The 57,313-nt window shown below is 33.9% G+C and overlaps 1 protein-coding gene across 1 annotated transcript; it reads right to left on the bottom strand.

Annotated features, from left to right (window-relative positions):
* Window positions 1-31,737: 31,737 nt before the first annotated feature.
* On the bottom strand, window positions 31,738-51,947 carry LOC145241595 (U-scoloptoxin(01)-Cw1a-like). Its single transcript, XM_080104684.1, has 4 exons — window positions 51,723-51,947; window positions 49,970-50,120; window positions 40,926-41,071; window positions 31,738-31,876 (listed from the first exon to the last, which is right to left on the bottom strand). The coding sequence occupies exons 1-4, from the start codon at window positions 51,766-51,768 to the stop codon at window positions 31,803-31,805; spliced, it is 417 nt and encodes a 138-aa protein (XP_079960810.1). The 5' UTR covers window positions 51,769-51,947; the 3' UTR covers window positions 31,738-31,802.
* Window positions 51,948-57,313: the final 5,366 nt, after the last annotated feature.

Consider the following 57,313-nt stretch of genomic DNA (forward strand, 5'->3'; position numbering starts at 1 on the left):
TAACAGCACGGACTTCTCATTTCTTCTTTAACCCCGGATATTTTTTTAAAGAGATTCTAAAGGATATCTTACGGAACTCTCTTTAGACTCACTATTCGCCCCACCTATTGCGAATTTTGGATATCAATGGATATTTACAACCATACATATTGGACTTTGCAGAGTATTCCCTTTCATTTTATCCATAAATTTTCTTTCTCGAATGTTTTCAAAAAGTTGAGCTAACTTGCAAAGACAGATACTTATCGATATTTACCGTTTGCTAACATTTTCCTCTGAGGATAAAAGCCTTTCTTTGAAACTCCATAGAATAAGGAGCCTTTCACTTTTATTTCGTTTTCCTTGTTTTAAATAAAATATTGCAAATTTAGTTCTACAATAACATGACAGGCTCTATCACTAATTTTTAATCTGGATAAGGTTGTTGTTCTCTAAATATAAATTCTATATATTTCAGCACTTCCGAATTTGAAACGTTTTTAATAATCTTCTCTTTAACTTGCGAGTTTTGCTCCTATTACTACACACACCAATACACACACACACATTATATATATATATATATATATATATATATATATATATATATATATATATATATATATATATATATATATATATATATATGGCACAATGACGCTTTTTTTTAGGGAGCTTGGAGTATCTACATTAATAAACCTTGTGCATAACTTGGCCTGTACTTATGTGGAGGCAAGCACACACACACACAAATTTAGTGCGGACCCATATTTCTTAAAGATTAAAACTGTCGGCACAAGAAGATTGGTAGGTGTTTATGATTCCAGCGCACAATAAAAGTTAAAGTATGTTGACATTATAATTTGAAAAACAAAACATTGCATAAAACGCTTATCTCTCTCTCTCTTTCTCTCTCTCTTGTCCTCTCTATCTATCTATCCATCTATCTCTCTATTTCTCTCATTTACTCCCTTTCTCTCTCTTTCAATGAAGAAAGAGAGAATTGAAATAATTTCATTGTTTTAAACAGTTGAAGCTCACACTCCATACGCGGAGGACATAGTAGTTTGGTGTGCACGCAATGGGTCGACTAAATATTCTTCCTACATGTCAACTCTTAAATAAATTATATATTTTTATAAAGATGCATTTGTTCGCTATTTTTGTACAAGTGTTCGATTTCAGTCTGCGGTTCCTCTCATTCATATGACGACAGAAAGCTGCCTGTAACGTCACAATGGACACACAAGACGCAACCAATGTCAGACAGTTATAGCCGATGACATATTGACCCGTTTTTTGTTGATATTTCCAACATGTGCCTATCGTTAGATAACGTTGGATATCATTTATTCCCCGGGGAGCTGGTTGCGTTCCCAAGATGTGCCTCAACCAAGTAACCCTTCATGGGGAGCGATAGTATCATATATATATAAATATATATATATATATATATATATAATTTTTAAAACAGTAATCTACGTACACGCGTGTTTCAAGGTCATTACCTCTCATCAGCGTAGTTTAACTCTTTCTAGGGATCGAACCTCAGACCATGTTTACCACAGTCCGGTGCCTTAACCGTTAGGCCATAATCCCTAGATTAATTATACTGTTTATTTTTATCGCTTATAAATTTAGATTTTGTTATTGTTGTTATTTTTCAAGCGATATATATATATATATATATATATATATATATATATAAGGTGAAATTGTCCCTCTGTGTGGGTACATTTCCCTACCAAATTACTCTTTCAATTTTCAGTCTACAGACTCGAGATTTGACATAAGTGGTATTGAGATTTGGGAAAATCTTTTTAATCGGTTTGCAGCTAAAAATTCGGCTGTTAATTTGACCTTTGAAAACGCTACCAAACTCCTCCACTAATTTTGGGTCTGAACACTTGAAATTTTAGTTGTTGGTTACTTGGATATATGGATTGAACTTTTTAATTTGTGCCCAAAACAATAAATGTTAAGAGGTAAAAATTAAGGGTAAAGTTTTTTAAAATTTACCTCTGCCTTCTCTACCAAATTAGTCAGCCAATTATTTGTCTAAACATTTGAAATTTTACACAAAGTATATTAAAACATAGGGCAAGCATTTTAATCGGTTTTTGGCAGAAAATTTGGCTGCCGAGCTCTCAAAGTTGAAGAAGTTGACCTTTGCAGACTCTAACAAACTCCCCCGTCAATTTTTGGTCCAAACACTTTAAATTTTAGACGTAGATTGCATAGACATGAATCAAGCTTTTTAATATATATATATATATATATATATATATATATATATATATATATATATATATATATATATATATGCACATAAAGTTATGAACAGTACATAGGGCCCGAACAAAGCCGGACTGAACTGCTAGTATATATATATATATATATATATATATATATATATATATATATATATATAGTAATTTATAAAATATATATGGCGATTAAGCTACACATATATATTTTATGAATTACTAACTAGCTCTACCTACGTATTGAGCACTTTTGAAGTAAATATTTAAAGTTTATGCATGAATCTATACTTTCGCATATTAATTTTATGTGAGTAAATTAAGTTATACATATATATATACATATATATGCATATATATACACACACATATATATACACACACACATATATATACACACGCACACACGCATATATACACACACATATATATATACACACACACATATATATATACACACACACACACATATATATACACACATATACATATATATACACACGCACAAGCACACACACACAAACACACACACACACACACACATATATATATATATATATATATATATATATATATATATATATATATATATATATATATTTATTGTTAGACAAGCGTCATGCTGGATCTGGCGCAATTCGAAGATATTTGCAAAGAGAGCATAATATTGTCCACTTCTTTCGTTCTCGGGCTGCTCTGGGAAAAAAAGAAAAAAGGGAAAAAGAAAAAGAGAGGGAGGAAAAAAGGGGGAGAAGAAGGAAAGAAAAAGAAGGCGGGGAGGGGGGAGGAAGGAAAAAAGGAAAGAAAAAAAAAGGGAAAATTAAAGAGAAAAATAACTAAATAAAATTTAAATTAAAATTAAAAAGTTAAAAATGAAAAAAGTTAAAAACAGCGTTGTTCCTCTGCTTGAATATGCCAGGTAATTTTTTTTTTTTTTTTTAATCCTATTTATTGCTTTGCCCAGCAGCAATAGCTGCTGGTGGCGCCAGGGGTGGCAGTCCCGCTTTAGCCACCGAAACTGTGTCATCGCCTCTGGTTAGCGGCTGATGAGGGCAAAGTAAAAGCACATGTGGTCACATGTTGTATGTAGAATATCAGTGTTGGGGCAATTATCGGAATCGGGAATCGGAAAAATCGGAACTTTTAGGGGTATCAGAATCGGAAAATTTTTTACCTATTTTTTGATGACAAAATCGATTCTTATAATTTTCTTTTATTTATTCGATTTTGTTAAAAGCAAAATCTTCCACTGCTGATAATATTAATAAAATAATAAATATTTATTGATTTTAAATTAAAAATAAAACTAAATTCTATAAATCATCCCTTACAAGTGTACTTTTTTTTTTTCTTATTATCTGCACTTTTAACATATGTTTTTTACGATAATTGGGGGAAAAAGTACTTCACAGTTAAATATTTAAAGATTTATAAAGAATCAGTAGCGGAATCGGTAATTGTATCGGAATCGGGAATTTAGTTGGTAAGTGTTTCGGTTCAATCCTGGCTTGAGGTAGTTGCCTGTCTAGCCGCACTGATGAGCTGTGAAACAACGAAACAGTACTGTATGTGGATGAGATGACACACACACACACACATATATATATATATATATATATATATATATATATATATATATATATATATATATATATATATACGCATTATCTTATATAAATTTTCTTAAAGTTTTCCTATTATTGTTTTGTGGCTATCAAACTGTGGAAATGACCATAAATTTTGTATCACGGGGTAGCAGGGTACATTCTATGTTTGGTATGTGAGTAATGTCGGCAGGTAAGACTCACCCGCCCCCCTCGCCTAACTTCTTGACACCCCAAAACTATTAAAAGTTTGGTGGGGTGGTTGTTGCGGGTCACTGGCCGGTTATAAAAAAAGGCACAAAAAAATCAATGATGCGAATTGGAAAGGGAAACCTTTGAGCAATTTTAGCTCAAAATTACAGAAGAAAATCAGATTTAGTCATGATAGAGGATTCAGTAAACGTACGCACAATGTCACACACACACACACAAGCACATACACAAATACATACGCACACACATGCACGCGCACACATAATGACACGTCACCAATAAAAAAAATAATGATAATAATAATAATTTAGTTCTCTCCCACTGCAAAAAGTTAGACACCAGGGTCGGAAAAGGAGATTGAGGAGTCAGCGCCCCAGGGGAGGGGCACTCTACCCTGCAAAAAGTGCCTGGGCAGCCTCGTCGGAATTCCCCGGTGAGGGCGCCTCAGGTGATTACCAATGCCCTAACCCCTACTCAGACCGAGAGATCTTTTTAAGATTCTAACCGCCCCTTTAGGTACAATTGTTTGAATCTCTCGTGTACTTGGTTCACCGAATATATTTGCCAGGTAGTTTTCGAAATTCTTTTTCATGAATCCAGTTGAAATGGAAGTTGCAATAAAAATTAAAAAAAAAAAACATGGCAAGAACACCGCGTGAACAAAAGGAAACTTAAACTGCAAGAAATCTCATAAATTGCGTTTGTTAAAACACACACGCAGACACAAACACATACACACAATGTGGTGTTATAATGCTTTTAAATGGTGACGAAGGAGGCAGAAAAAAAGACCACTCCTTCACTTGAAAGGGTGCGGATAGTATTAGGAATTTGTGCAGTAAAAGGGCAGGCAATACAGTATTGCATCGTATGGTCGTTCTCTCCACATTCGCAAATGATTTGGTGAGTTTTGTAATCTTATCAGTTGCCAGTGAGAAGTCAATGATCTTCATTTTACTTCCGTAAGTTCTCACAACTCAAGGGATCCCTTTACGGGAGAAACACGTGATTTCTATATGAGATATATAGATATCCGAGGGTTCAATCAAGATTCTCATCTAACTCTCAAACGTTGGGTTAGAAATAAAAAAGAAAGTGAAGAAAATGGATTTTCCTCGCCTCAATTGACTAATTAAATATGTTATATCTTCCTTTTGGTTTCTTAGTATTACCAGGTTCCAGGACAAGAATTCACCTGGTCTGGTGGAGTATCCAGCACTTAGCTGGATACTCCACCCAGAAGATGCATCGTTTCTCGAATGAGCAAGTGTATAGACGTGTTGGGGTGATCTTATTTGAGCTGGGAATACTTTGTGTTAAAATGTTTTTGATTTCTTATGAGGGTATGACTTCAATGATTTCAACGATCGTTTTTATAATAACAGTTATGACAATTAACCAATCAGAGGCTTCAAACGTTATTATAAAAAATACCGAATTTTTGGATTCAATTCAGTTCGCTGTCAACCTCTGTCTCCAAATGACTGAATCGTGACTGCACTGATTCCTCGCCGCCATCTTTGTTATTAAGAATTGCTCAACGCTCGAGATCGTGACTGCATTGATTTTTTGTCAGTTTGAATTACTGCCGCCATCTTTGTTCGACATAATGTTTCAACACTTAACACTTTGTTATTCAGATTATTTTATCATGATTTACTTCTAGGGCGAAATATCCTCATGACAGGTTTTCCTGATAAACTGCTGATCGATAATAATTTTAATAAAGGCGTCATCACTTATCAAGGCCCGGAGGCAACTTGAGGATAAAATTCAATAAGTGTACGATAGTCTTTGGGACAATAGTGTAGTAATCGTTAGTTATGGGAATTTGGTATAATTTGATTATGTAAGAGGACGGTTCAGCAAGAACTTGTTTACGAACTTGAAGACAACGATATTGTAGTCAGCTGGAAAGCAGACCATTGGAACAGAGTTCCACGGGAGAGCAGTTCTAGGAAATAAGCTTTATTCATGGAATTTGCGTTTAAGTTTAGGGGCAGATAGAATGGGGGAAATTATTGATAGTGGTCTTAGATAGAGAAGTGTTTTGTGAGGCTTTGGCAAACTGCGATTGGTGAGATAACAAAAATTCATTTGTAATGGTTATAGAAAGAAGTGGAGGGTACTGGAATCTGGGAAGACTTGGTGTCACTCAAACTTATGGGAACATCATCGAGTATTTTTAGTAAGCAATCCTTGACGATGATTTGTACGAAAACTGATGATGATGATGATGATGATGATGATGATGTGCTTCCACACTTTATTGCCGAAATTGGAGACGCCATTTTATTTCACGCACCTGCTGTCCAAATCCAGGGAAGACTATGGCCGAAGCATGAAATAAATAACAAAAAAAAATTAAACTGGAGAACGATTGCAGTTAAAACAAAAAAATAAATAACTAAATAACCCACTTCCCCGTTAAAAATTGGAAATTGGAGACGCCATTTTATTTCACGCACCTGCTGTCCAAATTTAGGGGAGAACATTATATTAAACTGTGGCTGAAGCATGAAATAACAAAAAAATTAAACTTCCCGAAAGAACTATAAAAAAAAGTAAAGAAAGTGAAAGAGAACATATATCTGTAATTGTTTAATTGAGAATGTTTCGATTTAATTAATGAGAACGGGAAAGTTTTTCATGGGACATTTTTTTTTTTTATTAAAAACAGAAAATGAAATGACATATAACGGTTTAAAGTGGGCGAGCGCCATTTGAAAACAAAACCAAAACATTTATTGTATAAACATTTATCAAAATATAATTGGAAAAACATTTATTGAAAAGTTTGCGTAAAAAAAATATAATATTAATAAAACAATTTTGTAATGAAAGCAACATTTATAAAATAGGTTGTTTTTGTTTTTTTCGAACAAATAATTTTAAACATTTTTTTATTATTAAAGCAACTTTGTAAAGTAACAAATTAACTTAAATGATTGTTTTTTTTTTTATTTATTTTAACGGGTAAGTGGGTTGGGTTTTTTTTTTATTTATTTTTTGTTTTAACTGCAATCGTTCTCCAGTTTCATTTTTTTTATTTATTTCGTGCTTCGGCCAGTCTCCCCTGGATTTGGACAGCAGGTGCGTGAAATAAAATGGCGTCTCCAATTTCGGCAATAAAGTGTAGAAGCACTAATAATAATAATAATAATAATAATAATAATAATAATAATAATAATAATAATAATGCATTTATATTTTAACTGAATAAAAATAATTGAATAAATAACACATTATTACTGAACGCTATTTTAAAATATAGAAAATATTTAAGCAATTTAAGATTTTTACTGGTTCAGCGGTTGCTTCCCTTGAATTCGTTAACCTTTGTGAGTTATTCCCCTTGCACTAATTGAAAACGTAATGTAAGATAAAGCAATTAAGTACTTCTGTATAAACTGGGCCGGATTTTCGTAAGATTTACTTCGGGCTCGATCAGCATCCCACGTAAACCACCGAAGTATGCCGGGCGCCGATCATGTTGATCGACCAATGGAAATCGCCCTCGGAAATGGAAGAAGACGTCTTTTAATACATTGGAAGAAGGAAAATTATTTTATATTCACGCACGAAAATCGCAGACAAAACAGACTCTAAGATGAATCTATGTATATTGAAGAAAATGATGCAGCCGTCTGAGCAAAGGATAATTGATTACCAAGAAAGAAACTACTACTAAGGTGTAAGACATGTACACGGAAGTGTTTGCTTGAGAAAAGAGCGTATGAAAGTAACAGTTTTGCTTGGAGGTGCACTATTTTTAATGCAGGCAGTGGGCTTCTCTGCATACCGGAACTTTTTTTTTTTCGAGGTCCAAATTGGAAATCTAAAAAATGTTGAAAATTATTTACTTGTGAGCACTCAACATGGTCACCATGAAAAAATTCTTCAGACGTAATGTGGAATTGGACAGCGGCATACTGTTATCGATTGAAGTAACTTCATTAAACACATTTGTCAGAATTATTTCCTTAGGAATTCCGGCAGATTAGAGGCACAGGGCACATGTTGGAAATCGACAAGTCTCTTTTTAAGAGAAGAAAGCACAATGCCAGGAGACTCGTCGAACTGCTCTATGCCTTCGGGGGGTATGACACCATGTACGAAGAGGGTTTCGTGGTGACTGTACCAAATCGCAACTCTGAAACTCTTGTAGCTGACTAGAGCATAATATATATATATATATATATATATATATATATATATATATATATATATATATATATATATATATACCACAGTCGCACAAAATAGGAAAAATGAATTGAATTGAAAAAGAAAAGAACAACGCGTTAAATTGAAATAAACGAACTATAATTTATTTCGTGAAGAAACAAATAAAAGAAAGGGTACATCACGTGTTTAGTTTGGCGTGCGTTTTCCGCTGTTAGCTGGTGAGAGGGAAAGTCTATTGTTGTAAAGAGAGAGAGTGAGAAAGTCAATCCAGGCCATGGAGAGAGAAAGGGTGTAAGGTGTAAACGTACTGTCTGTTGGTTCGGGCCCCACACATAGCAGGGGACGTGAAGCGCGAGTACGCCCCGAAGGGAGCGATAGGTCTGTCGAATGCTAAGGTCGGGAGCCGGATTGAAAAGAAATAGCTTAGGTCTCTTGCTTTCGTCGTTGTTTCCGGTGTCCTTCGCACATGTGCGAAGTTCACTTAAAGGGAAGTGACGTCGCCAATGTGTGCGTACGTGTGCGCGTATGTGTGTGTACGTTAGTGTGTGTTTGTGTGTGTATGCACATGAATGTGAGTGTATGTACGTGAACGTGAATATATGTACGTGTGTGTACGTGCGCGCGTATATTTGTGTGCGCGTATGTTTATGATAAGAAAAGTGGGTTGAAATGTGAACGTGTGTGTTTGTGTGCAACAAGAAAAGGCTTGCACACCCTCCTTCCTAGTGAAGCATGCGTAGTTTCCCGTAAGTGCACAGTGAACGAAACATTAAAAAAATGACTAAGTTCATCATTTGTCGCCCCCCCCCCCCATTTAGCCCCAAAAGTCCTCAGGGGACGTAAAATCCTGGTGAAAATGAACAAACGGTGCACATATAACATATGTAAATTTCAGTTCTGTACCAGACAAAAAAAGAAATGACTAAGTCCATCACTTGCTCCCCCTCCTATTTAGCCTCAAAAGTCCTCAAGGCCTGGTCCTGGATATGACCTTAAACTATATCCAGTGGTGAGGCCCCAGCTTGTGGGCTTTGTAGAGTGTGGAGCCACCCTTTAATTACCATTGCTCACAGGTCCACTCTGACCCGGATTGGTAGTACCTGTTAGGGTCCAAACTATGGGTTGAATAGAGACCGACTTGAAAACAACAAATATATTCTATTAAAAAAATTTTCTTCCAATTCTTTGGATTCGGCATTAAATAAATTGAAAAGGGTTGATGTGCCCTAAAACAAAAAAACAACCAATCAACCAACCCCAAGGCTTTAACATATTTAAATTTGAGTTCAGCACCATGCAAAACTGCTGAATAGACATACACAGGAAATTTTGAACAAATATGGTAAAATAGTCCCAAAAATGGTGTGTTTTTATTAGCTCTAAAAGAGCCCCTGGGGCACACTCAAGAGTTACCGCGAAGTATAGACAAACAAAATTATATAGAAATCAGTCAGTTATAACTTTTCAGAAATTTTTTATAAAGATCCAAGACATCAATTTTTTTAATAAACATAAAAGTGTCAATTTTAGCCATTTTAACCCGAAAGGCACCCCTAGTAAAAAAAGTAACAGAACAGAATATCTTTTTACTCATATCATATTTAATATACGATAAATGTTGTCATTTTGTTTCCTGCCGTCTTTTACTTGATTAGCGATCGGCATATTCCGGCGGTTTACATCAGCTACCGGTCAAGCCCGAGCCTAGTTCTACGGAAATCAGGGTCAGTATGTGCAAAAGTATTAAACTATTTAAGCAGTTTGAGATTTTTACTGTTTCAGCGGTTGCTTCCCTTGTATGTGAGTTATTCCCCTTTCATCAATTGAAAATAATAGATAAAGTAATAAATTAGAAAATAAAATTCGGCTCCATTCTTTCTTTTTTTTTTTTTTTTTGTTAAATTTTTTTCGAACTCATACATAAAATTAGTTATTTTAAAGAAACAAATCTGTTAACAAACAGGTAGGTTCTCTTGTTTATTATGTTTTTTTTTTTTCGGAGCACATATGAATTAATGCCCGACTTTAATCTTATCAAAATTATTCTATTTCTACGCATTTAAAGGTTTACGATACACTTTCGAATTTTCTATTACCAACAAGAAAGAAAGAAAGAAAGAAAAGAAAGAAAAGAAAAGAAAATAGGAAGAATCAAAAAAGAAAGAAAGAAAAGAAAATAGGAAGAATGAAAAAAGAAAGAAAGAAATAAAAACCAAAAAAACGCAAGAAAAAAAGGAAGAAATAAATAAAAAGAAATAACGAAAGACCCAGCAAAAAAGAACAAAAAGAGAAAGCGTTTATAAGACATCCTTGTGAGAATAATTATTTACCTCTCCCACCGCCACCACCGCCACTACGAATGAGCATTGCATTGGATGCAACACAAGATCGAACTTAATATTAAGTTCTGAACTATTACTTATAAGCATTGTCTCAGTCTTATGAGTTCTCCTATTTTGACAGAGGACTGAAGGAATAACTGCAAAAGTACAACGACTAACGATGATGAAAACGACTGAAATATTAAGGAAAACCCTTGAATGCGGAGGATAATACAAGAAGACAATATAACGAATAAGCGTTACAGGGAATGAAGAACACCGAAACTGCATATTCACAAGTTCTACACCCCCCCATCATGCATCCCCCCCCCCATTTTTTCATCACCGATCCCCTCCCCCCCAAAAAAATGATACCAAAGGGCCGAGAAGGGTCAATAAGGACTGAAAGACCGAGGAGCGAGCTCCAACCAGACCTCGGCTGGACAAGCGCAAAGAGAACTGGGACCTTGGGGAGGCTGAGTGCCACTCAAATCCCAGTATAAACCAATGACCACTACCAGCGAGAAATCAATGGTAAGCGGCTGTTGCGATGATGCAAATTCATTTGCCAATGCTATCGAAGGAGGTGGAGAGGGCTGGACGTCTGGGGAGACTTGTTGTCACTCGGCTACCAGAGAATATAACAGGTTTCCAATCAGATCGTTTGTTGACTTGTGGGAAAGCTCCATGTGAGCCAATAATAATTCTTGTAGGATTATGGCATTGTCTATGCCGTAGATGAAATCATGGTTAGTGTTCTCCATAAGCTTTGGTCCATTGTTGGTCCAATTCCTCTAAAGACATCACATGATTTGAACTTGGCAGAATACATGGGGTGAGTTGCCATTACCTTCCCACGCGCAATGGCATCTTACTTGCCTGTTTGTACCTATCCGTTTTCCTTGGATCATTCAGTCGAATAACATAACTCTTAATACCATGGAACCGTTGATCTACTATTCATCTTTCTCGTCATCGGAGTTTTCTTCTCCTAGATGCATATCTTAACTAAGGCTGGAATAAATACTACATTTTAATTCTAGCAGACGGGATAAAAGTGAGGTAAAATGGTAAAACGAATAAATAAATAAATAAAGCACCAAAAATAGAAACGCAATAAAACACTTAGCGGTTAGCTTCGAAAGCGGTTAACATTTTTTATCGATTAGTTTTACAAAGTAATTCACCGCACGCGCACAACAGTCCGTCGTTTCAAACAGTTTATTTGTCAATATTCTTTGTTATAATATTTGGCAAACTGGAAAAGTAGCAGACTTAAGTCAGAAGCAAACAGTGATGTGGCAGATTCAGTCCCTGATATTAAACTTCATATGTAATACAATTCCCTAAACTCTTACTGTAACAAGCACACACTGACGCAATTTTGGCGTTTCATTTGAATAAATACCCCTTAATCATAATTTATTGCTTTTTTATCTGTTTTTTGTTATTATTGTAGTAGTAGTAGTAGTAGTAGTAGTAGTAGTGTCGTCGTCATCGACAACTATTTTCAGTTTTCGACAAGTTTGGTGTTCGTCACCAATTGTGACTAAAGGCCAGTTTAAAATATAGAAAATATTGTTGGAATTTTTTGCGTTTCAGCAGTTGCTTCCCCTGTTATTAGCTTAATTGTTATTAGTTATTCCCCTTGCATCGCTGGGTTTGTTTTTTTAGTTGGTGTGAATTATTTTCCCCTTGACAAAAAAAAAAAAAAAAAAAAAAAAAAAAATCAAAAAAAGTAAATGCTCTTTATAGAACAAAATGCATAATTTTTATAAAAAAAAAAATCATAATATTCTTACATATTCAATCGCAATATTGTGGGCAGTTTGTAAATTTCGCAACAAATAAAAAATCAGCTTGAATGTACGTTTAAACAAATTGTTTTGTAGTCGGGCAAGATCATGTTGTTCTGTACTCGGTGACTGAGACAATTTTTATTTTTGCTCCTATCAAGAGTGCCCCTTTTTGAGGAGCTAGATTTTCTTCACTGTAAAAACCGATCTTGTGTCTAACTCTGCCCTCGTGGGGAGGCAAGTAAATAGGAACTATTGTGAACATGACACAGTGGTTAAGGAATGAGGATGGTTTCAATTTTAGCGGATGGCGCCCAAATCTATTTTGTTTTTTTTAGTTGGCGAAAACGCTACTATATATTTCGTATAACATAATCATTTAGAATTTACACTTTAATTAATATGAAATCTGCATAAAATATTATTTTTTTTATTTTGCTTCAATTGAAGTTCTCAGAAATCAAGGGGCCCACAACCTGGGCTTAACACTTGAAGTCTATATGAGATACATAGATATTCGAATGTTCCATTAAAGTTCTTTATCTCTCAAACACTGAGTTAGTAAAGAAATTGAGAACATAATTTTCCTCTCCCCAATTGTTGTAGTATATCTTTCATTTTGGTTTATTGGTCTTTCTGGATTCCCAGACAATAATTTATCTAGTCTGGTGGCGTACCCAGCTTCGTGCTATTACTTGAAGTAACATCACTTGAAGAGGTGCACCATTTCTCGTAAAAGCTAATGTAAGTTAGCCATAGTTAGGAGATCTTATTTGGGCAGAGAATACTATGTGATTTTTAATATTTGGTCATAGGGGAAAGTATACTCATGTAAGGTTGTTCTGAGAAATCCCTGTACAGAGAGGCCTTAGACGCTCGAGGATAATGTCTAGTAGGAATTCAAGTCCTCTCCTAATTCAAGTTTCTTTCTTATATATATATATATATATATATATATATATATATATATGTGTGTGTGTGTGTGTGTGTGTGTGTGTGTGTGTGTGTGTGTAGGAATGTTATGTTCTAGACTACTTTACGTCTTTTCATTCTCAGAACTTACCATCTACTAGGTAAAGTAAGTTATAGTTACGTGCAAAATGAATGGTCGATCCTCAAATTGTAGCAGAATTTTGACTCCTTCCTTCATTTAAAAATTCACCAAAATTCAGGAAATCAACCAATTTTTATTATTTTTCCAGTATTTATTTATTAACGATCATAAAATATAATGGACGCATTATTTCTTTTACAACTTAGTAAAAAATAATAGGTACGGGCAAAAATGGCTGCAGAAAACAAACCCGTCCGTGTGTTTCTTAAAGAAGTTTTTTTTTTTTGTTTACGTATTAATTTTCATTGTGTTTGAAAGATAACAGACCAAAGTTAATCTTTAAAGAAGAAAAAAACTGTTAAAATAATTATAGTGAAAAATCTAAAAAAGAAACACACATTTTTTTCGAGTTTCAAGTTGAATAAATAAATTTTAAACATTTCTGCAAAAATAATTATCAGTTTTCATATATTATTCCAACGATAATTTATAAATTAAACTCATAAAATACAAAAACAAAAATGTACATACTTTTTATAACAACAATAATAAACAAAACAAAAAAAATCGATTTACGATATATATATATATAAAAAAAACGTCTCGTTGAAAATGTAAACACGATTAACGCCGATTTTCACTAAATTACGGATCATGATAAGCGTAATAATATCGTTTAATTAATGTATTTTTATTGCAATAAAGTAGGAACAGTTTATTTAATTACATTATTTATGAAGTAAGAATTTCTAGATTTTTTCTATGAAAAAAGGTCATATTTTGCTTGGTATATTTTTTTATTCCATAATATTCTTAATAACGTTTGCTTATATACTGGCAATTTAGTTATTGAAAAACTTAAAAGCATTATTTATTAATAAATAAATACAATTAAAATTTGAAAGAAAATGATTAATTATTATAAATGAAAAATAACTTACATTTAATTTATTTTATTTTATTTTATTTATTTTTTTTACAAATGTCTGAACATAAATTTTAGAATTGATTCAATCGGTCGCAAACTTATCTCAAAATGACGGCGGGTTTCGAGATGGGATGAGGTAGGTGGGAGGACAAATCATGTCTGTGCATCCGTAGATGATAAAATGAAACGTTACTTAAATTTTCCTCACTTTTTAAATTAATTTTTATGTTCCTGATATTCAATATTTACTCATTTTTTACAAGATTATAGTAAAAAATTTCTTTCGCTGGAGAAAGGAAAATATTAAAATATTCAAATTATTAAAATATTAAAATACAAAAATTATTAAAATATTAAATTATTAGAATATTAAAATATTAAAATATTAAAATTATTAAAATATACAAATATTCAAATATTAAAATATTAAAATTATTAAAATATTAAAATATTAAAATTATAAAAATATTAAACTTATTAAAATATTAAAATATTAAGATATTCAAATATTAAAATATTCAAATATTCAAATTATTAAAATATTAAAATTATTAAAATATTAAAATATTAAAATTATTAAAATTATTAAAATATTAAAATTATTAAAATATTAAAATATTCAAATATTCAAATATACAAATATTAAAATATTAAAAATATTCAAATTATTCAAATATTCAAATATTCAAATATTACATGTAAAATTTACTTTAAAAATTTTACCTTATTAATAACATGAAATATTTTTTTCGATTATTTATTTTTCGGGGGTGAAACTATCGAATAAACAATGTTTAAATCGATGATAATATCGTTAATTCGAGAAAATTAAATTTTCTTCAAATTATAACGATATTATTAACACGGATTTAGGGGCTTTCTTTGTAATGTTCTTGAAAAAATTAAATATATTTTTTATTTGTTACACTCGATGATGCTTTGTTTTTCATAAAAAAAGCAAAATTAAATTCTTGTGTTTTTTAGCACCGTACTTTGGAGTAATTGCACCAACTAGCTAAAAGTGCTCCTTTGGCAACCACGCATATAAAGAGCACTTTTTTTTTTTAGTTGGCGCAATTACCCCAAAGTACGGTATTTAAAACTATAACATTAATGAAGGTGTTTTTGTTTACACATAATAATAGATTTCCAGTAAGATTTAAAAATAATAATGGGTGCATTATATTCCGTGATCATTAATTAATAAATGCTGGAAATTCCATTAAAAGTAATTAATAAATGCTGAAAATTCCATTAAAATTAATTAATAAATGCTGAAAATTCCATTAAAATTGGTTGATTACTAAAATTTTGGTAAATTTTTAAGTGAAAGAAAAGGTCAAAATGTTAATACATTTTGAGCACCGGCCATTCATTTTGTACATACCTAGAAAATATATTATTTTGTGTAGAAAAAATTATTTTGTGTAGACAAAACACGCCTTTACTTTTACTGGCGAGCGTTACAAAAGTAATGTCTCCTATATGTTTATTCCACCCGAATAGATCGGAGGGATTTCAAATTGCATTGCAATGATGACTGAACTTATGCATTGTAGATATTGACGGTGTGAGGCTCTAAGAAAGCAACCCCTGCCATGGATGCGCGTCAGAAGCAAGGATGCGACATTGAATTCCTGGCAGAAGTGCATTGAGAATGATAGTGACTATGTAAAAAAATTCTGTAGCATAAAAGGCCGATCGGTTCCATGTACGCCTCCTGTCTTGTAACTCTTTAACATTTTGAGTTAAGAATAAAAAGCCTTACTTTTGGAACGATCATCGCATATTTACAAATACAAATAAATGACGCAGGAATTTATTTTTTTATGAAAATAAAGCATCATAAGTGTTAACAATTGTTTTTTTTTTCCAAAAATATTTTTTATAAATTACAAAAAAAAAAAAAACTCCTAAATTCTGCCTTAATGAAATCAAAGCAAAATTATTTTCTCGAACTAACGCTATTTCAATTGCATTAAGCATCGTTAATTCAATACTTTCACAAAAAATATTTAATTGTAAAATATATTTTATGGAAATGTAAAGATAATTGTTTTCAAGAAATTTAAAAACACGAAGATTTAATATTTTCTCTGTACGCATGAACGTGTAAAGCGTAAGAATTAAAAAAAAAAAAACATTGAAATCTAGAAGCACAAGAAAAATTATTACAAAAAAAAAAAAAAAAAAAAAAAAAACTCAATTAATTTAAATAATTATGGATGGGCAGAACGTCAATAAATAGGCCAGATTTACATTCCATTCACTGTCATAACACATTCTATTTTTAGGGAATAAAATTGACTCAATAGGTACTTCGTACTGAATAAAAAAAAAAGTTTTAAAAATTTTGCAAAAATATTATTTCAAATTCTAAAGACGAACATTCATATGTTGTAAACGTCTCATAGTCGGTTGAATTACTGAAACTATAAATGCTTACAAACAGAAATACTTAACAAACGCAGATAGTTCGCAAGTAAATGAATACACATTTTATTACAAATTGACAAACATGAAATTCATATAACATCACAATACAGACCAACAATAATTTGGTGCTCACTAAGAAGTGGTTAAAGTCCTACTGTGTCTCATAGTGGCACAATGTTCTTACCGGGGTAAGTCCTTACATTTCTTGTCAAGGTCGACACATTCCTTTGTCTCTCGCGTGGGCGTTATACTCACGAATGCTCAAACTCGTTTTCCATGCCCGTGTCAATGGAAATCATTCCACGGTGTCTATATAAAATAGCGTTCTTTGCCTAAATTCCCCTACAGTATACTGACATCATAAATATCTTCGGAATTTAAAACTAATACTAAATTAAATGTTAGTTAGTTTTTTTTTTTTTTTAGAAAATAATAAAATTTTCTAATCGGATATTCTAATTAAAATTAACATTCCCTGTTTATTACAACAAAATACTTGAATTGAACTTTTTTATAATTTTTAAAAAATAAAGAAATGAAGGTGTTTTAATTTTTCAAGTTTTAAAACCTATTACAAAACGATTCTTCTTCTATATGAAGTTTAAAATAATACAAAGAAATATTATTACATTTCTTGTCTTCCATATAATTTTGAATTTGTTTCTTAACAGACCGAAGACAATAACTCTCACCATTTGGAATAATTATGCAATTTATAGTAAAAAGTAATTACATATATTTTTTAATTCTGTATCTTTAATTTAATAATCATCCTTAAAATACTTTCAGAAAACTAATATTTATCTTTCAAGAAAATTCAAAGGGTGAAACGATAAAATTGTCCTTCTAGAAAAATATAACGACATGATTCCATTTCCGTTTGATGAAAAACGGTTTTCTTTTTTTGTTGTTGGTGTTGTAGATATTCTACTAGTTGGCCAGTTGTGTGCAAATCCCAACAGCGAAGGTGCCTTCTATCATGTCTGAAAGTGGCACCGCTGTACGACTCATGCTCTCTACTATTGCAAGTTATGTCAACGGGACCATTGCCAGCGCCCGTAAAATGCAAATCCAGACCGTTCAACGCTTGAGGGCACATCTCAACGAAGTTTCAGGCCACGGTTATGGTGTTTGGTGTGGTATCAAGTGAGGACCACATCATGCCACCTCACATCTTTAAAGACGGTTTAAAAGTAAACACCAAAATGTACCTGGATGTGCTGAAGAGTGTGGTAATCCCCTGGTGCAATCAGGTGGCCACTAGCAGACCCTGGGTGTGGCAGCAGGACTCGGCGTCGGCCCACAAGTCCAAAGAGACTCAGGCGTGGCTTCGGACGGAGTGCTACGACTTTGTACTTTTCTCTCACTGGCTCCTCTCCTTCCCTCGACCTGAACCTGTGTAAAAGACATGCTCCCAGTTCAGGGCCCGTATCGAGGTGGTGATTGAGGCTGAAGGCGGCTACATTGAATAGATGTCAGAGCTCTACTATATAATCAAGTTATCTAAATTGATTTTTTCAATAAAAGTTTCAAAATAAAGCTGTAGTTTTGTTTTGTTTATGGCGACAACTTTATCGTTCTGAATTGTATTTACAATCAATTTTCAAATTTGGATGAATTTGTTATTTTAAATTGCTGCGTTAACATTTTTCATTAGATTTTTTTTTTTCAGATGTAAAAATACATTTGCTTTGCATTTTAGAGATTATTTTTTGGCTTTTATCTCCCAAACATAATTAAAACTTAATCGGACCCCCCCCCCCTCCAAAAATAAAAAAAAAACAAAAAACATTTATGATAAACCGCTCTTTATAACAATCGTCTGTACAAGCTAACACAATTTTTGCACATACCGATTAATTTATCTAATGTAGTCATGGAGATGAAAAACGGGCCGTTACTAGCTTCAAAGCATATTAGACGCTTCGCGCGTAGGACAAATGTTTTCTAGTGGACAAGATCTTGTGTCGATATGGTCGTGGATATGACCTTAAACTATATCCAGTGGTGAGGCCCCAGCTTGCGGGCTTTGGGGAGTGTGGAGCCACCTTTTAATTGCCATTGCTCCCAGGTCCATTCTGGCCTGGAGTGGTAGTACATGTTAGGGTCCCAACTATGGGTTGAATAGAAACCGACTTGAAAACAACAAATATATTCTATTAAAAAAATGTTCTTCAAAATCTTTGGATTCGGCATTAAATAACCTGAAAAGGGTTGATATGCCGTAAAACAAAAACACCCAACTTGTGTCGATAATGCCCGGTTTTTATAGTTGAAAGTAATGTGCATACGTGAGCAACTCATTTTCGTGCGCATAGACAACCAAACTTAAAGCAAGAAACTAATTTACAGGTGCAGAAACCAACAGAGTTAAAACGAACACAAAAAATACGGATTAAAAGCAGATAGTGGGTCAGATATTTGACAGCCGAGAGAAAGCGTTTGTGTTTAAAATTTAACGGTGTTTATTCCGGTGTTGTATGAAGAGGAGTTCTTTCTGAAATTTGGGCCGTCATTGTAATCTCATTACAGCTACAATAGATTTACATATTTCATCATTTTTATTATTGAATTGATTTGGAATTCTTTTTGAGATGAGTAATTTGTATAATTTATTTTAATTTTTTTTTTTAATTGTGGACATCTTATTGTTATTTTGTTTCACGACGTTTCAATTTTATATTTTGTTCTTCCAATTGTCGGGTCCGTACCGATAGGTGTATCAGAATTTTTGTAGGAATTGTTGACGCCCCTAACACGAAACAGCGATTAAAATATAAAAATAACTCGTAATTTCTCTTTTAAAAGTGGGTTGTTTATTTTCTTTATGGATTATACTTCCAAAATAAACTATTAAAGTTGTATAAAAAGTAATAGAAATATTATTATTTTTCATTATTTAAAAAACAGTAATGAAATTAATTGAATTTTACGAGTTCAGTATTTTTCAATTTTTAAACTTTAAAAATCTATCAAAATTTTCTATTGATTCTATTTTTACGATATTTTCAGGGTCAATGTGAAATTTTATGATTTTTCCAATAAACCGAATATAATATTTTAGACAAACGTTTTTTTAAAATTCACGCCACCCCCTATTTTGAAATGTCTATTAAAAAGTAAATAATTAATTTATGTGCCAAAGTTTTATATATCACAAATTGAAGATAAAAGATCAATAAATAATATATTCTAATTTAAAACAAAAAAAGAACAGTTTTTTTTTTAAATTTACCTGTAAAGTCCGAAGTTTAAAACCTTTTAAAAAAAAACACGTTGTTTGTATTTTATTTTTTTTTAAATAGAACCTTGGCCCTTGCCCTTTTAATTGAAAAAAAAAATTAGGGTTTGAATTACATTTTTCGAGTAGTTATAAGCTTGGAAAGAAAGGGGGTCGAATTAATTCACGCCCTCCCCCATTTTGAAATGTCTATTAAAAAGTAAATAATTAATTTATGTGCCAAAGTTTTATATATCACAAATTGAAGATAAAAGATCAATAAATAATATGTTCTAATTTAAAACAAACTAAAAAGAACAGTTTTTTTGGAAATTTACCTGTAAGTTTAAAACCTTTTTTTTTTTAAACTACGTTGTTTGTATTTTTTTTAATGAAATATTGGTCCTTGCTTCTTTAATTGAAAAAGTTAGGGTTTGAATTACATTTTTCGAGTAGTTATAAGCTTGGAAAGACAGGGGGCCGAATTATTCAATATTTTTCACGAAGTTTCTGACACACCTACCGTACGGTAGGTGTGTCAGAAACTTCGTGAAAAATATTGAATTTCCAATTGTTATATTCTTGAGAAAATTTGGAATTCTTTTTTGACATGAGTAATTTGTATAATTTATTTTTTTTAAACATATTTTTGAACAATTATAAAAGAATAATAAAATGAAATAATAAAATAAATAAAATAAACAATGTGGTTTTAAAAGACCAAAAAATTCAACCTTCGGGGCACGTGGCGCAGTGGATAGAGATACAGAATACCTACGATTCTAGGCCAGCGTTGTCTGAAGGTAGCGGTTTCAATCCCACCTAAAGTCGACCAGAGAGTTAGTTGGCCAAACCGCGGTGAGACGACAACTATGGAAAGCAGTAATTCTTGTGGATGTAGTTAGAGGATTCGACATTCCTATCCCGTCGCGGTTAACCACCTGACGAAGGCCAGAGAAATAATTAGCCGAAACGTCATGAAACAACAATCAGAAGATGAGGATACTAGTTCACAAATAATTAATCAAAATAAAATAAGTCATCATAATTTTTCTTACGCATGGAAGATAAACGTTTTTTTATTAGTCATCTCGTTCTTACTCTAGCACCAATTGTACTGGCGCGTACCATTTATTTTGGAGTTCGGTTGCGATTAAGTGTCACATGTCATTCGACGTTCCACTCTTGATAATCAGTTCGGCAAAAACTGCGCCTTTTCAGTGGCCTTTTAGCTTTCAGGCTGAAGTATCCCTACTGGGTAATCCTATGAAGTCTACCCTCGCCTTGCCTCCCAGCTTTCGGATGGAGTGAGTTTATTGTTTGTTGTCTGATGCTTCCTCACCGAAAATGCCTACGGGGCTACTCAGGCATTTTTGCAAGGCCAAATTGCTTCTTTTTTAGAGATACTGGCCCGATTTTCCCACCTGACGACCTTGTGGCACATCTCCATCCATGATAGAAGGAAGGTAAATATCTACCACCTACCCATACCTTGTTCAATACCCTGATGTTTCGTATGTCATAAGGCCATATCGATATAGCCCTTCTCTTTCTTTTTATGGGCCAGATGTCACCATTGAATCTAGTTCTAATTCCGAATATACACGATTAATGCAGTTAAGTTTAATGAATACAGGTCAAAAGAGGGCGACCAACCATTGACGCAAGCCGAATTCAATGGCCTGATACGAGATCTGATTCGTTTGAATGAGTCTGACCAATTACTGGGGTCTCGTTTTCAAGAGAAACGTCTATTAGCACAAAGACGACGAGAGAGAATTAAAAAGAAGAATCATGTTTGACGAAGCATATTCATTGGTTTACTCTAGTAATATTGCTGAGCTAATTGAATTAGTTGGTCTGAAGTATGATGTTACGGAATAGAGACTTTTTTATTCACTCATAAAACAAAATTCTAAAAGCAGTTTTTTTTTATGAATATCGGAAAGAAGTTTACATCGATGTCTGTTAGGAAACTCAGTTGAAATGAAAGAATCCTACAAAAGTATGGAACGTGTGTTGTTTGCTCTCAGTCAACAAAAGTATAAATGGTCGATTGGTGGAAAGCTTAAAATTGTTGGACTCATCCAGGTGGTTGCACAAAGTATGTGTGCTTTCTGTGATTATGGAATTACCGTGGTTAAAATTGTTGGATTCATAATTGCGTCTAGTCTTTTTTAAAAAAAATCAAAGTTTGTCATAAAACCAAGTTTCTTAAATCTGTAAATATTATGAGAGGTGGGTTTTATAGTTATTTTACCAACAGAGATGCGTGTTATAGATTTTAATAACAAAGTTATTAACAATAATAATAGGAAGAAAAACTAGTAGTAGTAGTAGTAGTAGTAGTAGTAGCAGCAGTAGTAGTAGTAGTAACGGATACAATGACAAATGTAAGAATAGGACCAAAATTGTGAGATATTTTTGGAACAACAACGAAAATCGACACAGAATTGCTAATGGGAACATACATACAAACACATGATTAAAAGAGATGTAAACAAGACGCAGAAACACATCGTGAAAACATCATACGTAAATACGGTAATTGGCCTAAAAAAACGATCGAAACAGACAAAACAGGTTTGCTAAAACCTCGACTGGGAATCACACGCATTTAACGAATAAAAATGTTGCAAGTTAAATTTAATGCATATATCAATCTTTCCGTGACGGTATAAAACGAAAAAAAAAATATCATTCAACACAGGAAGACTATACATGAAAACAAAGAGAAATAAGATTTCTCAAATAGTGGATTTGGTAACCTCAAACTGTCGGAAGCAAAACATCTTAAATCTTCTGGTTAAGCCTAACCCAATATCAGTGCAATATTCACTACAGAATAAGAAAACCATATTAACATACAATTGTAACGCACTAGAATGACTCACCAAGATGGTTACACAAAGTATCCACGCTTTCTGTTCTTACATGATGGCCGTGCTAATGGGCAGCATTATGTCAGACAAGAGCGGCCATCAAGGCAAGGACTAAAAACCTGGATCACACAACGTTTTGTCCCACTTTCTAATTGGACCGATCAAGATAGTGATTCCAACCCCCTACACCAAACTTGGTCTCGTAAAGAACTTTGTAAAGGCATCGTGTTATATTTCTGCTATGTTTAAAAGAATGACAATATACTGATATATAAAATATAACAATATGTCTTTATTGTCGGTGGTAACGATGGATGGTCGATTCTTAGGAAGGAAGGAAGGAAGGAAGGGACACGCACGGTAATTCAACGGATTAATTTTTTCTCGGGCCCAACCCCGATATCATTTTCGGTTGTAATATAGCCATTTGTGACCACCCGCAATACCCCCCTGGGACGGCATTGTAACTATAGCCACTTTCTCAATGGCGTTTTATTCGACCATTGTCGGTTCACTGGATTGACCTGACTTTGGTTCGACTTGATTACACCTGTGTAACCTTTTGCCGAAAATGACTTTTCAAATATCATACGTACATTTCAATTATCTTCCATCGTACGCACATCGTCAAAATGAAAACATTAGTCCAAAGAATCAAAACACTACGAATAATCAACCCTTAAATGAAAACTTCAGAAACGTGATATTTTTAATGGACTAAGATTTCAGTAAGCTGCTTTGATTAAGCATAATGGAAACGATTTTTGAATTCAGTTAAAAAGGAAAAATTGGCCTAAAAACATGTAATACATCACAGAGAAAAACATTTTTTTTCGGCTGGGACCCAACAGATGGGACAGTTTGTGTGTGAGAGAATTCCCATAGCTTAATAACCACCAGCGTGATTATCTTATCGCGTGGTCGATCCTTCCCTCAGAGCTTCCTGTATTGTCTCTCGTATCAACGTACGTGAGAAGAAACATGCGTAAGTATGCCGAGCCTTAGCGATATTGATTATGTTATCATGTCTTGTCTCGTAATATTTAGAAAGCTTCTTTTTGAAGGTAACTGCGTGCTATTTTAAGCCTGTAGGTTTTATTCGGTTTGTTTTACGGCATATCAACCCTTTAATGTCAAAAACAAAATATTTAAAATTTAAATGATGCGTTTCGTTCATTTATATTACGGCAAATCAAGCCTTTTAGGGATCGGATGATCTAATGTCGAAGTAAAATACCTAGATTGTAAATTATTTATTCCAGTTATCTGCTTTACGACATATTAACCTTGTAACGAAGCGGTGTGCTTTTATTGTAACAGATCGTCGACGAATGAAATCAGCAGCAGGCGTAGGATAGCTGGGGAGCGAAAATATTACCAACAGCAGCCGTTTTAGCGATATGAAAATTAGGAAATGTGCTCGAGCTTGCGTCACAAGAAAAGGAGAGAAAAAATACACCACGTGGTCAAGAGGTGAAGAAAAGTGTTACCGAGGAAAATGGACGTGTAAACACGAGGGCGAGAAAGCGCTTGCTATGGTCGGCGTGAGGTGGCGGGGAGAGAGACTTTTAAAAAGCACATGTTATAGGGCAGAGGGTTTGAAAAGTAAATGTGTGTGCGAAAAAACTTTGGAAAGATCATGAAATGCGTTATTGTTGGAAGAACCATAAATAAACGCATTTCATTTGCACTAAAAAAAAATGCCGAGTCAGATTTTTATTTTTTTACTTTTTTTCTTGTTTGTTCCTTTGCGACGAAGACTCAGACAACGTGCGGGTCCGAGTGGTTGAAATGTAATGACATAGTTAAAGTGTAATTGTGGATCGGATTATTTAATGCCGAAGCAAAATATCCAAACTGTAAATGATTCATTCTGTATTATTGCTTTACGTCATATCAACCTCTTTCGCACTATATCTCGTAAACGAGTTCTGGCAGATGATTTATTTAAAACAAGTTGTTATTTTGGCACTACTGTATGTCAATAACATTAGGTGGATTTGTGTATTTTAGTTTTAGAACCGCCGATAAATGTCAATTGTCAGCCAAAGAACAGGGGTCGATAACTCTTCCTTTTCTAAAAATGCCTACAAACTTAAATTATATTTTGCTACATTTTTATACAATCTTTTTGTGCAAAAAAAAATATTCTTAAACCCTATAAATATTTTGTATTTTTTTTATATTATATTTTGCTAAGCTTTTATATAATCTTTCTGTACAAAAAATATTATTCTTAAACCTCTATAAATATCTAGGTTCATGTTTATACAACCTTAACATTAAAAAAAATAATTCTAAAAACAATCTATAAATGTTCCATGTTTTTATCATAATTATTATTTTATTTTCAGTTATAAATCACTCATTGAAAAGAAATTATATTAATACATTAAAATTATATTTGGATACATTTTTTATATGATAAATGTTCCGATTTTCATATATTTTTGTGTTATTTATTTTGTTATTATACATTTTTGCGTTGTTGTAAACGCTTGTTTATATTTGAGGTTCATATAATGGCCGCTAGACGTCAGTTTCCTTTCGAAGAACAGGGGTCGATGACTTGTCTCTGTTGCTAATATGTCACTGTCCTGCAGAATTGCCGTTATTTTCTCAATAGTTGAATTAAACTTGAGATTTTGTACATTTACCGACGATATTCGTGCTTCATGTGCGAGTAATTATGTATTTTTTGCGACACTTGAATTTTATTTGGCTTGTTTTACGGCATATGGACCCTTTTAGGCTTATGCAATATTCAAATATAATGCGTATTTTAAACGATTCATTTTATTTTCCTAATAATCAGCCGAGAGTTTGGAGCTCAAACCTTTATATTATCCATTTTGAAGAAAACAAGTGCAAACGTTGACTTGATTGTTTTTTTTTTTGTTGTTTTTTTTTGTAAACCACTCGTGAAAACATATTTTTAGATCAATTAAAAAAAAGCATCAAAAACTACGCAACACAGAAAAATGAACCACATTTTATTTTTTGTTTCTGAAAACTTTGTTATTTCAAATGTCTGCTAAAAAATTCTTCCGCAATATAATAAATCACCTTACTACGCACGTCCATGCGCGAACGCATCATGTAAGAATAGCATAAACGATGGCCGTGAGTTGGCACAAAATAGTGCGAGGGTTCAGGGGTTAATACCATGCAAACGGTAAATTTGCGATGGGTTTGAATATCAGATTCATATCGAAGTCATTGCAAAAAGGTATATGAAGTTGTCCTCTTCCGGTGCGCCACTGTAGGTCCTCAACTAAGGCAGACAATCGATTTGATTGAAAAATGGTCGATTTCAGCGATTTCAATGACAATTGGAAGTGCGAAATATTCGTTGATCATCATTCAATCCCGGGCAACGTCGGGTCTCTCTGCTACTAGCACACACACACACACACACACACACACACACACACACATATATATATACATGTATATATTAGGTAGTAAACCATATTTTAAGTTTGATTAGTAAAAAAAGAACACGCGCAAATAGATTTCTTTATGAAAAGATATAAAATTTCCGTCTAATATTGTTTCATTGTTTGATGGATTAATGGTGATGTAACAAATAATGAGTAAAATGTCATTTTACAAAACGAATATGCAAGCATCAGGAAATTTCATCGGAAATCCTGCTGGCTTGGCAGGCCGGAAGCAGGCTCAAGGTTTTTTCACGAATAGTAACGATAGAGAGGCGTTCGTAAAGTCAAGTCAGTTTACGATGAAGTCTGGTCTAGAGAGTTATTAACTGACCATTTCTGTTGAAGAAGTCTCGCGTGGCGGGGATCTATCACTCCACTCGTCTTCACAGCGACTGATCGAAAGACAAATCTGTCGATATTCTTTTAATTAAATTTCTTTTTAAAAATTTCTGACCTTTTGTTTCATTTTTTTTTTTTAATCTGCTTAAATGTCGTCAGCATCCATGATACTTTCGAAAGCGATGCGATAATTGTTATTTGAAGAATATAACGGCTGTAATTAACGCTTAACATGTTAGAAAATGTCGTTGCGTTCATTTTAATCAATGTTTATTAAACTGATGCGATTCTATTCTGCCCAAAGCGTATTCGTTGAAATCGAAAGGGAAACAACGTCGCTTTAAGAGAGAAAATTAGCTTCTTTTTTTTTTTTTTTTTTGCTTTTTTTAAAATCGGGAACGGTGGTATCAGTATTGGAAATCATAACTGCTCAAATGATCTGTATTATTTGGATTCATCGGACTACTGTTCTCATCTTGAGTGTGATTTTCACAACCTTTCGGTCGATATAACCTCCGACCTTCTTCAGGTGTATCTTATCGAATTCGGGAATGCTTCTGTCGTTAGAGTACTTGGAGGTTATATCAACCGAAACGTTGTGAAAATCACACTCAGAATGAGAACACTAGTCCGATGAATCTAAATAATACTAATAACCAATCCCCATCTAAAAAAAAATTCAGAAACGTCATGCCCAAATGATATCTATCGCTTCCCTACGGTGAGAAATATAACACAACGTTCGGAATGTGGGATTAAAGAGTCAGCGCCGCCAGAGAAGGAACAATTTGACCTGCAAAAAAGGTCTGTATAACCGCGTCAACATTCTATAACATCGATAAGAGCGCCTCGTGCGATTAGAAATATATTAACACCTTTTAAAAGAGAGAAAGCAAAGCCCGAGAGAGTGGACCTCCTAGAACTGCACAGGACCAGCATCATACCGCAATTAACAGGGAAAATCTCATTTCAGAAATGGCCTAGATTTTTTTTTATTTTGGTGCCAACTACTCAGATAATTTATATCATTTGGATTATTCAGTACTTGTGCAGTTTACGGACCATGCTTAAATTAGTAACGCTATTATGTAGAAAGTCATTCTTAACCCAATGACGCCCATGGTCCTTTTTTAAGGACCGCACATAAAATGTCTAATATTTTCTTAACAGTTAGGGTTTTTTTTTCAGAAATATTTTTAATTAACTTAATTAACTTTTAACTTTATTTAACTTTTAAATATCTACGTGCATATCAACTATAGGTAGAATTCATTTTAAAAACTTTTCATCTAATATTTTGAAGCAAAAATAAACAATTATTAAACTAATTTACGAACAAAAAGGGTATTAATGGATCAAAATGGTGAGGAGACCTTTGTTATTCATATATATATATTTTTTTTTCACTTTGGAATTTAATAGACAGCTGATACCGTAACATTTGAATTTAACTTGCAAAATAGCACATTTCGGAAATGCACATGTATCCAAACGACTGTTCCCATCTCACAATGTTTTCGGCTGATATAACCTGCGACCTTCTATAGCTGCATTTTGTAGGATTCACGAATCCTTATATCAAACTCAGAAATCTACATGGAATTTCAAATAGAACTTTTATTTATTCCAGCTTCCTCTCGTTCTGTCAGCCTTAGTCGGATAAAAGTTTTACAATTAAGAATTACTTAAAACTTCTACTTGGGCATGGCCGACGAAGCAAGAACAAACTACCCCGTAGATTAAAGAAAAGGTTCCATTCGAAATGCCATACAGATTCCCAAGTTCGCAAAGACGTACCTGAATGAGGTCGGACGTTACATCTGTCGAAACGTTGTAAAAAGAAAATTTTAAACGTTATTTTCGTAAAAACGAAACCTTTTTTTAAAGCAAACATTTCTCCATGCATGTTAAAGTACTTTTTGGCCTGAATTGTAAACGTGATTTTTAAGGATTGGTCGAAAGTGGAAAAAATCCTTGTATCGCCTCCCCCCCTTTTTTTGTATTTATTAAATAACGTGGTAAAGTACTTGTTGATCAGAATTTGAAACGTGATTTTTGTTTTCAGGGGTGCTGAAAACATATAAGCCGTCATTTTAAAGGATTGGTTGAAAATGGAAAAAATCCTCATATTTACCTTTTTTTGTATTTGTTAAATAACGTGTTTAAGTGTATTTAAACTTTAATCACATCCTCACATGTATAATAATAGCGTGAAGGGAATTTATCGATTTATAGTCTGTGTAAGCAAACATGGAAACATCAAAATCGAATCGGAAAGTGGAAAGCCAAATGAAACGAAATATTATCGGATGCGTACCTAGGAAATCCCCGTATTAACTTTTTTTTAATTAAAAAAAATTTTTTTTTTAATTAAATAACGTGGCATAGTACTTATTTGTCGGAATTTTAAACGTGATTTTTGACTCGGTATAGAGAGGATGAAATATTAGCTACTTCCTCTGCAGGTTAGGACGATGATGATCATGGCGCTCCTCGGAATAAATGTAATGTTTTAATATTACGAAATAATGCGTATGTAATTGCGTTCGATAGCTAGATAACGCAATGACTAATGACGTAAACGTAATAATTTTTATGTGCCATCTGTTGCTGTCACCCTACGATTTGTGTCTACTTTATTATATACAATATATATATATATATATATATATATATATATATATATATATATATATATATATATATATATATATATGTGTATGTATTCTTTTTCTCCCTTTTTTGAGTACTGGATATGACCTTAAACTATGTCTGATGATGAGGTCCCAGCTTGCGGGCTTTGGGGAGTGTGGAGCCACCCCTTAATTGCAATTGCTCCCATGTCCACTCTGATCCGGAATGGCAGTACCTGTTAGGGTCCTAACTATGGGTAAAATAGAAACTGACTTGAAAAAAAAAATATATATATATATTCTATTAAAAACTTTTTCTTAAAAATCACTGGATTTGGCATTAAATAACACGAAAAGAGTTGATATGCCGTAAAACAAAAAACAAGCAACCAACCTTTTTTTTCGTTTCTTGCTTTCTCAATCTCTTTGAATCCCTATAAACTGTCTCAAACTGCTAAATGACTTTTTTATGCAAATATGATGAACTTCATATTATTTGTTTCCTGTGACACATTAACCTGCAAAATTTATATATATATATATATATATATATATATATATATATATATATATATATATATATATATATATAAGACATGTTTGCTGCAAGGCTTAAAATTAAAACATAAATCAATAACTATTACGTTACGCATGAATATACGTAAGGCCGTCGTTCGACCTTCACCTGGCAAATTCCGTTTTTAAAATTTTCACACTTTTGCGCCGATTTTCCCCGGCTAAAACCCAAATATAAAGTTTCGCATGGGTTCGAATATCCTATATATTAAGTTTCATGTCTGTAAACCAAAGACTGATAGAGGAGTTTAGTAGGGAATTTTTTTTACACAAATATATATACGCATACATAAATATATATATAGAAAGATGTTTGTGTTTACTATAACTTTTTTACGCAAATATTACGCAAGTATAAATCATGTAGAATATCTGCGTGAATATAATACCCGTAATAGTTAACTAAAGATGATCATTCCATAATAAAACCGAAAATAAACTATTAGGGAGTTAACTAAAATTAATGTTTAACAGAATATGCAAATTAGCTAGATCTTTTGTAGATAAATACAATTCCACGACCCATATATAACAAAGTTGTATTTTCTTTTTAAATAAATAGAAAAAAGTGTTTTTAATATGAATATTAATACAAACATAAAAAAAAAACAAATTTATAGTATGTGTGTTTATATGCATATATATATACACACACACACATATATATATATATATTTATTTTTTTACTATAATAATTAAATACCTACAGACATTAGTGTTTCATCCTTTCGGGATTCTTCAGTACAGGGTGTCACGATTAACACCAGCCGAACGATTCAAACCCCGCACTACGACACATCTCTGGCTCGATTAGCGGCGACCGTATCAATTCGGCTACAATTAACCGCGTGAAATAGCGTTGAATTTTAAACATTTTAAATGTTCATTACGTCAGTCAGAGAGTGATCCTATCGTTATACGATGATATTACACACACACACACACACACACACACACACACACATATATATATATATATATATATATATATATATATATATATATATATATATATATATATATAAACAAGTAGTTAATAAAACATGTTAAAAAAACACGTTGAAAAAGAGTTAAAAACATATTTAATTTTAAAAAGGAAACACTAAGTAAATGGATAGTCCTTAATCCGCGGAGTTTCCAAGAAATACTTTCCTTCTCATCAGAGGGTAGGATTTAGCAAAATGCGGGATCGGATTTTGCTTGCAAAAGTATTAAATCAAACTACAAGTAAGTAATAGATCTTACTTGATAACAAAAAATGAAGCAGAGGGAATAGGGTGAATAAAAAAAGTGATTTCACGTGAATGGATAGTCTGGTGAAGGGTAAAATTTCCAATGACAGTAAAATCCAAAGATGCAGAATCCAAGAATTTTATATATATATATATACATATATATATATATATATATATATATATATATATATATATATAGACAATCTTAAAAATGTTGAGATTACTTGAGTGAATATATAAGAGTAAATACTATAAACTCCTTCTTCGCAATCATCACCCCCCCCCCCAAATGCATTAGTACTGACGTATTTGGTACCACAAAGCGTGGCTGCAGAATATCTGAGAGGACAAAAAGACTGGATATGAATAACACCACCCAGACCTCGACTAAAATGGCGAAGAAAGTATTGGAATCCTTGGTGGACTTATTATCACTCAGTTTCCAGTGAAAACTAATACTAATTCGGAAACATCAAATGAGCAATGGCGATGATCAGGGAATACTTACAGTCACTCAGATTTCATGAAAAACCACCCCTTTTTAACAGTGGTGAATCACTGGTAATGATAACACGTGTAAAAGCTCCCACCGTGTAAGACAAAATAATAACAGATACGCATTTGTTTGTCGTTGTAAAATAAATATTTTATTTCTTTTTAAATTTACAATAAAAATAACATCGAATTCCGATTATTGATCTCCGCACGGTTTCGCGACGTTAGCTTTGAAGTCACAAATTTTAATTTCATCATTGAAGATAAGACCTGAAAGAAGAAAAAAAAAAGTGTCGTTATTATGTCGGCTGGAAGTTTGTCACGTGAGTAAATTAATTTACGGTGGTTAAACTTTTATAACTAGAATACTACGTTGCATAACAAACGTCACAAATTTACTACACTAAGTGGCTACTGCGTGATGAGACGAGTATTTTCTTTTCAATTTTTACTCACTTCGAACAAGGCACATTGTCACTGAAACCTAAGGGGCTACAGTGCATTATGGGCCATGCGTGGGAAGTTGAGCAGCGAGATATTTGTTTTACGTTATATTTAAATTCCAGCATATCAGAACAGTTAGGGAAGCAGGAAAAGTAGAAGGAACTCCAACGTGTAAGAATTTAAGGGAACAAACTATTATAGTCGAAGGCTCCCCAGCATCTTGAGATCGCTACAGTGAAAAGGTGGGATATTGCTGCTTGCCATGTCAGTGGGGAGTATTTAGCTGACGGCGCACCAGTGCTACGAGTTTGTCATATAATAATTAAATTAATATTCCATTAAAGAACCTGTAAAATAAGTATATGGGGTGCAACATTGCGGTGATGGGACAAGAGTTAGGGCTTGCTTGATAGCGCGGGATCTATTAGATTCTAGAAGTTTTTTTGAGGGAGAGAGACAAATAGCTAATGCACCCGCCCGGATGTGAGAGCAATATATATATATATATATATATATATATATATATATATATATATATATATATATATATATATATATATATATACACTAGCAAAAGTACCCGTCGTTGACTGGGTTCAAAAACAGCCTACAGAAAATGGACTCTGATTTATGAAAGTATGATAGGTTATGAAAAGGAAGGGTTGTAAATTTGGGTTGAATTTGGAGGTATCAAAACCAAAGCAAAATATGATGAAAGTAAAAATAACATAGATAACCCCATAATTTATTATACCACTGAAACACTTATCACAATATTCTGTGGATCTATATTAAAAAACCTTGTTAAACTTTGTGACATATTTACATTCTATGGAGGTCAGGTGCGAACGAACACCCCATAATTTTATAATACCATATTTCTTCAAACTGGAACATAATTATCAAAGTATACTTACGCAGATAGATATGAAAAGTCTTTATTAAAGTTTGTGCCTATTCCCATTCTATGGCACGAACTTTAATAAAGACTTTTCATATCTATCTGCGTAAGTATACTTTGATAATTATGTTTCAGTTTGAAGAAATATGGTATTATAAAATTATGGGATGTTCGTTCGCGCCTGACCTCCATAGAATGGAAATATGTCACAAAGTTTAACAAGGTTTTTTAATATAGATCCACAGAATATTGTGATAAGTCTTTCAGTGTGAACAGGTATGGCATAATAAATTATGGGGTTTATCTATTTTATTTTTAATTTCATCATATTTTGCTTTGGTTTTGATGCCCCCAAATTCGAAGCTATCTCTTAACAACCCTTCCTTTTCATAACCTATCATACTTTTATAAATCAGAGTCCATTTTCTGTAGGCTGTTTTTGAACCCAGTCAACGACGGGTACTTTTGCTAGTATATATATAAGTCTGCTTGAGAAGCAATCTGCATTTAATTTTCCTATCTTATTTTTATTTTTTATGTCATACTTACATAGCAATATGCCTTCATTTTCTCAGGTTTTAATGACTTTCTGAGAATTACCCGATACTTTTCTATTGTTAATCATTTTCAACATAATAAGTTATTGTTAATAATTTTCAACATAATAAGTTATTGTTAATAATTTTCAACATAATAAGTTATTGTTAATAATTTTCAACATAATAAGTTATTGTTAATAATTTTCAACATAATAAGTTATTGTTAATAATTTTCAACATAATAAGTTTCAACATAAGTTGTTTAATAGAATGAAAAAAGCCTAGGTGAAATTTAAATAAACTTCTAAACGCTATCCAACAGCAGTAGTTCATTTATTCGTTTATTTATTTGTTTATTTATTTGCGGACTATTACCCTCATCTTCTAGTTGTTGTTCCACGACATTTCGGCCAACTATTTCTCTGGCCTTCGTCAGGTGATCAACCGCGACCGAATAGGAATGCTGAGTCTTGTAATTGTATCCTCAGTAATTACGGCCTTCCATAGTTGTTGTTGTCCCACCACGTTTTTTGTCAACTAATCCTCTGGCCTGCTTTGAGTAGGATTGAAACCGCTGTTCACTTGGAACTGTAGTGATTCAGCGCTTCTATCCACTGCATCACGGGCATTGAAAGGATAGAGACATCGAATCTCTACGGCTCCAGGTGAGCATTGTCTGAAGGTAGCGGTTTCAATCCTACCCAAAGCAGGCCAGAGGATTAGTTGAATAAAAACGTGGTGAGACAACGACAACTATGGAAGACCGTAATAACTGAGGATACAGTTACAAGACTCATTCCTATTCGGTCGCGGTTGACCACCTGAAGAAGGTCAGAGGAATAGTTGGTCGAAACGTCGTGAAACAACAACTATGAAGATGAGGATAACACTCCGCAAATAAATAAATAAATAAATAAATAAATAAATCATCTAAAAGGATTCTAATAATAAAATAACAACGGTAGTGTTCAGGTCAAAAATTTAGTCAGATACCTACGCTAGTTTTGTGAGTTATATTTTTTTAAGATATGGCAGGTGTCCCATTGGTAGCTGGAACGCTTACTGGTTTAGAAAACCTGGTTCTACAATGTGATTTATGGAATCACTTGCGGTTTAATAAGGAGAGACTAGGGGTTAAGGCAGTGGCCGAGAATTCCGCACCCAGATTATAAATGTCATTGTTATTGTTATTCTTTGTGTATTCCTATAAAACAACCCCCCTAAAAACTGTAAGACAAGTGTTATCTTTAACCTTACACGTTATGACTGGGGTATATAAAATGTTATACACCCCTGCCGTTGTCGTCGTGCATTCTTTGCTTTTTATCTTTGAAAAAAAAAAATAACGACCTGCTTGTTTTCGGTTCTGAACAAACCGGAAAACAGTGGATGGTCTATTACTTAAGAAAAGTTTCTAACCCAATCTTTTTCTTTTTTGTTTTGCCCATATTTCCTGTTTGCATTAATGATATTATTGTATACATAAACAAATAAAATTTCCAAAAAATGTCGGGTTAAGTAGGAAGGTCTCTAGTGTAAATGTGGTATTGTGGTGACTGAGATGATTCTAGTTAAAAGTAGTAGATATATTTTTATCACTTGCAGATCAACGACACCCATTTTCCATTTTCATAACTTACTATCCCTTTGTTTTAAATGCGCGATTTTAATCCTTTTGTTTTAAATGTATGTTTTTAAAAATATTTTTTGCAAATATAACAAAGTATAATATCTGTTCTGAAAGATACATTTCGTCCCGCTCCTGGCTATGAACTTAAACTATATCCGATGGCGAGGCCCCAGCTTGCCATTGCTCCCAGGTCCACTCTGACCCGGAGTGGTAATACCTGTTAGGGTCTCAACTATGGGTTGAATAGAAATCAATTAAATACATTCTAATAAAGAAATATTGTTCAAAATCACTTTATTCGGCATTAAATAATCTGAAAAGGGTTGATATGCCGTAAAACAAACAACCAACCAACAACCAACACTTAGTCCATTCTGTTCTCGGTAAGTGTATTAAAAGTCGTTCTATAATGAAGCGTTTTTTAAATTTTTATTCTAATTCAGAGTCTCCTTTTTAGGGAACTGGATATTCCTCACATTAAAAACCGAACTTTAATCTATTTTTTCCTCGTGGGAAGGCAATTAAATAGAAACCCAGGTTTTTTTACGTTTGTCGATAAACTCACACCGACATCAGTTATCTATATAAAATGTTTATTTAACAAAACAGTTCCAGAAAACGTCAGAGAGGCAACTTCTATATGGATGAGATAGATAGATAGATAGATAGATAGATAGATAGATAGATAGATAGATAGATAGATAGATCATCTCGCAACATAAGCTACACCTATTGGGGATAACTGTGGATATGTCCTTTGCGCTTGAGATGTTGCCAGGAACTCCCGGTCGAAAGTCGACTTCCGGTGGATTGACTTTGGGCGTTTAAACATTTTCACTCAAATACGATCCGCGATATGTAACGAGGTGCAGGGTGATCTGGATATTACGGATGAGGACTGCATCATGTCTGGTGTGTGTAGGCGGTAGGAACGCCTATTCTAGCCTGAAAATTACTTTGAACCTAAGAGCAATATCGATTAACACGAAGGCTATTATTATACATGGGCTTGAAAGAAACGAACAGACAGTCTTGTTATAATTAATAACAAAGATTGCAATGTCATAGGGTCCTATTGGACTTAAGCGAAATAATATTGATTATTTTCCCTCGTTGATGAACTAGACGATCGATAGGTTAACAGTGGAAAAATGGAAATCTAAATTGTACTAAGATTAAGGCCACCATTAGATTAATCTATTAGGTCGACAACTAAATTCTTGTTTGTTTTTGTTTTTTTGTTTTTTATTTTTTTTTTTTTATAATTAATATTTTGGAGTTATTGAGTTCAAATTTCGGAATTTAATTTTTTGACAATACTATTGTGGAATACTTTTGGAATCTATTTTTAATAGTTCTCTTCAAGCTACCCCCCACCACTTCGAACTTAGCAACACCAACAAAATATAGAAGAAAAAAAAAAAATGAAAAAATAACAAAGTAAATGTTGCTAAGTTTCAGGAAAAATAAAAGAAAAAAGATGATTTTTCATTTTAAAAAATACAGTATTACAGTAAAACCGATGACCCTAGGATACGTTTTCTTTCAGGTTACGATGTGGATTTTGATGGTTTCCTCCCCTGGTTACGGTATTTTCCCTGTCATACGGTGTTATTTATAATGTTATTTGATTATATACATGTGTATTATATACTGTACTGTATTTTGTAACTAATTTTTAATGTCGTATCTCGGGGTCCTACTGTACTTGGTTTTCTAAAATTTTCAAATCATCAAAATGAACGTGAAGTTTAGAAAATAAACATTTTCGACACCTTATTCTTTTTGCCTATATTTATTATTTATTTTTTATTATTTATTATTTATTATTTATTTTTACCAATGAGATACCCAGCATCTTGTTGAACGGCAGGGAAATTTTTTTAATGTATGTGTATATACTCCCATTGAGTGTTGTATAATAATAATAATAATAATAATAATAATAATAATAATAATAATAATAATAATAATAATGTTTTGGGGAGACTTGATGTCACTCAGATTCCAGAAAATACCACTTGTTGTTGCCAGTGAGCAATCATTGATAATGACTCACGTAAAAAGTTTATAGTGAGTAAATAATAATAATAATAATAATGATTATAATAATAATGATGATAATAATAATAACAATAATGATAATAAAAATAGCAATAATAACAACAACAACAATAATGATAATAATAATAACAATAATAATGATAATTATAATGATAATAATAATAACAATAATAATGACAACAATAACAATAATAATAATGATGATGATAATAACAACAATAATAATGATAATAATAATAATAATGATAACGATAACAATAATAATAATATAACAATAATAACAATAATAATAATAATAATGATGATAATAATAATAATGATAACAACAATAATAACAATAATAAGCTTCTATCTCTACACCATCTTCGCTCTAATGCCAATCTGGCATTGGTTGAAATGAATGGCTCTTGTCTTAGGAAGGCCTCATGTTTTGACAAGCTTCTGGTCTTGACCTTTACTCCTGACCTGAAATAGAACCCGTATATCAAATCCATTGCCAAGGTTGCTGAAAAAATGGTGGGATCCTTCTAACGCTCCAGTAGATATCTCACTCCTGATGCAATTCTCTACCTATATAAAAGCAAGGTACGGCCAACAATGGAGTACTGTTGCCACATTTGGGCAGGAGCTGCTAGAAGCAACTTTTCCAGTCTTGACAGAGTTCAAAATAAACTTCATAGCTTAGTGGGGGGGGCGTTTTCTCTTCCCTGCAACCTGTTTCTCACAGAAAGACGTTGCGAGTCTGTCTCTGCTTTATCGTTATTTTCATGGCGAATGTCAGCTGAGCTTCAATCTATGGTCCCCCCTCGCCAAACTTTCACGAAAAACACTCGTCTAGCCAAAACCACTATCAATAATTTCACACACTCTTTATCTGTGCCTAAACCTAAATGCAGATTCCATGAACAAAGCTTATTTCTTAGAATTGCACGCATGTGGAACTCTCTTCCAATTGCCTGCTTTCCAGCTGACTACAATCTGATTGCCTTCAAGTCCAACGTAAACAAGTTCTTGATGAACCGTCCCCTTAAGTAATCCAAAAATTCCCACTACTTATGTTTACTACGCTACAATCACATTGACTAATGTATACTCATTAAACCTTATCCTCGAGTGGCCTCCGGGCCTTGATAAGTGGTGATTCCTGTGTAAAAAAAATTTAATTTGAAAATTACTACTTTAGATATCAGGTCTGTTATTGCAGACATCGATGACTATGGCTTTCTTCTCCCCTCTAAATTCGGTCTTTCTTTTTTATTTTTATCATTTTGAATTTTAATTAGTTCACAATGAATAATTTCAAACTATATTGATCTCTTGAATGAAAGAGTCTTTTTTGTCTGAGTCTCGTCACCATTTGGGTCCTTTCTTATTTCAAAATGAATATTACAATAAATCGTTTCATTATAACTTGCTAACGTTCATACTAAATCAAAATATGTAAGGTTTAGCAGTGTCCCTCTCCCTCCTAGATAGGATCTCAAAAAGATTCTAGAATCTAATAGGTTCCGCACTATCAAGCAAGCCCATCACCGCAATGTTACAAATTCTTTAGTGGAATATTAATTTAATTATCTTATGGCAAACTCGTAGCACTGGTGCGCCGTCAGCTAAATACTCCACACTAACACGACAAGCAGCAAAATCCCACCTTTTCACTGTAGCGATCTCAAGATGCTGGGGGACCTTCAATTATAATAGTTTGTTCCCTTAAATTCTTACACGTTGGAATTCCTTCCCCTTTCCCTGCTTCCCTTACTATTCTAATATGCTGTTGCCATATCTGGGCAGGAGCTGCTAAAAACAGCCTATCCTGCCTTGACAGAGTACAAAATAGACTTCGTGGCTTAGTGGGGGGTGCCCTTTTCTCTACCCTGCAACCTCTCTCCCACAGAAGAGACGTTGCGAGCCTATCCTTGTTTTATCGTTATTTCTATGGCAGGTGCTCGTCTGAACTCCAATTTCTGATCCCCCCATCGCCAATCTTTCACGAAAAACACCCGTCTGGCTGAATCCACTGTGAAAAATTTCCCCCACTCTATATCTGTGCCTAAATCAAAACGCGGATTCCATGAACAAAGCTTCTTTCTTAGAACTGCACGCCTGTGGAACTCTGTTCCGTCTGCCTGCTTCCCACCGGACTACAACTTGGATGTCTTCAAGTCCAATGTTAACAAATTCCTAATGAACCACCCCCTTAAGTAAACACTTCATCAAATCTCCACACTAACGTAAAGTACTTGCAATAACCCTCATCCCTGAGTGGCTTCCGGGCCTTGATAAGTGGTGATCACTGTGTAAAAAAAAAAATGCTGGAATTTAAATATAACGTAAAACAAACATCTCGCTGCTCAACTTCCTACTCAGAGTACCCCTGGTTTTCAAAAATAGACCTTCACAGTGATTATTATTAGATTGGGATAGTGTTAACGAGAGATGGAGAAACATTATAGATTATTTTGTGCTATTCGTAACTAGAAAAGTGTTATTTATGGGAGGGGTGGTGGTGGCCAAGTGGTTAACGACACTAACCGAAAGCCTAAGTGTGCTAAGTGTACGACACAATCACCTTGACACAACGGTTTCCGTTGGATCACCAAAGTTAAGCAACGTTGGACTTGGTCAGTACTAAATGGGTGACCATTTGGGACTTCCAGGTGCTGTATGTGCTCTCCGATTATCTCAGTATTGTTTCCAGTAGTCCTGGACTTCTCCTTGCCACTGGACTCAAGGCAGTACCGATTCAGGAGAGGTGTGGTTGACGATAGCGCAACCCTTGCCTCATAATTACACACGTAGTTTCCCCCACAGGCGGTATCCTTTGTTTTCGAGACTAAACGGGGGCATCGAAGTGTGCTTAGTTCGAATCCAGTTCGCTCCACAGAAAAAAAAAACTTTCATAAAACTAACACCTGAGCTTATATATAAACATCTGGAGAGAAGATGAATAAAATAACCAAATATATGCATGGAATCTCTACAATTATAGAAATGCAACTTTGTGTGTGCGTGTGCGTGTGCGTGTGTGCGTGTGCGTGTGTGTGTGTGTGTGTGTGTGTGTGTGTGTGTGTGTGTGCGTGTGATTTCGTTCTATATAGACTTCGAAATGATTGAGCAGATTTTCTTTAAAATTTACAGGACTTTAGTGTATAAATCTGGGAGTGATCTTAGTTAAGTTTTGTCTCAGAATATCCACGATAATTACTGATAATCGATGATCAAAACCGCTATTTAAATTTACCTATAATCGGTAAAGCCATTTTTTCCATGTCATCGCTTAGCAACAATGATAGAACAACGGGCATGAACATTTTACTGTGGGTAAGTTGATAGCGTGTTTCTTATTTTCTTTTTTCATTAACTGCAAAGAATTTTTATAAAACTTGAAAATTTACGTGTTTTATTCATTTATTTATTTATTTTTTGCATGACGTGGTCTGAGGTTCAAACCCCGCACGTAAATGTCTTAACGTTAACTGGAAAGAAGTTTATATAAAGTAATTTTATAAAAGAAACAGTAGGCTCTCTAGAATGCAATGTAGAATAACATCTTTTTTAGATTAAGTTGGACTAAAGCATGGAGGCATGTGAAGCTTCCTCCCGAGCGATTTCACAGATTTCGATGACAATAAAAATATAGGAGCGTGAAATATTCGTTCATCGCCATTCAATCCCAGGCAACGTCGCGTCTCCCTCTTAGAAATCAATAAAAGAAAGAATAAAAGGAAACAAAAAACTTACGATCTGGACAAAAATTGTGTCCGAGGAAATGTCCACCTAAACAAGTGTAATACGTTTTGCATTGTTGGTCCAAATCCGGATAGCTTCCATCTTTCAACTTGGAACAGTCCACTAATTTGCCACATGGGGGTTTCACTTTTTGAACACTGAAAAATAAAAAAGAAAGAAATGATAGTTCGACCTTATATCTATATAATAATACGATAAGTCAATTTCAGATCCGTATGAACGTTATCGCTTCCATCCCCCCACCCTTTTTTTTTTTAAAAAAAAAGATGGGATCGTCCGACTGCAACTTTTTTAGATATTAGTTAGTGCAAAAATAATGTCGTTTTTTATATAAAAGTCGAATGTCTACAAGCTCTTTTTTTAAAACCAATGTGTCGCTGTTGTACCTATTTACTATGCCTCCCCACGGAACAGAGTTAGACACCAGGGTCGTTTTTTAACGTGGAGAAAAGGTACAAAAATAAAAATTGTCTCAGTCGTGAAGGATTTCTCCTCCACCGAAAAAGAACAAGAAATAGAAGTGCAGCATCTGAAGAACAGATGGTATTTATTTGCTCCCCCACCGAGCAAATTAGGCACAAGGCCAATTTTTAATGTGAGGAGTGAAGGGAAGGAGAAGGGAAAAAGGGGACCAGCTCCCGAGAGGTGGGAAATGGGAGCTGGTTAAAGGTCAGTTATGTGGGGTTTCCCCCACATCTGGTCTTTGCTTGCAGTATCTGCCGGAACAGATGGTATTTATTTGCTCCCCCACCGAGCAAATTAGGCACAAGGCCGATTTTTAATGTGAGGAGTGAAGGGGAAATGGGGACCAACTCCCCGGGGAGTAGGGAAGCTGGATAGTGACAATTGGTATGAAGGGTTGCCCCTACATTGACCAATAACTTATATGTGGGGTTGCCCCCACATATGGTCTTTGCTTGCAGTATCTGCCGGAACAGATGGTATTTATTTGCTCCCCCACTGAGCAAATTAGGCACAAGGCCGTTTTTTATGTGAGGTAAAAACCAGCTCCCCTAAAAGGGGTCACTCTGGTTACCAAAAATAATAATTGTCCCAGTATAGAGGGTTTCCCCTCCATTGACTGGTACAAATTATCTTAAGTGCAGTATCTGCCGGAACAGATGGTGTTTATTTGCTCCCCCACCGAGCAAATTAGGCACAAGGCCGATTTTTAATGTGAGGAGTGAAGGGAGAGGGAAGGGAAAAAGGGGACCAGCTCCCGAGAGGTGGGAAATGGGAGCTGGTTAATGGTCAGGCATGTGGGGTTGCCCCCACATCTGGTCTTTGCTAGTCATAGCTAGTCATAGCTTGCAGTATCTGCCGGAACAGATGGTATTTATTTGCTCCCCCACTGAGCAAATTAGGCACAAGGCCGTTTTTAATGTGAGGTAAAAACCAGCTCCCCTAAAAGGGATCACTCTGGTTACCAAAAATAATAATTGTCCCAGTATAGAGGGTTTCCCCTCCATTGACTGGTACAAATTATCTTAAGTTCAGTATCTGCCGGAACAGATGGTATTTATTTGCTCCCCCACCGAGCAAATTAGGCACAAGGCCGATTTTTAATGTGAGGAGTGAAGGGAGGGGGAAGGGAAAAAGGGGACCAGCTCCCGAGAGGTGGGAAATGGGAGCTGGTTAATGGTCAGGCATGTGGGGTTGCCCCCACATCTGGTCTTTGCTAGTCATAGCTAGTCATAGCTTGCAGTATCTGCCGGAACAGATGGTATTTATTTGCTCCCCCACTGAGCAAATTAGGCACAAGGCCGTTTTTTATGTGAGGTAAAAACCAGCTCCCCTAATAGTAGGCAAAAAGGGGGCACTCTGGTTACCAAAAATAATAATTGTCCCAGTATAGAGGGTTTCCCCTCCATTGACTGGTACAAATTATCTTAAGTGCAGCATCTGCCGGAACAGATGGTATTTATTTGCTCCCCCACCGAGCAAATTAGGCACAAGGCCGATTTTTAATGTGAGGAGTGAAGGGAGGGGGAAGGGAAAAAGGGGACCAGCTCCCAAGAGGTGGGAAATGGGAGCTGGTTAATGGTCAGGCATGTGGGGTTGCCCCCACATCTGGTCTTTGCTAGTCATAGCTAGTCATAGCTTGCAGTATCTGCCGGAACAGATGGTATTTATTTGCTCCCCCACTGAGCAAATTAGGCACAAGGCCGTTTTTTATGTGAGGTAAAAGCCAGCTCCCCTAATAGTAGGCAAAAAGGGGGCACTCTGGTTACCAAAAATAATAATTGTCCCAGTATAGAGGGTTTCCCCTCCATTGACTGGTACAAATTATCTTAAGTGCAGCATCTGCCGGAACAGATGCTACACTTTGATCTTGACCAGAAGGCCAAGGTAATGTGTCGCTGTTGTAATTAATGTGAAATACACACGTTTTTACACTTCCGGTTAGGATGGAAGTGTTTGTATTTTTTCGCAAACAAATACGTTAAAGTGTATCAGTATCTTCATTCAATGTTTTGTTAAATAGTCTTTACTTTAATAGCGAGCACTATTGTAGGTTTTAATGATTTGCAAATATATGAATAGGTATATATATATATATATATATATGTATGTATGTATATATGAATATATATGAGTGTATATATGTATATATATGTGTATATGTATGTATATATATGTATATGTATATATATATATATATATATATATATATATATATATATATATATATATATATATATATACCTATTCATATATTTGCAAGTCATTAAAACCTACAAGAGTGCTCGCTATTAAAGTAAAGACTATTTAAATATTAAATTTTCACAAGATCAGTATTGTTTGGAAGCTCGACCTTTCAGACGACAAATACCGAAAAATTGGCTAAAAACATTAATTTCTTCACCCTTAACTGGGCATATAGAATGTAGATACTGAATGAAGATACTATATACATATATATATATATATATATATATATATATATATATATATATATATATATATATATATATATATATATATATATATAGAGAGAGAGAGAGAGATTCAACGTCTCTATCAAATTAGCATTGAAGATAGCGGTTTCATTCCTACCCAAAGCCGGCCAGAGGCTTACTTCGCCAAAACGTTGTGAGACGACAACAACTACGGATGGCAGTGATTTCTGAGAATGCAGTTTGGAGATTCGAAATTTCTATCCTTCACTGTTACCACATGACGAAGGCCAGAGGAATAGTTGGCCGAAACGTCGTGAAACAACAGCTAATAAAGATGAGAATAATAGTCCTCAATGAATAGGTATTTTGTTCCATTCTTCTAGGCATATTATCATTATGTTTTTAATTTTATTGTGACGCTTTTCTGATTTAAATTTTAAAATAACACCGTCAGTTCTTTCGTGATTTCAAGTCCAGGAACCGAATTGGTCATTGCAAGATAATAACATTATTTTCCATGAATTGCTTCTTCGTATGTTTTAGGGTATTCGTGGAATATATAAAGCTTAATCAGAAGGGATCTCAACACCAGCAATAAAATGCAATCAATTTTTTTCTAGAAAAAAAAAACCTTTGGTCCCCCAACAAAAGGAGAGTGGACCTGTAAATTCACCCTTGTCCGTTAGTCCGTTCGTCCGTTCGCCCGTTCATCTGTTCGTACTTTTCGCAATAAATAAGCTTTAGAATTTTTTGAAATTTTGCACAAACATTAAACATGATATGAGTAAAAAGTAACAGAACAGATTTAGCTGTTAGGGGGTCAAAGTTCAACGAATTGACCTTTGAGAACTCTACCAAACTCCTCCGACAATTTTGGGTCTAAATATTTGAAATTTTAGATATACGTTTCTTGTACATAGATCTAAGTTAATAACATGATTTGAGCCCAAAACAATAAATGTTAAGGGGTCATAATAGGGGCCAAAGTTAAAAAATTGACCGCTTTTTTTTTTTTGCTCAACATACACCTCCAAACACCCGGGCAACGCCGGGTTGAAATGCTAGTATATATATAAAAGTGAAAGTGTCTGTGTGTGTGTCTGTGTACATTTCCCTACGCAATAAGTCTGTCAATTTTTAGTCTACAGACTCGAAATTTAATATACAGTGTACTGAAATTTGGGAAAATCTTTGTGATCGATTTTCGGCGGAAATTTGGCTGTTAAGGGGTCAAAATTCAAATTTGCCGTTTAGAACTTTACCAAACTCCTCCGACAATTTTGGGTCTAAACACTTGAAATTTTAGATATAAGTTCCTTGGACATGAATCTAACTTAATAACTTGATTTGAGCCCCAAAAAATAAATGTTAAAGGGTCATAATAGTGGTCAAAGTTTAAAAAAATTGACCTCTACCAAATTACTCAGAAAATTTCTGGTCTAAACATTTGAAATTTGACATAAACGGTATTTAGAGATAGGGCAAGCTTTTTAATCGGTTTGAGTCGAAAATTTTTAGTTACCAATACATAAATGTATGTATGTATGTATGTTTGTATGTCTGCCTAAAACTTTCGACAGAGGCGACGGATTTCAGCAAGATCAGTGTCTTTTTGAAGTTCGACCTTTCAGACGACAAATACCGAAAAATTGGCTAAAAACATTAATATCTTCACCCTCAACTGTGCACTTTTCTACAGGAGAGGTCGCTTTTTTTCGCCGATAATTTTGAAAGTCATACTCTCCTTTCGATTGTCTAGCCTTAATTTAAACAAAAATCACTTCCAGTTTGGCGGTGGTCGTAACAGCAAAGACGTCAGATTTGTTCCCCGTTCTTTTCCTCCTTCGTGGTACGCGTTCGAGCCTACCGTCCTACTACCACTTTTTTTTTGTTCAACATACACATCCAAAAACCTGGGCAACGCCGGGCTAAAATGCTAGTATATACATAAAAGTGAAAGTGTCTGTATGTGTGTGTGTGTTTGTGTCCGTCTGTGTACATTTCCCTACGCAATAACTCTGTCAATATTTAGTCTACAGACTCGCAATTTGATACACAGGGTGCTGAGATTTGGGAAAATCCTTGTTAGCGGTTTTCGGCCAGAAACTTGGCTATTGAAGGGTTAATGTTCAACAATTTACCTTTGAGAACTCTACCAAACTACTTCGACAATTTTGGGTCTAAACACTTGAAATTTTAGATATAGGTTCCTTGGACATGGATCTAATTTAATAACTTCATGTGAGCCCTAAACAATAAATTTTAAGGGGTCATAATAGGGGTCGAATTTAAAAAAAAATTGACCTCTGCAATCTCTACCAAATTACTCTGAAAATTTCTGGTCTAAACATTTGAAATTTGATATAAACGGTATTCAGAGATAGGGCAAGCTTTTTGATCGATTTGGGTCGAAAATTACAAGCTACCAATATATAAATGTATGTATGTATGTTTGCATGTCTGCCCAAAACATTTGAGGGAGGCGACGGATTTTCACAAGATCAGTATTGTTTGGAAGCTCGACTTTTCAGACAACAAATACCGAAAAATTGGCTAAAAACATTAGTTGCTTCACCCTCAACTGGGCACATTTCTACAGGAATCGGTAACTTTTTTCGCCGATATTTTCGAAAGTCATCCCCTCTTTTCGATTGTCTAGCCATAATTTAAACATAAGGCACTTCCGGTTTGGCGGCGGTCGTAACAGCAAAGACGTCACGTTTTTTCCTGTTCTTTTCCTCCTTCACGGTATGGGTTCGAGCCTGCCGTTCTACTACCACTTTTTTTTTTTGCTCAACATACACCTCCAAACACCTGGGCAACGCCGGGCTGAAATGCTAGTACATATGTACACACACACACACACACACACACACACACACACACACACACACACATATATATATATATATATATCAGGTTGTTGCATAAGTTTCCATCATTTCATAAAAATTATTGTTCTAAAACATATTTTGATATTTGGCAAAGTGTTATATATCATTACAAAGCACGTATTCTGTTATACACGATAATTGTAATCGTTTTTTTTTATTTTTTACTCATATAACTTTTTCTCGTTTGTCAGAACTGTCGTATAGATTGTCAAGTAGATAAAAAAAAATCACATTTTCGACACCTCTCTCTTTTCGCATGTAATCGAGGTCGAAAAGCGAGTGAAGAGACCAAGGATATTTGTGCCGTATATGGAGAAAACGCTATACCTGCAAGAACTTTTCGAGATTTATTTACCAGATTCAAACACGGTAACTTTGACTTCTTTGACGCTCCTTGTACCAGAAGACCAATCAAGGGCAGTATATTAAAAGCTCAACAGACGAAGACCAAATCAGAGTTCTGCTTAAAGAAGATGGCCATCAGACATGTAGACAATTGGATGAAAAGATGAATTGTGTGATTTTGCGACAATTTCACGCCACCTTCAGTCGATGGGATTCACACAAAACTTGGAGCTTGGGTACCACATGAACTTACTTTTGCTGTTATAATTCTTGGATTTTATTAAAAAAAACAGCAAGAACTTATGCAACAATCTAGTATATATATATATATATATATATATATATATATATATATATGTGTGTGTGTGTGTGTGTGTGTGTGTGTGTGTGTGTGTGTGTGTGTGTATATATATATATGTATATATATATGTATATATATATATGTGTGTGTGTGTATATATTGTGTGTATGTATATATATATGTGTGTGTGTATGTGTATATATATATATATATATATATATATATATATCTCCACTTCAAAAGCCACCATCCTAAAAACTGTCAAAATCAATACCCTACCCCCTAGCACGTAGAGTCTGCACCATAGTAACAGACAGACACCTCCGTTCGACTAGATTGAATGAACTACAAATAACACTGCGGAAAAGAATATATCCACTACCACTAATACAGAAAGGTATTGAACTGGCTGAAAAAATTCCAATAGACCAACTAAGAATATCAAAAGAACACAACAAAGAACAAATTTTAACATACGTCTCCACACACAACACAAACCACCCAGAACTATTTACACAGATAACAAAAAACCTTATCCTCCTCAATCAGAACGACAAACTAAACAACATACTTAAAACAACAAGAATAATAAAAAGCAAACGCCAACCCAAAAACTTAAAACACATCCTAACTTCCTCAAAACTCGTTCCACACGCTACAAAAGGGGTTACAAGATGCAACAAACCGCGATGTGGAGTATGTGACATAATAATAGAAGGCAACACATACACATTCAAAAACGCAACACAAACATTCAAAATAAAAAAGGATCTAAATTGCACCTCCAGAAATGTAGTATATGCACTAAGATGCACAACATGCAACAAATCCTTCATAGGCGCCACCAAAAATTTCAGCAATAGAGTGGCCTTACATAAAAGCAACATCAAAAATGCAGATAACAGACACCTCTATGCTTCAAAACACGTAGACACATGCAGTGGAAACAGCTTCAAAATAATGCCAATCTTCCAAACAGACAATTATTTTTATTTACTTACACAGGAAAAATCTTCATAACAAGATTCACTCCTGAACTAAACAGAGCCTAATATCAACACACAAAAACATGAAATGCAAGTCACACTCGCATGTACACCCACACATAAAGTCACACTCGCATAAGTCACACTCGCATACACACCTACACATAAATCAGAACCGACACATGCGCATACAACCACACACAGGCATAGCATCCCTATCTCTAATACAACACACTGAACAATACCAACCCTACTTAACCTCAAAACCAACAACACTAGGAAACACCTAGAACCATAGTATAATATCTGTTCCAACACCTCGCTCCCCCTTCTCTCAGTGGAGGAGAAATCTCTCATGACTGAGACAACTATCACCCCTTCTATCATCTCCCCTCCCATACCTATACCCCTCCAATTGGCCCCTCCCCTCTGGGGAACGAGATCTTCCCCACACTAGTAACCGATCCTGGGTCTGGCCATACCTACATGGGGAGACAAATAAATAAAAAAAAATCCCCTATACATATTTTTAAATACACCCCTCTATCTAAGCAAACATAATATAAAGAATACCCGAACAGTCTAAGACTGAAACAAAAAATCACAATACTAAAATCTAAGAATCCAAAAAATAAATATCAAAATAGAATGAAAGCACCCCTACCCTTATTTCAGAAGAGTTGGTTCTAACCCTAACCCTAACCCTAACCCCCCTCTCCTCACACATACACATTATGGAAATAACTTCATAATACTATAAAACAGTACACACATTCTTCAAACCAATAAAAGAAAACACACACACATCCTACCCTAAAGGAAAAGAAAAAACACAAGCAGAAAGAGAGAGTGAGAGAAAGAAACACAACACAGGAGTAACCACAGCCCAATAAAACAGTAATAAATTTTGAACATTCCAATGAATAGTAGACACTTACACGTTTCCACCTCTTGGAAACATTTTAAATGAACTACGAAAATGCTATTTTTACATCTCCAACACATTTTGAAAATAATTTCTGAAGAGGACGCTTCACAGAACGTCTGAAACGCGTTAAAAACGATTCCAATGGTTTAAAAAACATTATTACAATGATCTAAACATAATTCTCAATGAAAAATCAAGACACGAAATAATAAAATAATGTTAAAAAAATACACATTGTTGGTGACCACGCCCTTATATATATATATATATATATATATATATATATATATATATATATATATATATATATATAAGGGCGTGGTCACCAACAATGTGTATTTTTTAACATTATTTTATTATTTCGTGTCTTGATTTATATATATATATATATATACATCCAAGAAAGTTTCCAAATAAAGATGAAACGTTGGTGAACACATAACCCGGTTTGTTGCTTTTTATTTCTCTCTCTATCTCTTTCTGTATATATATATATATATATATATATATATATATATATATATATATATATATATAATTAGAGAGAGAGAGAGAGAAAGAGAGAGAGAGAAGCCGAAATGTTTCTTTTCTACATTAAATACCAAACCTTAAATTAATACGATTCTAGAATCTTGTTTTTGGTAAGGTGTCCATAAACCTTTATTGTATAAATTTACTTACGGTCTGCATTCATGTATTGTGGTGTCAATAACTTCACCCTTTGGACACATTATCTTCTGAAATTTACCGTCAGTACATTTGACCATGGTGAGACAGGAAACCTCATAGAAACCATTTGGCTTATTTTTGCAGTCGATGCAACTGGAGACACCTGGACAAAAGAGAAGATCATGTTAATTACATAGCGATCTCGTTGTTAATATTAACTGCATTTACGTATGCATTTAAGTCAGAAAATTATCTCCTGGCATCTAATATTGTCTTATATATAACTGATTACATTATGCAATGATTTGTTTTACTTTTTGAATGTTGTTTAGATTTCTACAACTGATTTACGGTATTTTTCGCTGCTGAATCAGGAAATGACACCCGTTTCTCTCCATCAGGTCAAGTTTTCGGACTAAGTTGATTTTTTATAAAGTTAGATATTGAGACAAAATCGATTACATTTTTGTGGCGTAATCAGCTAATTTTTATCAAAACATACCACTTAAATAGGTTTTTAAGATAAAAACTATTTTGCCAATAACATATATTGATTACCTGATAGAAACATCGATTACTGTAAAAACTAAATGGTAGACACAGATAAAGGTAAGCACACGAACATTGCATGTTACTTCACCATTGTTCAAACTTCAGAGTTTGAACTTCTGTGTCTTCGAATTTCTGGAATGTTTAGCGGTAGGGAGATATATCTTCCGATTCCAACAGTAGTCAGAAATCATGAATGCGTCCCAAAGACCCTGATACTTGGTTCCCATCTCTTCTTATGAAGATCTGGGAACGTGAACCACCACCGATAACATCAAATGAAAAAATGACCATCTTCTATTGTAGTATTGGGAATCCCAGCTTACTTGCTATATAGGTAGTTTTAGAAATAGAAAGTTATATAAGCATATTTTGATTTCCCATCAGCGATTTAGCAGGGTTAGGGTTAGGTTTGACAGGCATCAAACTCAAGTCACCTTGAATGACTTAGATTAGATGTACCGGAAATAAAGGAGTGACACGGGAATTGTGGTCATAGGCTTCCGGTTGACGACCACATGCAAGTATTATGCTTTTTAACAGTTCACTTCCTGTAAGTAAAAAAAAATACTCGAGCTGAGATCGAAACGAAAACCTTAAGAGAGGGAATCACGCACGATAACCATTAAACCAGCGTCACACTTTAAAAGTCTTTAAACTACTCATTCTTAACATGAATAATCTGTAATGTGAACTATTCACGTATGTGCATTCGTGAAATAGTCAACAAACAGATAAAAATCTTTTCTGAATACACCATATTTTAATTCTGCAGATAAAAAATTCGTTGAGTGTATAGGTTGAGAAGTGTCCTCACAAACACATTCTTACTTTTACACACATATATATATATATATATATGTGTGTGTGTGTGTGTGTGTGTGTGTGTGTGTGTGTGTGTGTGTGTGTGTGTGTGTGTGTGATTATGCAACGTTAATCATATTTTTGTTTTGTGTGTGTGTTTTTTTCACTATCGATAGAAAATCGTGTCTATAATAATAAATACGTAATCTGCATGAATTAAAATATCATATTTAAGCGTATCTTACGACCGGTCAACGCCGAGCAGCCTGTTAATTTTTTTTTTCAAAATCATTCGCAAACATAAATCAGTAAATAAAGAGTTACTGTTTAATTTAAGCGGGTTGGAAAATACACTGCATCTTTCGATGGGAAACAATCGCTGAGGATATTTAGGAATAATATATAAACTTACCGATGAAGCAAATTAGGATGAACAACTGGAAGGTGCTGTGTTGCATTCTGCGCTTTTGCTATTGGTTTTCTGTGTTCGAAAGGCAGACCGTCTAATTTTTATGTCTTCGAGATTGGCTCTTTAATATTTATAGGCAAGCTGGCATCAAATCTTCCAATAATTCACAGATTAGGTTCGTTGGACGAGGAAGTAACGCACCTAATTTGAGTCAATAATTGGCCGCAAAAAAAACAAAAACAAAAAATGATTGATATGAAAAGAATCTGATAAGCTCACATATATTACACATACGAGTCTGATAAAAAAAAAAAAACTCATGTTATCTCAAAGTTTTCAGAAAATATTATCCGTTTGTTTAATGCAGAGAAATCGCCATCTGGCTTCCATTTCGATACCTTTTCGGGCTAGACTATATGACGCAATTATATATATATATATACATATATATATATATATATATAAATATATATATAAATATATATATATATAAATATATATATATAAATATATATAGAAATATATATATATATAAATAAATATATATATATATATGTATATAATTATATAAATATATATATAAACATATATATATAAATATATATATATATATATATATATATATATATAAATATATAGTAATTTATAAAATACTAGCGGGGGTACCCGGCGTTGCCCGAGTGTTTGTTTCCGGGACGGGGGGGGGAGTTTTAAAAAATGTTATGGTAGGTAAGTAGGAAGGATCGAACCCGGAGTCATGAGTAAAAGTAGGAAAATGAAGTGTGAAAAAAAAAAAAACAAAAAAACATCTGCAACGTTAACAGTTCGGCCACCAAGAAAAGTCCATTCCAGTTGTTTAGGAAAAAAAAAAAAACGACTACGGTAGGTCGGCGCGAACGTGAAAATATAATGTGAATTGTCCAGCACGCTAACCACTACGCCACAGAGCACTGCAGCTTAGTTTAGTGATTTTAAATAACTTCACATGAAATAACTACGAAGCCAAACCGGTGTTCTCTTCTCAACTGTTTCTTGTGAACGATCCCCAAACGGTGTTAAGTGGTGGCAGGGGGAGGAGGAATTTATTAGAGAGAAAATATTTTACCACTTCCATTGATCTTAACCGATTTTGACCGTGACTTCTCAGCAGAAAAAGTATAGAAATCTAAGATTATCGAGGAATTTGAGAAATAATAAGCCTATAACACACCTCAGATATTGTTCTGCCGTTTGTGCATATTATATTTGCATGAAATATCTTGATTTTTAATCCTATTAATGTCAAAATCAGACGGGAAAAATGAGTTCATTTTATTTATATAGAAGATAGAAGAAGAAAGAATAGAAGAAGATAGAAAGAAGAAGAATAGAATAGAAGATAGAAGATAGAAAGAATAGAAGAAGAAATAGAAGAAGAGAGAAGATAGAAGATAGATAGATAGATAGATAGATAGATAGATAGATAGATAGAGAAGATATATGGCGACTAAGCTACACTGAATATTCTGCGTTTCATCCACTGTAGGATTCGTCAGGCCTGACGAATCCTACAGTGGATGAAACGCAGAATATTCAGTGTAGCTTAGTCACCATATATATTCTATAAATAACTAACGAGCTCTACCTACGTATTGAGCACTTTTGAAGTAAATACTTAAAGTTTACGCATAAATCTATACTTTCGTATATTAAATTCATGTGAGTAAATGAAGTAGTTATATAAATATATATATATATAAATATATATATATATAAATATATATACATATATATATATATATATATATATATATATATATATATATATATATATATATATATTAGTAGTGGGACGATTAATCGAAATCGGAAATCGTAAACATCGGAACATTTGGAGGTATCGGAATCGGAAATATTGGTGTCTATTTTCCAATGCATCGTCGATTCTTTTAATTGTTTTTTTTTTATTTGATTTTGTTTAAAGTAAAATCTTCCATTGCTCGTAATATTGATGAATTACTAAATATTCATTGATTATAAAATCAAAGCAAAGCTAAAATCGATAGATCATCCCTCAAAAGTGTATTTTGACGTTTAGGAAAATATCTGCATATTTAACATGTGTTTTTACGTAAGAATCGGAATCGGTAATTGTATCGGAACTGGGAAAAAATTGGAATCGCCCCATCACTACTATATATATATATATATATATATATATATATATATATATATATATATATATATATATATATATATATATATATATATATACTAGCAAAAGTACCCGTCGTTGACTGGGTTCAAAAACACCCTACAGAAAATGGACTCTGACTTATGAAAGTATGATAGGTTATGAAAAGGAAGGGTTGTAAAGAGATAGCTTCGAATTTGGAGGTATCGAAACCAAAGCAAAATATGATGAAAGTAAAAATAAAATAGATAAACCCCATAATTTATTATACCATACCTGTTCACACTGAAACACTTATCACAATATTCTGTGGATCTATATTAAAAAACCTTGTTAAACTTTGTGACATATTTACGTTCGATCGAGGTCAGGCGCGAACAAACACCCCATAATTTTATTATACCATATTTCTTCAAACTGAAACATAATTATCAAAGTATACTTACGCAGATAGATATGAAAAGTCTTTATTAGAATTTGTGCCTATTTCCATTCTATGGAGGCCAGGCGCGAACGCAGACCCCACAATTTTATTATACCATCCCTATTTAAGTTAAAACATACTTATCAAAGTATTCTTATGTACATCTATATCAAAATCACTTGTAAATGGTTTTTGTTTACATTTAATTTTTTTTATTTCGATACTTTGTGGACCAGGCACGAACGCAGACCCCACAATTTTAATGAAGCACCGTTCTGCCAGATCAAACATACCCATTCCTGTGTCTCGATACATCTATCATTATATGTAATCAGTTTTTTTTTAATAGTCAACCATATAGGAGCCTATTCGTGACCACACACACACACACACACGTTAAGCTTTATATATATATATATATATATATATATATATATATATATATATATATATATATATATTACTAGCATTTTACTAGCATCATCACTCTGGGTTTCCCGGGATAAAAATCATCGCTATATATTTATGAAAAGTTCATTTTTCTGTGAAGCTTATTTTTATTTGAACACCTGCCATAAGAATAACGATAGAGCAGAGATTGATTCGCAGCATCATTTCTGAGAGAGTAAGGAAGCGCAAATAGCCCTCCTCGACTAGATTACGAAAACGGTTTGTGCCCTGTCTAGCAGGAAAGGTTACTCTGAGCGGCGCCTCTCCATATGTGGCAACAGTCCTCCATCTTATCATGTGTTTGACGCTTGTATAGGTGGAGAATCGCATCGAGCGAGAGACCGTATATTTGTAAAGTGTTCGGTTTTAATGCGTGTTGTATTGACCAGACATTACAACTTTAAATATGAGTCATGTGCTCAAAAAATGGTCAAAGCTAGAACTTTCTACGGAAATTGTCTATAGACGTGCTGTTTTGGGAAAATAAAAGAAAAAACAATCAACGGTTGGACTTTGTTCATGGAATTTTTATTTAGTTTTAGGCACTGTGATAGAGAGTAAGGGAAACGTATTGACAGTTGTTATATACAGACGAGTATTTTTTGCACATGTTTTACAGAAAACTATGGATTGAAGCTCAGTCGAGTACCTGCTTCTCTAGCTGCACTGATGTGTTGTGAAACAGCGAAACAGTACTGTATGTGGATGACTATATATATATATATATATATCTCTTCTATGTATACACATACAATGTTGACATTCTTATCGCACGTTGATATTGAAAACATATTTTTCTATTTAAAAATGATTAAACAGGGCTTTTTAATGTACTCAATAATGGATATGAGAGCGACTAAATGGCTGCATAAAACTACGGCAATGTTTGTATGGAATAAACTGGACGCGAACTGGGAACACCCAGGTCATCAGCCTGTGTCATTAGCCACCCTAACTCTTAATTTTTATTTACTTTCTCTCTATGAGCTTTGACACAACAATAGGTGTGGATTTAATAAAAGTGTTTCTGCAAACAAACTGGACTTGAACTTGGGGCACTCAGGTCATCAGTTCGTATCGCTAACCACTTAATCACCTTCACGCTAGTGTCATTCATCCACTAACAGAATCACCCAGCGATACTCGTGATAAAAGTGGTGGCTATATATTTGTAAATAGTTTGCATTGACTAGACTGTACACCTTTACATGTAAGGCTTGTGCGCTAAATAACTGCCAAATCTAGAAGTTTCTAGGGAATTGTCTATAAAAGTTATTTTTAAAAAGCATAGGACACAGATCAACCCATGGTGACTATGTGACTGCACAAAATTACGGAAATCTTGAATGGCAATTCACAATATGAAAAGCTACAACAACAACAAAAAAAACCACACACACACACACACACACACACACATTTTCTTTCCTATTCTTCTTTTCACCCTGATTGGCACAGGCAATTAAAAAAAAAGTTGCTTCACGAATAAAAGCCGTCACCGTTGTTGTTTAATGAGCGGAGATTGTTTTGGAGCCCAGTAAGCCAAATGACGTTTGTCATATTGAGAGATTTAATTTATTTTAGATATTAATTAACCCACTAGATTGTTAACAGCCGCTTTACCTTTCGAAAGCATTACTGATACACGTATTTTTTGTTGATTCATTGATTAAAGCTTTCTAATATTAACACTATATGTATGTACTAATGGTGTATAGAGAGAGGTGGATCGGCCCGCAAAACAATCATATGTTATATAGGTGTTGGTGATATTTTGTTCTTATAAACGTATAAATTGTATGTATTATTTCTTTGGCCCGGGGATATGATATCGACGTATAAACTGAGTCATGTTGTATCAGAGAGTTATCACACGGGTATATATTACAGTTCATATTTACGTAAGGTATCATATTTTTAATTAGAAGAATCATATATGCTTTACACCTTTCTTTCTTCAAGAGTTCTTCTATCTCGACTGCTGAGTTCCGTGATGAAACATGAAATGACCACACTATAATCAATTGAGACCTCTGTTCTTCCTTCTTTTGTGAAACCACAGAACAACACTTTATTTTTTTTTAAATATAAATTTATTTCAGTTGTTTCGAATGGTCTTCATATGATTCTGCATTTCGTCTCTACATGCTTGTTCTTCACAGCCACGCTTCCTGGCTTGAAGTACGTTTGTTCACTCCCGTGATTAAACTCCAACTCCTCGACTAACAAACTTCCCGACCTCCTGATCTCAGCTCCGGTGACGAAACCAATTAAAAGACGCGTCTCATTAACGTGACCTGCTCTGTCACATACGCCTGCTCAACGTTATTTTGTTTATTTAACCTAGCTAATCCATGTAAACATCCTCAGCTAAAATCCATTGCTACACTTTATTCTATAAACAATAAATAACTCCCAATATAAACTATTTTAAGAATATCATTGAATAGATAGATAAATAGACAGATAGATCGATAATAATTAATTAACTTTTAACAATGTAACTATCTAACACTATCAGAGTCACCCGACATTACCCGGAATAAA

Source organism: Euprymna scolopes, chromosome 2, assembly GCF_053919585.1.
Source record: "Euprymna scolopes isolate OS-2025 chromosome 2, ASM5391958v1, whole genome shotgun sequence".
NCBI lineage: Eukaryota > Metazoa > Mollusca > Cephalopoda > Sepiida > Sepiolidae > Euprymna > Euprymna scolopes.

Bases quoted from the DNA above. Each gene is read 5' to 3' on its own strand.
- LOC145241595 (XM_080104684.1), bottom strand. From the start codon at position 51,768: ATGCAACACAGCACCTTCCAGTTGTTCATCCTAATTTGCTTCATCG. The intron at 41,072-49,969 runs GTAAGTAAATTT...TTTATTTTTCAG, and splicing joins ACAATACATGAATGCAGACC to TGTTCAAAAAGTGAAACCCC. The intron at 31,877-40,925 runs GTAAGTTTTTTG...TTCTTCTTTCAG, and splicing joins ACACAATTTTTGTCCAGATC to GTCTTATCTTCAATGATGAA.